Source organism: Danio aesculapii, chromosome 2, assembly GCF_903798145.1.
Source record: "Danio aesculapii chromosome 2, fDanAes4.1, whole genome shotgun sequence".
NCBI classification, from domain to species: domain Eukaryota; kingdom Metazoa; phylum Chordata; class Actinopteri; order Cypriniformes; family Danionidae; genus Danio; species Danio aesculapii.
The window spans coordinates 14,832,287-14,904,375 of NC_079436.1; the positions used below are offsets into that span (position 1 = coordinate 14,832,287).

Sequence of the window (72,089 nt, forward strand, 5' to 3'; positions counted from 1 at the left end):
TCATTATTATTATTATTGTTGTTATTATTATTATTAATATTAAGATTATTTTTATTATTATTATTAAGATTATTATAATTTTTTTTATTATTATTAATATTATTATTATTAATATTATTATTATTATTATTATTAGTAGTAGTAGTAGTAGTAGTAGTAGTAGTAGTAAGATTATTATTATTATTATTATTAAGATTATTATTATTATTTTTATTATCATTAAGATTATTATTATTATTGATTATTATTATTATTATTATTATTATTATTATTATTATTATATTATTATTAATAAGATTGTTATTATTATTATTATTATTATTATTATTATTATTATTATTATTATTATTTATATTATTATTACAATTACAATTATTATTATTATTATTATTAATCATGGCTTGACTAACACCCGCCAGCCTGCCAAATGCGGGTAGATTTTAGCTGTGAAGGGTTAGATAGACGCACACCCTCACTAGCCACTTTGGCTGGTTGAAGATATTTTTGAAATTGCCAGAGCTGCCTCGTCCCTTAGTTTAAGACCATTTGTCAATATGCGCGCAAATGTGATCTTAGAACTGAGAAGCAGCAAAAGAAAGCAGGTAAATACAGAATGAGAGTATGATCAGGTGCACGGTGATACACCAAGACACAGACGATCCTCATTCACTGACGTTGTGAGCGAGGCACAGCTAATGTAAAGAGTGCTCAAAAGCTCCTGTTTTCTTGAACAAAACAACCATTCCTGGACACGCAACTGGTGCAATCGTTTCTCAATGAAATAGATTGGAAAAAAGCGGTGCTTGTGCGCCCACAGTCATGCTGCTTTTAAGAGGTCTCCAGATTCTTTGTATGCAGCAGCTCTTGCCACTTTTGCTTTTACCATTTTTTGACAGATTATTACTGGGCCTAACGTTAATCCTTTTATTATTGCACACAGAATGTTTTTCACTTGCTATCTTTTGCTTGCAGTTATCTTTGTCAAGATGATTTAATTATCATCCTTTTCAATAGCATTGCTTTAATAGGAGATTAACTCTCCATTTACCTAGTTACCAGGGGCCTCATGTATCAAAGCTGCGTACGCACAAAAAATTTGCGTATGCCAGATTTTACACTCATGTTTAGATTTACTAGCGATTAAATTAATGTGATAATGTGTGTTGGTCCTTGCCAACTTCATGTCTGGCGTACGTGTGTTTCTTGTGTGTTATTTCCATTGGCGACTCCTAGAGGCAATTGTGTTAAATTGCACAAAAGTATTTTTGAGCCGTGCAATGGCAGCTGTATGGGACGGGATCATCCACATGTCTAGCATATATATTAGGTTTCCATTTCATGCAGTTGACCAGCCAAACATTAAAGTTAAAAAATTTTCAGCAATCACCGGTTTTCCCAATGTAATCCGAGCAATTGACTGCACACAAATTGCTATAAAGGTGCAATCTGAGAACAAATTTGCATACGTGAATTGGAAACATTTCCATTCAATAAATGTGCAAATAATGTGTGATGCTCAAATGCGCCGGTGGCGCTGCCTTGATAAGAGCGAAGGAATGCTGCTATACCACCCTAACAAAGTGTTCCTCTAATACATCTGTGTCTCCCGCAGACACAGATACTACTCCAGACAGTAAAGTGTCACCCACAATTGAGGCAACTCTCTCCTCAAAGGGTGTTAGTTTCCCCGCCTCTTCGGTCCACTCTTTGACGGTGCACCGCTGTTCTCCTCTTAAACTGCACCTTTACATTACACATTTCTTTTTTAATTTACTCACAGTGCGATGTTCAGACCCCACTGCATTACCCGTGTCAGTTAAACTCTCACACTCTATTTTTTTTTCTTTTGTTATTAATTCTGGAGGACAAACTTGCAAATAACACAGATTTTCTCCGGTCACCCTCCGATAGGAGCACCTCCAATTCACATTCTGTGAAATTTCTCTTTTTGCTTGATTCTGCTATTGCGTTTTCATTTGGTTTTGCGAAAGTAGAGTCATTACCATATTTATATAAGGGAAGGGGGCAGGGAGGGGTGTTTTGCGCTCGTGCACTCAGTTTCATGTTAATTCGGATGTACAAAGAGAATATGCGTGGGATTCCGCGTACACAGTGTTTTTTTTATTGCGTACGCACATTTACAGCTTTATGTGTACGCAATGTTTTAGTATAAGTTCAAGTCTTTGTACATTAGGCCCTTGATGATCTGGGATCTTTCGCCTGGACAAACTACTGTGTATAATTTTAGATAATGAGAATATTTTTTTTAAATGCCAATTGTTTTTTTAGAAACATTTTTGTTGCATAAAAAGTGTATGTATACAGCTAAAAATTGTTTTGACACATTTTTTTTTATTTGTGGCAAGGAAATAATTAGTTTGGTGTGGCCAGAGGAAAAAAAAAAGTAAATCCTTAGTGTTGAGCCCTAAAAAGTAATGTTAAATGATAATAACTATGTGGACACAGTCAAATTTATGCATATAAAATATATTTTCCCAACAACAAAATTGTGGCTAGCAAAAAATACAAGTAGCAAGTAACGTTGGAAATCTACTAGTCAGAGTGGCTGGTGATCAAAAAAAGTTAATGTCAAGCCCAGATTATTATTATTATTATTATTATTATTATTTAAGGGACTGATAAGGATAAAGAGGTCAGACGTAAAAAAAAAAAAAACTTGAAAACATATGAGGATGATTTTATTATAATTTTATAGGAGTTTGTATTTGTAAAAACTGAAAATGCAAAAGTATGATGATAACACTGTTGATGTCATAACTAATAGTAAATAAACTACTTATCTAAATTTAGAATAGTTCCATGTTTAAAACTATTTATCATAAGTAAATTTCCATTTGGTCTGAACCATCCATTAAATGCATGATAATGAGTGCTTGGAGACCAAATCTCCATTAATTCCAGATCAGGCCTCAAGAGGGATTCACAGAAATACTGAATCCCATGAGCTCAATCAAAGTGAAAATACTGAGACATCAAGATATAAAGACTGTCTTTCCCTGTGGCAGCGGCTTTAGAGAGACTTTATGAGCGCTAAATGCCTTGTTGACATGGATTACTCCAATACACTGAGCCTTGATTATAATGCAGACCATGTTTATGGCCTTGTTTTATCAGAAAGCATGCCATAAAAACTGAAAGTGGACGCTTGACACTGAGGGAGTTTTGCAGATTTAAATCAGGATCAGCTAGGCCTACTTTTAGCCCGTGGTTAGCGTTAATTAGTTACAAAAACAGACGCTAGCGTGATTAGCGGTGACTCTAGGGTGGGTTTCCTTGGGCTGTCAGGAGGTAAATGTAAAGTTTTTTTCACCAGCACGCAGACAAAACTAAAGATAAACACACAAGGATTGCCCTCCAGTGGCTAAAGAATGATAATATTCATGGTCAAAATTTCATGAAGAGGAGTTTATGTATGAAACTAGCTTAACTTTGATTCTTTCCACTGATTTATCTTCTACAAATGACTGATGGCTCAATACTGAATAGCTTGGAAGCAATTTATACCAATGACTAATAAAAATGTTTACTTTTTTAGGTAGATTTTAAATATTAACAAGCCCAATGTCTTGTTGTGCATTAAAGAAGTATACCAGAATGTGAATTACAGGGGGGTTGGTTAACACATGATTGCACTTGAAGGACATCAAAAGGGAGATAAAATGCTCACATTAAAAAAATAAATAATGAAAATAACAGATTTTCATTATTAATATGCATTGACCCCACCTATAATGGTTAATATCATTGTAAATGCATCCATAAATATTCAGTTGCCAGTCTGAAACTGGCTGATCTAAAGTAACAATAGACACTGTAATGGTTTACTGGATATTTTTCTTCTAAAATAGGTGTTTTTATTGGCATAGCCTAAAAGTAAAGTCAAATTAGACTTCATTTTAATAGACACTTATGTTCGCACATAGAAGTTAAACAGTAAAATTGATAGTGCAAGCTATTTGAGTATTTGTAGTTTTTGTAGGCTGTCTGCTTTACATCTGTTGATCCTGCTCCTTCAACTGACATTTAACTGACTATAAGAAACTTTTCAAGTACATGTCAATTTACACTAACCTCTAACCCCAAACCTAATCCCAACCTAACAGTTTACTTATAATCTAATGAGAATTAGTTGGCATGTGGATGCAATGTAAATTAAATTTAACAAATGGACCATCAAAATAAAGTGTGACCACCATTTATTGTCATCATGTGAATAATATTTTAAAAAGGACATCTTTGAGAATCACACATTTGCTGAAAAAGCTTCATTATCTTTCAAAACTTGCTTGATTGATAAATGAGATGTAATCGAATTAAATATATGAATTTGGTTCAATAAAACGTGCATATTTATTACACAAGCTTAGGCTACGGATAAAAGATGAATCAGGCCCGCAATAAATAATTAGTTCTAAACTATTTCTATGACATGAAACATTATGAATATGTATGAAATTTATGCAATGAGATGACAATCATCATTAAATGTCCGTTCAATTATGTCCTCTTTGCAACATAGGCATTCTGAAAACGTAGCCCTATATACATTTCTGGAGATCGCAAATTATACAGCCAGAGCTACGTAAGGCTGGATTTCATCTTTAAAACGAATAATACGGGGCAGTATGATGCAGTTCCTTTTTTCACTTACCAACTGACCACTTACCTCTGTATGTCCGGCTTTTCCGCTCTTATCATTTTGTCCGGTAGCTCGACATGTACGTCAGCAAACTTGAGTCACAGAATGAAGCTGACCGTGACAACGAGGTTTGAGTCCGATAAAGAATGGTTCCAGAAAGCAGAAGAGACAAAAACAAAAGCTAAACAATAAAATAAACAAATAAATTACAGGGTGAGAATGTTGTAAAATCTGAAATTGTGGAAAAAGTCGTGAGGCCTTTCCTTTTCTGGATTGCTTTTTAAAACTGTCAATTGGGTATAGGGATTGTCAATTGGTGCTTTTGAAAACATTATTGGTTGGGTTAAGGGAAAGGGGTCATTTGGTCAGTCAGACAGTCAGGCAGCAGCCTCTGGTGGATTTGTGTGAGAACAGCAGGCGCAAATGGCACTCGCGAGAGAAATTTTAGATCTGAAAAAGTGTACACGCGGCCTCTGGTGCATTCGCGAAAAAAAAAAACTAAAAATGTAGCTCCTGGAACGTATTTGGCACTCTCCAGAAATTAATATGGAGGTACCCAATTAGATTGAGCCTGGGTTGCATTTTTAAATGCAAAGATGACCATTTGAGATGTCTTAGTTATGACAACTTAACATAAACAAATTCATCATAGCCTGTTTTTGTCATGACTCTACATTACCAAACAAACTAAACCTGTCATAAATCTATCATAAACATGATTGTCATTATGAGGCCATAATAATTGTGTCATGAGTATTTTTCCGATCCCTTTTTTTAGGGGATCCCTTTTCATCATTACAATTTCTCTTTAAAAAGTGTCAATTTTATTTTGAAGAGTCATTAATATTTAATGACAAAGACAATTTCAATTTGTATCACTGTATTTAAGATCATTTAAGATTAAGACAAATATTAATGACACTGTTATAAAATTCAAAATACAACGGCCTGATGAAAATCATGTTTATTACAGATTTAGGTGTTTTGGTAATGTATAGTTGTCATAACAAAGACATCTGTCTTCCATCTAAAATGTCATAACTGAGTGAATGGCACTTGAAGACAGTTTTCATAAGAATGTACAAAATCTCATTCACATTTATGGAATGTGCATGTCATGATTATAAAGTTTCACGACAGTCTTATAAACACCCCCTTCAAGCTAAGTGTTACTGTAATTTTTTAAAGTACTTCCAAAGTACAGTAGCATTAGCCTCATTTTAAAAAGTGATTCAGAAACAAACTAGTGTTTGTTTTTTATCAATAAAACCATGATTGTGAACCATCTATGCATGATTGAGTGCTTTCTACATGATTGAGAGCTTCTCTGAGCGGAGGTGAGAGCTTGGCTTGAATATGAGATGAGATGTGGCATAATTGCAGTGTCTTTCACAGGGTAGGGTACAAGCCCCTTTGTTTCCAATTGACCTTATCCGGTGATAATTCTCTTGTGTTAATCGGATTCCCTTTCACATTGCTCCCACTGAGATGTATTTGTTGTGTTCATGGCACCATGACAGCTGTTCCTAACAGACCTTTACCTGTACTGTTTGCAAGACCTTCTCCGTCCCTATTATTCGCACTTGGTTCTCACAAGTCTTTTTTTAAACACACAGGTCCCTCATCTGTTCTGTGGGAACATTGTTGGTTGTTCAGTATCAGTACAGCACTAAATGTGGTCAATGGAGGTACTGATGGTTTGCATCACGGATGGGTCCTTATTCAAATGCTGGCAGGCGGCTGTTTTTTCCATGTAATCTGAGCCCAGTTCAATGCTGATGAGGCTATCGCTGCTCCCAGTGGACCATGAGGAGCCATCAAAAGCCATTCTTCCTCTCCTAGAGGTTTTGTTGATCAGACTGACCGCTCTTAATTATAATTCTGCTTCAGAGTGAACAATAGCCATTTCATTGGTCAAAGTTTGTCGTAAAGCCATTTGGATAAAGTTCAAGCTCTGAACACAAACAGAACCGGCTCTTTGTTTTCAGCTGCTTTATTTCGGATTAGCCTCATTCTGAACAGAACACACGTTAATCAATGTACTTTACCTTACTTTGAACGTCTTAATGTGTCTTTGCCAAAGTTTATGCGTCGTAATTCTTTACTACTCTCATGGCACGTTTTAGACATTAACTTTGTATCTACTACATACAAAAAATGGTAATAATAATGATAACTGATATTGAAACACTTTTCAAACCACACAAGTGCATTAAACTGCATAATGGTTTTGGGTAATTGCATCTCTGTGTACTCAAACAACAACCAAAAAACAACAACCAAAGAGCTGTACTGTAAAACACAAAATCAAGTCCTGTGTGAATGTTATGTAGTCATTTGAACAACCATCATGCACACGAGATCTGTAGGCCTTATGCTGCAGTCTCGCAACTCCAAATCTAACCTCTCCTAAAACACATGAACTAAAATTGCAGAAATGGCATGCTGCATGAGTGTAATTTTGGGTGACACAAAATGATTCAAGTCATAATGTGTGAGACTTGGTTCAGAAAATAATTAATAATTTTGGGGCTAATAATTTTGACCTTAAAATGTTGTTTAAAAAAATTAATAAAAGCATTTATTCTGGCCGAAATAAAACAAATAAAACTTTCTCCAGAAGAAAAAATATTACCAGACATACTGTGAAAATTCCCTTGCTCTGTAAAACATAATTTGGGAAATATAAAAAAGAAAAACAATAATAATAATAAGCTAATAATTCTGACTTCAACTGTATATCAGGGGTCTTTTACACAGAATGGGGTTGTTACATTTTAAAAAGTATATACTGCCTGACAAAAGTCTTGTCGTTGATCCCAGTTGTAAGAACAACAAATAATAACTTCACTTCTAATTGATCATTTGGAAAAGTGGCAGAAGGTAGATTTTTCTGATGAATCATCTGTTGAACTGCATTCCAATCATCACAAATACTGCAGAAGACCTACTGGAATCCTCGTGGCCCAAGATTCTCACAGAAATCAGTCAAGTTTGGTGAAGGAAAAATCATGGTTCGGTATTTCATTCAGTATGGGGTCGTGCAAGAGATTTGCAGAGTAGATGGCAACATTAACAGCCTGAGGTATCAAAACATTTGTGTTGCCCATTACATTACAAACCACAGGAGAGGGCAAATTCTTCAGCAGGATAGTGCTCCTTCTCATACTTCAGCCTCCACCTCAAAGTTCCTCAAAAAAAAGAAGGTCAAGGTTCTCCAGGATTGGCCAGTCCATTCACCAGACATGAACAATATTAAGCATGTTTGGGGTAAGATGAAGGAGGAGGCATTGAAGATGAATACAAAGAATCTTGATGAACTCTGGAAGTCCTGCAAGAACGCTTTCTTTGTCATTCCAGATGACTTTATTAATAAGTTATTTGAGTCATTGCAGAGATGTATGGATGCAGTCCTCCAAGCTGATAGAAGTCATACACAATATTCTGTTTCCACTGCACCATGACTTTATATTCTTTCTTTTGTCAAAGCAAAGTCAGACGTACGGTCCTAATTATATAATTAAAAACCAAGGCATGATCATATTTTATTTTGGTAAAATAAGCACAATCTAGAGGCCTTTGCCTTTCATATAGGCCACTTCTGATACCAAATGATCAACTAGAAGTCAGTTATTATTTGTTGTTCCTAAAACAGATAGGAGACGAGACTTTTGTCAGTGTAGTCATAGTGCAGAAAAACCTGAAGGAATGCAAGCTGTGATGACCAGTTTCTTATGGTGTCTCAAAGTGGTAAACATGAATTTATACGACAACAAAAGAGACACCAGTCTAGTGCTTATGTAATCATATAAAACTGTGTAGTGAAACACGTTCTGTGTGAATTGGCTCTGTGCATATCATTTAATCATTTGAGCAACAATCATGCAAGACATGCATTCATCTAAACTTTTAGGCCATTGTGTTGAAGCCTTCATGGTACAACCTGATACTGTGAGAGAATAAGCTTAGTACAGCATTCAGAAGAAAATAATAGAACTAACTAAACATTTCTCAGAAGCTGGAGATGTTCATGTTCATGTTAAAGCCAAAAGCATTGCTCTCATGAACACGAGATCTGTAGGCCTTACGCTACAATCTCCTAATATGCGCTCTGAAGTCCAACCTCTCAAACCTAAGCTCTCCTAAAGAACATGGACTGGATTTACACTGGATTTGCAGAAATGGCATGCTGCACGAGTTCAAGTTTTAAGTCATTAAGGGTGAGATTTGGTTCTGAAAGTCTACATTTTACACCAAGAATTGTCTGCTGTGAGGTGGTTTGATAATTAGTCCTCCCATCTTTGGGCTCTGTTATGTAAGATGGTGCTTGTTTATTCATAGGGGGCTGAGCTTGTGCAAGGCCCCTTGATTTTCAAAGGCCGTATTATGGGGAACACGCTAAAGCCTCTTTGAAACTTGAAACAGTTGAAGTCCTGCTGATGTGTTAGTGTGCCAAGTGTAAAATCGAATCATGCTGTACGTGCGTTAATGTGCTGAACATAAAGGGACATTCCTTGTTATATAAGTGGCATGAATGCATGGATGCCTTGAGAGAGCAACAGTGTTTTTTGTTAACGTGAAATTTACATAATGATCTGTACATTTCTAATGCTGTTAAATCGGACCCTGCGCTGGTTGGTACTCAGCCAGGAGAAAACATTCACAGCCTTAAGAAAATTAAAGGTGCATGACAAAAATGTTCTAAAAAATGAAAAACTTTTTGGTTTTTGCTTACAGATACCAGAAAACATCCCATTTTTGGAAAATATTTATAAAACAAATAATAATAATAATAATAATCGAAGACCAAGAAGATGATGACAGTTTGTTGTGAAACTGTAATCTAACAATGCATTTTTTCTCGTTTACACAGTACACTACCTGACAAAAGTCTTGTCGCCTATCCAATTTTAAGGAACAACAAATAATAACTGACTTCTATTTGATCATTTGGCATCAGAGGCTGCTTATATGAAAGGCAAAGGCCTCTAGATTATGCTTATTTTACCAAAATAAAATATGATCATGCCTAGATTTTCAATGATTTAATTAGGACCAAAGGATTTGACAAATTTTCTGATATTCCATGACAAAAATTCCTGACTTTCAGTGTTTGGAAAAGACCTTTTAAAATTTGTTAATATGACTCGAGGGAACCCTGAGCTTTGAACTGGCACGAGGTTAAGTAAATGCTTACATATTTCACTCGTATAGTAGGTAAACTATTTATTTGCACAGTTTGTGAAGAACAGGCCTGTGAAAAATACAATAAAATGGTGCTACTAAGGTGCACCAAGGTGTACAGCTGGCACTGGCAGAGGATTGTGAGTCAGAACAGAAGAAACCAGCTTGGCTTATTTTGAAACACTGCAGAATTGTGCTTAAGACTGGATATATTCAGCATCCGTAAGCCCCTTTTCTGTGAAAAAAAAAATGCCCTAGAGGAGTTTGAAAATAAAGATTACTTTGGACTTCATAATCACAGGAGAACAGCTGGGGATGACATGGCCAGAATCGACTATCCCTGTTCGGTTTTTCAATTCGATTTACAGCCACAAATGCTCGTTGCATCTTCTGACATAATATAGCTTTGGAATACAGAGCAATTGTTTGTCAGGGATGGTGTTAATCTGGTGGATAAGCTGAAAACAACAAGATAAGCTTCGGCAACAGTCCTGTTTTTCTTATTAAGCATTTCTTTCCAACAAAATACACCATTTTATATAAGTAGTTATAAGTATATATAAGTATATATATATAGTTTTATATAAGATTAGATGTGAATTAACTACTCAAAGATTATATATACTGTACACAGAATATTGGAAATATATTTGGGATCAGTAGGATTTTTAAATGTTTTAAAATAAGCTTATTCTGCTCATCAAGGCTGCATTTTTTTAATCAAAAATAGAGGACAAATTGTAGAAACGTTATTGCACTACAAAATACCTGTTCAAAAGTAGTTTATCATTTAATTTACTAATACATTCAGTGATTTTTAAGATGAATTTTCAGCTTCATTACTCCATTCTTCACATGATCTTTCAAAAATCACTCTAATATTAATTAGGGTATCGCCAAGTACCGAAGGTGCGTAGACAACTATTGCATCCGTTCTGGTTCTTATTATTATTATTCCGGCATCCTTTTTGCTCAAACTTTGGCACACTGATAGAGAATAGTCTGATCTTCAACCACAAAAAATCTGGACTCTCTAACTCTCTAGTGCCACCACTTGTCAAAATTTTCACTTTTGTTTATCTTTATAACTTTTGAACTGAATGGGCTACAATCAAAATTCTATTTTCGATTCAAACGCACCCTATGATGTCATTTTCCGCTATTAAATTCCGCTAGCCGTTTGTCCAATTTTTACCAAAATTTAATCACATGATCTACAGACCATGCTGACCAAATGTTATGAAATTCAAGTTAATTAGGCTAACTGTTTTTGATTGACAAATTTAACGTAGAGCTTGCAAAAAGTGCCTTAAGGCGTTATCTCCGTAACGCATTGACGTATTCACATTGACGTTATGTGAAGTGAGCTGCAGCGTTTCAATGCACTGCCCCTTGGTGGTCCGGAGATACAAAAATTTGCTTTTTTTTTGCTTATAGCTTTTAAACCCTTTGTCCAAAATTCATAAAATTCTTTCTTTTTTTACATTCAGCAGAGCATGCCGAGTCGAATGAGGTCTGAATTTCCCAGATCAGCCATGTTGGCTATCGGTCAATTTGTCAAAAATTGCTATATTTTACGGACTCATTGGCAAACTGATATGAAAGTTGGTACGTGTCTTCGGGAATGTGCCCTGAAAGTGCTCAAAAGGTTTTGTCACAGCACCACCTTTTGGTCAAACGTTATTCAAATATTTTTTAAATGCTAATAACTTTTGACTAATTTTGCCTATTGTTATGATACTTTTCTTGATACATTCCGTGGGTTGTCTTGAGAATATCGATACCAATTACTGTATGCCTTAATAAACTTGTCCGCCATCTAGCCTTAGGTCAAAAACCTACTCCTCCTTCATCAATTGGCTGATTTGCACCAAATTTGAATTTTTATTTAACACGTTTGTTAGATTAAGTAACCAGTTGTTTTCTAAACAAAATATCGTAATTTAATAACAATCACTTTATGTTTTTTTCACTGTTAAATTATAAGAGCTTAGACAGAAAACAGCAGGCGTTAATGTCCTGGTTTATTAAATGCTATATCAGTAAATAAAAATAATTTACTGTGCTTCATATTTATAGGACAGGAAAAGCTAAATAAACTTCTAAAAAAACCAAATAATTCATTTTCTTTTCGACTTGGTCCCTTTATTAATCTGGGGTTGCCACAGCGGAATGAACTGCCAACTTATCCAGCATTTGTTTTATGCAGCAGATGCCCTTCCAGCCACAACCCATCACTGGGAAACACTTACACACTTATTCTCACACACATACACTACAGACAATTTAGCCTACCCAATTCACCTGTATAGCATGTCTTTGGACTGTGGGGGAAACTGGAGCACCCGGAGGAAACCCACGCAAACACAGGGAGAACATGCAAACTCCACACAGAAACGCCAACTGACCCAGTCGAAGCTCGAATCAGCGACCTTCTTTCTGTGAGGCGACAGCACTACCTACTGCGCCACTGCGTCAACAAAATTAAATCAGCTACACTGTAAAAAATTACATGATCAACTAGTCCTGATAGCATTTGTTTTTAGGTCATTATAATAAATGTAAATTAATTGAGCTCTAATTTAGTTGTATAAGCTACGCAAGCAGTTTTAAGTCAGTTTAACATAATATTAGTTCAGTGGAGTCATAAGATTAATTGATTCAGCTTAAAAATTTAAGGCAACCTGGATTTTTAACAGTTTAATGTACATGTATATTAGACCCAACAAAACTTAATAATTATACAGAATAATTGTTACCTGATGTTTGATCTTAAAGACCCCGTATTATACATTAAAAGGGGTCATATTTTGGTTTTGGGCTCTCCAACAACAGTCTAATATGCATGCAAGATCAAAAAACACTTTCAATGTCTCATAATATGCATTTATTTTTACATAATTATCCCAACGACCCACATATGATTCAGTCTGCAATTAATTTGTTTCCAAACTTCTCCTGCTAATCTGCGCTGATTGGTCCGATGACCCAGTCTGTTGTGATTGGTTGACTGTGTTCAGTGCAAGACAGAGAGAAATGCCCACCACGGCTAATCAACTATTTTGGAGTAGTGTAGAGTGTGTGTGTGAGCATAACTGCCCAGGAGTCTCCCGTATTTCCAACCCATCTCCCGCCACCCTCCCATTTTGTTATTTCTCCCGGAAAACTCTCGTAATTTCACCTTTTCAAACTTGCCCGCCGCACGTGTGTAGGAACAGCTGATAGTGGCCATAGCAACGACAAACGGCAGAGGATCGCGAGCTCACAAACGCATTTAAATCCGTAAACAAAGCGGCATGTATCACGCTTTCAACGTGGCTTTAGACACGATATATGAATATAAAGAGTTAACTAGATACAGTACAAGCCACGTGGAGCGGTTAAACGTAACAAAACACAATTAAATACATAATTTACAAGCTACCATTTTTTCGCACTTAAGTTACTTGATAAGTTAAATTGATCCATGAAATGTGTACTGTAAAGTTCATGTCAAGCTCTGACAAAGTCCCATATGTCAATAGTCTTTTCTGATCCTTCCTTTAACAAACGGCTGAAGAATCCCCTGTTGTAAGCGTGTAGATTATTGAAGCACTCGTCAGAAAAATGACGGGAACACAGCACAAGGCTGGGGCTATATTGCTGAGGTATTTTTACAAAAATAAACTTCAACCACTGACTCTTCACAGCCTCATCTTCGGGTAGGGAAAATAACACTAACTTTCCCTCACACTTCAGAGAACAGCTTCTTTGCAACCTGATTCAACCGGAATCTGCTACAGTGTTTGTCTTCCTCTTTTTCTTCCTACAGTGTTTGTGGGCGGGCCCGGGGTTTAATTTTTCCTGGGTCTGCACGCACAACAAATGGGCGGGGCTTGAGTTCTGTATCAACGCCATGCAGACACGGCTAAAGACCTATTACAGCGGCGATTCATTCGAACCACTATGAGTAGACTCTTTTATAGATTGATCAATAGTTTTAAACATGGTGCACTTTCAGATTTAAGCCTTAGCTGGACATTTCACTTCACTTAGAGCTGTTACACACTGCATAGAAGATCATTTTCAATTTTCATAATAGAGGCTCTTTAATGTTCAACTCTTCTTTGTCTCTAGGCCATATTCCAAACCCTTTCAAGCTGGCTGTGTTAATTATAGGCAAGATTACTCCTATGGTAAAAAAAATCTTGACCTCAGCAACTGATCTAACTGTAGGCCTGTATTTTAAATCTTCCATTCATGTCTAAAATATTGAAATAAGTTATGTCTAAAGGAGAGTGTTCCAGTTTTATCCTGAAATCTAGCATGTGTAAGTGTTTTGTCAGTGAATGATGGATTCTGACATCAGCCTCACACTGTTTGAATCACATGGCAGGGAAGATGTTAGGCACAAGGACACCGACACACTCACCAGACAAAACACAACACAGTCAACATACTGTATGCAGAGGCTTTGCTTCCTTTACAAGACAAGACATATTGCTTAGTATCTTCACCAATGTGCAAAAAACGGTCAATGAAACTGAAACACCACCAAAGACTATCGAACCATTCTGGAGGACCACATGCAGACAAAAATGTATGCTGCTGACGATGCTGTGTATCAGGATGATAATGCACCAACACACACAGCAAGACTGGTGAAAGAGTGGCTTGATGAACATGAAAGTAAAGTTGAAACTAGGGGAGAGCGAGGCACAAAGTAACACTTTTTGGTTTTGGTCAAATAATGAACAAAGTAATGTGTTTAGACAAACCATATTTTTACCAACAACACACAAGCCTCCTCTACAAATGAGCACTGAAAGCATGATCGTCGGATCTATGGTTTCTGTGCAGTATTGCCAAAAGTGCAGCAGTAAAAATGTTACTATTTACCCCACCTGCGGGGCAAGTTGTAACAGACAGGGGGTTAGTTGTAACACATGCCTTTAAAGGCAGATTTCACACAGTTAATTTAATAGTAGCTATATTTTCTCAGTAGTTAGCTCATTTCTTTTTTTATTCTACATAGCACAGTATGTTTATTTATTTATTTGTTTATTGGATAAACACATTTGAATCTATTTGCATTATTATCCATTTATCCATTATTATACAATGCATTTATTTGCTTTATTAGCAATAAAAAAAGTTTTCTAATAAAACAATATTTACTATTAAAAAAAACATTTTAATTTAAAAAGTTCTCAACATTACATTAAAAATTTAAAAAATGATTTTGTTAGTTTAATTGTTGTCCAACGGTGTGTGGCTTAATTGTAACACCCTGTTACAACTAACCCCGCTGTGTCATGTTTTCCTCAAAACTGGCTAGCAGTCACTGTGTGTTTTGTTCTTTCGTTCTTTCAAAATGTTTTTTTTTTAGCCTAGAAGACGGTAATCACAACAATATAAGATTTTATGTACATACTTTTACAGATTGTTTAAAATAAAAAAATATTGACTATAATAAAAAATACTTTTATGCTGCAAAAATGGTTTCTCTTGTGTTTCTCATCCAAATTTCACCGAACTTTTACAATAATTGGCAGGAAGACATCTGCAGACACTGTGGTGAAAACCTCAGAAGCATGCCATGGTTAACCCCGAGCAAATACCTTAAAACTCTGTTCATTGTGCCCCGCGTGCCCCTACTTTGTAGTGGAATGGGTCAGGAATTATGTGATTACTTCACCAGCATCACATAGTGACCTGGCAATTTTCTGTAAGAAGAATGGCTCAAAATCCCTCTGGCCACTGTGCAGGACTTGTATCTGCAATTCCCAAGATGAACTGCTGTACTGGCCACAAAAGGAGGCCTTTCACCATACTAATGAATTATTGTGGTCTTAAACCAGGCATTTCCCTTGTCCAATCGCTGTATAAACAGTATAATGCACTCAGGATTATATATCCAATCGCACATGTTTCTGTTGAGCTTATAAACACAATAGTCAATCCGATGCACTTAGATTAGCCACCTCTGAAAGCACAGGAGTTTTGAATAAAATCTGCAGTGTCACAAATTCATCATAAGCCTACACATTCTCACTCCAGACTCTACACTTACTGATACTCAGTCAGGATCCCTTCCCATCGCTTTGTGACGCTCTTGGTACCATGTTGCATTCCAAATCTTCTGAGGCAATGTGCTGAGTCAATTTAATTGCTGAAAATGATTTGCTCGCTGATACCCTCCGATTCAAAAAGAGTACACTAGCATTTGATGCGATCGGTCATGAGACAAAGAATTTGACAACCAAAACTGATCTATGACACTTTTCCAGTAGCATTATTTGAATTTGTGACAGAAAATATCTGAGCTGTATTGCGAATGGAGACGGTGATCGCGTCAATTCCTCCCAGAAACTAAAATTTAAATAATAGGGAATATGCACAGCTAGTGTTTATTCCCATACTAATAAATTTCATAAGGCTCCTTTTACAGCATCGATGTTGTAATGTAATTAAAATACAATCAGTAAAACACAATTCGGTATTCATTTAGTTGTTCAAGTGTAAAACGAGATGCAAAGCCGTTTAAACGCACGCACCCATCAGGATTAGCAGGCTAGTGCAGAAACACCATTGAAAATACTGGAGTAAAATAAATGTTCATATTTTAAAGACATGGCGCAGAACAATGTAATTTAATGCAGTGCTTCTTGTATAATCTGAGACCCACTTTATTGTATATCAATCGGGCAGTGAATATTGTTGATTTTTAAAGAAAACAGACCTTAAACGCACAGATTTTATAACAGCATACAGTTGACTGGAAGCGATTGACCCATGTAAGTGACAAATTACAAGTCCTTCCGCATACTTCTGCATATATCCTATTCAATTTAATGGAGTAGTTTGATCTAATTTTGCATTTAATTTACACTAAATATCATTTTTAAATGAAACTAGTCCTTGTTGATTCAGAAAATGGCTATCGACACTCTGATAGTCTTCGACAAATAAAATAAGGCAAATAAAATAAATTTTGTGGCTTCTGATGAAAGTATCTTAGGTCTTATGTGGCCAAATGATTGGTCTATGCAAGAAACTGAACAATATCAACAGCTTTGGCAAAGTATTCCAAGATTGATCTGGAGCACTCTTCAAAATTTTAAATCCCCAAAATGGCTTTCACAGAGATGATACTGAAGAACCAACTTTAAGAACCAGACCTTTAAGTCAATGGTTCTTAAACAAACATTTTTTTAAACATTAATCACTTTCTGGCCATTAGTAACAAGTGGATACACGTAAAATGACTATGAATCCATTTAAATATATGTATTTTTAAATACCAACTGATAAAATTTGATTTGACAATTTTGTTGATTAACTATTCTTGCTTGGGCTGGATTAAGAAGGTGGCCATGGGCCACAAAACTTTAGTTGCATCAATATATTTTTTGAAACAGCAAAAAAATACATTGATAAATCTACTGATTTATTTTCTTTCATGCCAAAAATCATTAGAAATGTTAAGTAAATATCATGATGACATTTTCACTTTTTTTAATATATTTATTATCTGTTTTTTGTCCTGTCTCTGTTATGCTGTTGCACTGTAGAAGCTCTGTCATGAAAACAAATTCCTCGTATGTGTGAACATACCTGGCAATAAACCTCCTTCTGATTCTGATTCTGACATTTTGTAAATTTTCTTCCATAAATATATCAACACTTATAGATTATAAGATTTATACCTTAAATCAAAAATGAAGGTACAAAATATCACTGGGATGGTACCTATTTACATTGATACCTTAAATTACAATTTTGTACACCTTTAGGGTGCACTTTTGTACTTTTAGGTAGGGATGCTCCAACTGATCGACCAGAGATTGGTATCGGCCGATAATCAAATTTTATCACTCGATTGATACACTCAAAAAAATGGATTATGGATTTAGTTGGTCCAAAGAATGTAACTATGTTTAAATTAAACAAATCAATTATGTTTGTCTATTAAAACCAAAAGAGTTGTGATGGATAAAAATAGAAAAAGTAAGTTTTCAAATTTAAACAGCTTGCTTAATTAAAATGAATGAAATGGAGTTGTGTTGTTTCTGCAGTACCACATTTTGGTCAATAAAAATCCACAGTTCAATAACTAAATAGATTAAAGCTAAATTATGAATGTTATGTTGGTTGAACTAAACAACTTTACATTACCTTTATGTAACTAACTTAAGTTCATAAAAAAATCTTTCTTTAAGGTAACTTAACTCGATATGTGGAACTTGTTGACATAAAAAAAATTATTAAAGCCAACATATCATTTTTTTAGGGGTTTACTCGCTAATCTGGCTGATCTCATGAACCCATCGAATGTGTTTATGTGTATGAGTTTACAAACAGAGGATGACGTTCTTGCGCACTCATAAATTATACAGCAACAGCTACAACATGTGAGGAGGTAAATTATGTTTGGAGGCATGAGGGAACATGGGCTTTATGCGGTAGCAAAGTGATATAAAGGTTAAAGCATCAGAATCGGTACTCGGTACTGGCTGATGTCACCATGACAATGAATCGGTACTCTGTATCAGCTGCAAAAATCCTGATCAGAGCATCCATACCTTTGGGTGTAAATTTTTTACTTTAGTAGTGGGCCTTTTAAGTACAAAAGTGTACCTTTAGAAAAGGATTTGTATCTTTATTTCTGAGAGTGCAAATCAACATTCAGAATAATCCTAAAGAATGTCAAACTACTCATTTAAATCTGGTTTATATTTTATAATAACAGTATTAATGCTGAATACACAGTATGACCTCCTGCAAAGTATTTCACAAAGACTTTGACGTACAAAAACTAAATCCGACTCCAATCTGTACCTCTAATGAGCCCGGCAACACATTTTACCATGATCCGATTTGAGGTTTCTCAACTTTTCTCTCTTTTCTCAGGCCAGCAGCAAGTCCAGCTGGGGATTAGGATGTCCCAGCAAGCACTGAAAGAGACAGGAGCGAGTGGGCTGTATCAGGCCAGGACATCACTGAGGAAACGTTATATGAAAGCCTATTGTGCAAACAAAACACTGGTGCTTTATGAAACTGAACCTGTAAACTCTCTGTGGACTCTGTTGTTTTGGTGTACAAGAGACTGTTCTGTGAGTGCTAGAAATCTCACAGTAAAAAAAAGTGAACCAGACCCTTGTACTATCTACGCTAGTCTCAACAAAGCCAAAAGTATTGTGTTATGCCACTGTGTAAACCTGGACTTTTGGGGAAAGTTACTAAACCGAAAGAACATTCCTGTGTGACCTGATGTTCAATAGGCACAGTTAAAGTTTAAGGCCTTGGTATACTGTATTATGATCTTGACAAATGTCTAATCAACGAATGTTAAAAGAACAAGTTGTTTTGCAAAGACATTGGTGTTGAGTTACAGTCAATTTTTCTTGCTTATCTCTCAGAACAATGGAAATCAAACTGCAAGGGAAGTACGTCTGTGTTAGGTGTTCACCTGATGCCTGCTAGACATTTGCGGTTTCTTGGGAATTGACTGTTAATGTCACAATAGCCAGAACAATATGTACTGTACAAGTGTTAAAGCCCGTTCACACCAAGAATGATAACTATATAGATAGCTATAATCAGGCCTATGCAGACCAGTTTGGTAAGATTTGATCTGTTGCCTTTTGCATCACACAATTGCATCACTGATCATTTACATAGAAACTGCAGAACTTTAGGACATAAAACAAAACATACAAAACAAATACAAGCATTACATAAAAAACGTATTAAACCAAATTAGACTTGTCATAGTATTTAAATACTGCTGTTTTTTAAATGACAGCTTTCTGCATTATATATATCAGTATGAAAAAAACATTAAGCCAATATTACGGTATTTGAGTAGCTATATTTAAATCTACACCTGAAGACTCGGCCTGGGAATATCCATTTAATCAGAGAATTTATCATTAACTTTCTCTGACTAGATCATTTGAATCAGTGAGTTGTTAACTTGCTCTGCAGGCACAGGACGTCAACATGACGTCAGATTGATGTTGTACCCCAACGTTATGGGGACATTGCATTTTGTTTAGAAATTAAAATTGGGTTGACGTTAGAACCCAACGTCAGGCCAACGTCAATGTCCAGTGTCCAACCTCCAATCTGAAATCAACCAAATATCAACGTCTAATGATGTTACAACTTGATGTTGTATGAACGTTACCATTATGATGTCTAGCAGACGTTGGATTTTGGTTGCCATACCTGATGAATAATTGTCAATATTTGACATCAATATGACGTTGGTTTAAGATGTTGTGGATTTTGGTCACTTTTCAAAACAGCCTAAAATCAACCCAAAATCAACCAAAAATCAACGTCATTTATTGTCATTATTGGACATCAAAATAATGTTGTTCTTAGATGCTGGCTAGACATAGAATTTTGGTCACCTGACGTCACTACATAAATCTAACCTAATATTAATGTCTTAGGACATTGTGTGCCTGCTGGGTGTGAACAGATTAAATTGGACCTGTATTCACCATTTAATTGTTCAGTGTGAAACTTGTGAAATGTTTTACCAGGTCAGACAGTCAAACATTTTGGACAAAATTCAGCTCTTTCACAAATCTATATTTTGTTCTGGAATGTAGTGAAGTTATTTGAGTAAAAAAAAAAACTCAGTAAAGTGTAGGTACATCAAAAATATAGTTTAAGAATTAATTCACTCAAAAAATTTAATTAAATTATGAATTACTCAGCGCTGTTCCAATGCCCTGAGACCTTTGATAATCTTCAGGACGCAGATTAAGATACTTTAGATAAAAATTAAGAGCTCCCTCCTCCTCCATGGATAGCAATGGTCCTGAAAAGAAAAGGAACCAAAAACATTGTCAAAACTTTCCATGTGACTTCATTGGTTCAATTATGTGAAACTCCTTAAACAATTTTGTGTGGCAACAAAAAACTGTAAAAATTACTTGACTAAAATGACTGAATGTTCGTCTATGTCTTCCGCATCAATTAAGTGTGTGTGTTTACTATGGGCAATCAACTCTAGTGGCTATACTCCCCATAGTAAACAAGCACCCTGACCTGTTGTGGAAGTGAAGGCATTGAGCGAAAACTCTTTTCAAAAGTTTTTATTTTCAGGGCCTAAACGACCGGGACACACCAAGCCAGCGGTCGTCCATTGGACTTTGTTGATCCATTGGTCACAAACCAGGCTCATTCTAAAAACGTTCCACTATATACACATTTCTGTAGAGCGTCAAATACATCTCAGGGTCTACGTTTTTTGCAGTTTTTGTTTTTGCAAATCCACCAGAGGCCGTTGTGTTCACTTTTTGAAATCTCAAATTTCTCTCACAAGTGCCGTTCGCACCTGCTCTTCTCTCGTAAATCCACCAGACCTGTCGACTGACAGATCAACTGATCCCTCCTCCTTCCCTAAACCCAACCAACAGTGTTTTTAAAAACAATCCAGAAAAGAAAAGCACTCTTGATTTTTACCATGTTTTCAGATTTTACCACATTCTCACCCTGTTATTTATTAGTTTATTTCATTTTTTTGGGTTCTGTTTTTGTCTTACTGGCTTTCTGGAACCTTCTTTTCTGGACTCAAACCCAGTCGTCAACTCCTCTCTGCGTCTCAAGTCCGCTGGTGTTTGTGGTGAGATACTGGACAAACTGGTAACAGTGGGAAAGCCGCCCATACAAAGGTAAGTGGTCAGCTGGTAAGCGCGAAAAGGAACAGTGTCATACCGCCTCATAGAATTTGTTTTAAAGACAAAATGCAGTCATACATACTTCTGGCTACATAATTCGCCTGTGTTCTACATGTCGCCTCTCATCGGGTTAACGTTGGAGCATGTTGACATGATTCAGCTTGAAGAATCAGTGTCGGGCTGTCAGCTGAAGAGAGCGATTGGTTATTGAGTATTGAGTAATGAATTAGAGCATGAGTATGGCATAGGTAAGTAATGTAGCAAGTAAACAAATCAAGTCAAGAAGGAACAAAAAGAGGCTGTAATTTCGCAACATTTGTCAAACATTTGAAAACGATTATTAGATTATCAGACACATTTTCAGGAGTGAATGTCTACAATGGAGAGTGACAATTACTGTAATTATGCTAGTAAACACTGCTTTGTTTACACTTTCCACATATGCGTCATGTCGGAAAGGATTTCTTGTTGTAAAATTGAAAAAGACACTGCCCTCCTGAAATAAAGAAAGATGAGTCCTCCCATGCAGGCACAGAATGCCACTCTTGTTTCAGTCAGCTTTTGTCCAATTGATGTGTTCATGCACAGCTTGTTGGTCCAGATGTGAGCTAATGTGAGGCAACAACACAGTTGGGTTTTGTCGCACAGCGCTAGTGTTTTGGTGTCTGCTTGGTGTGTACCGTCCTTAAAATGCTGTGAAAAATAGTGTTGTATAAACAACACCACTTCAAAGCTAGTTGGTTTGATTCCCTGTATTCCTTGTGAATTGAATCATTCTTGAAATCCCTATGGTGAGGATGAATATATAAAATACTCCCAAATTGCCCTGTCATTATTATTGTTATTATTATTATTGTTGTTATTATTATTATTATTATTATAGCTTCATCTGTTTCTGGAGCTTGTATTTAATCCATGCTCTCTGACTAGCACCCACACAGTGCAAAGGTAACCTCTTTGTCACGGGTCACTGCAGTACAGTTTGAAGGTGTCACAAAGTATTTTGTAAACATTACGTGTTTTCACTTTGAAACGATCTGTAGTACAATGGGCACTTCTGCTTTAAACTGGGACATCCTCAGTTGCTTAGCAACAGTAAGGTTCTCCTCGTGGCTGTTTTGCTGGCTGTCTCTCGCTGTTATGAGGGAGACGCTGAGAGCTTCAGAAACACATTCTGTGTTGGTTTCAGTTCTGCAGACACACTGCTTTCACACATCCTGAATATGCCACCAAAACAACAACAATGAAAATCATGTTTGTTAACAATGCAGTTACTTACAGTACACAGTTTTGTTGAACATTGAGGTGACGTGCTAGCAACACCTTGCCATGCTAGCACACATTTACACGACATGCTAGCAACACCTTGCCATGCTAGCACACATTTATACAAGTAGTGCTGTCAAAAGATTAATCACAATTAATTGCATCCAAAATAAAAGCTTGTATTACTTAATATAAAACATTTATTTATAAGATAAATGTCTAATACAAATGAACTAGATGTAAATATATATATAGTCGCAGGTGAGAGATCACACGGACACAGAGAGGTAATGTAAATCCCCGTAGGGGTGTTTATTCAGGGAGTGGAGCAGGGAAAAGGTGCGTGGGGATGTGCAGGGTGGTGAATTCCCTGTCCAAAGGGGTCCGGTGAGCTCGTGCAGTGAAGTGCCGGTCAGGGTGCCCAGTGGAAGAGGGAGACGTCAGCGTGGTTCCTGCTGCCATCCTAGTCATGCTCTCTATGTCGATGTCGAAGGTGTCTGTTAAATACCCCTCTTCCAATGGGCTGCAGCTGTCCCTGATCAGCACGTGATGGGTCATGATTAGCACGTGATGGGTCATGATGGGAGAGAGAGAGCGGGACCCTACGGGGAAAACACAGCAGATGTTACCTGTGTCACGCGTGACCCCTCAATAACTCCGCATTCTCCACCAATTGTCGCAGGTGAGAGATCACACAGACACAGAGAGGTCATGTAAAATCCCCGTAGGAGTGTTTATTCAGGGAGTGGAGCAGGGAAAAGGTGCGTGGGGATGTGCAGGGCGGTGAGTTCCGTGTCCAAAGGGGTCCGGTGAGCTCGTGCAGTGAAGTGCCGGTCAGGCGATCCAGTACAACAGACCTTCCTTGACTACAGAGTAACCGGCTGGGTGAGGCGCGGGCTGACGGACCTCCTGGTCCACCAGGCGGACTCTGAACCAGCACTTCCTGAGGCTCCGATCCGCTCGCTGCTCTCGGTGTAGGAAACCTCCAGCCATAACCTGCTGTAAAGTGTCTGAGGGAGGGGAGACGTGTCTCTCACCCTTCCTGTCGCTCGCGGTGGTGGGCGGGTCTTGCTGGCAGCCCCCGTCGCGTGTCGTCCGGTGCCTTCTCTGAATGCGGAGGACCGGGACTGTCCATCTCACGGGGGTTTGGGGAGCAGACCGGGTGAAAAAGCATACCCGGTCCCCAGACGTTGGCGAAGGTGCGGACGACTTCGCATCCAATAGCGAGGGGGCTGCGGGTCTGAGTACTGGACGCGTGGTGCCCTTCGCAGGTCGCCATTTGTGGGGTTCCTCCGCTCTCTCTCTAGCATCCTGAGGCGCTGATGCTTCCGCCAGCTCGATGCTTTCAATCCGGCCAGGTGGCAGGGTTGCGGTGCAGGACGTGTTGTCGTCGCTGGGAGGGCAATGCCTGCAGCAGGCGGTCTATTACCAACATTTCGACTACCTGGGTGGCTGATGGATAATCTTTAAGCAGCCAAAGGCAGGCCAGATCCATTAATGCTTTGGCCTGGTCTTTGGCTGAGGCGCGCTCATCCAGCGTCCACTGCTGGAAGCGGCGCGCCGCGCACTTTCCGTCTCGGCTGGGGAATGCCGAAAACTCCTGGGGCGGTTCGACCGCCTGCCTCTTCTCCTCCTCGCCCCCAGCAAAGCGCTCCGTGAGCCAGAGCTGACGGCGACTCAGTTCCTCGAGCTGGTGGCGGATGACGTCCATCTTCAGCCCCAGGTGCTGGTGGTAAGCGGTGGGAGAGAGAGAGCGGGACCCTACGGGGAAAACACAGCAGATGTTACCTGTGTCACGCGTGACCCCTCAATAACTTCGCATTCTCCACCAATTGTCGCAGGTGAGAGATCACACAGGCACAGAGAGGTAATGTAAATCCCCGTAGGAGTGTTTATTCAGGGAGTGGAGCAGGGAAAAGGTGCGTGGGGATGTGCAGGGCGGTGAGTTCCGTGTCCAAAGGGGTCCGGTGAGCTCGTGCAGTGAAGTGCCGGTCAGGGTGCCCAGTGGAACAGGGAGATGTCAGCGTGGTTCCTGCTGTCATCCTAGTCATGCTCTCCTTGTCGATGTCGACAGTGTCTGTTAAATACCCCTCTTCCAATGGGCTGCAGCTGTCCCTGATCAGCACGTGATGGGTCGTGATTACGGTGAGGGAGACGTTTCCATGGCGACGCTGAAGACACACCGGCAGGTCTGCCACAATATATATATTTGTATTTTATGTATTTTCTTTATTACTATATATACAATATTTATACATACAAATTCATTATACCAAGACAAACTTTTATTTTGAAATTTTTATCACAATTAGGGACATTCAAATCAAGGCTTAAAACACTGTTTTACCTGTGCCTGTAAAAATTGTGTGTGAAATGTGCTATATAGATAAACTTGCCTTGCCTTAATAATGTAAAAACAAAATGTGCATTTATGAAGTGTGCTTAACGCAGATGAGTGTGCTTGACAAACCACATGTGGAGGCACGCTCTATACAGCGGGGAAATAAGTATTGAACACGTCATGTTTTTTCCTGGGAATAATATTTCTAAAGGAGCTGTTGACATGGAATTGAACCAGATTTTATATTTTTTTATTATATTATTTATTATATTATATTTATTTATTATATTATATATATTGCAGTGCATTAAAAATGGAATGACACAAAGAGAAAGTACTGAACTACTGAAATGTATTTAATACTTTATATAAAAGGCTTTCATGGTAATGGCAGTTTAAAGACTCTCACAGGCTTCAACAGTGTCAAAATTTTGATGGTTCTGTGGGTCTCATCTATCAACCCTTCTGAAAAAAACAGCTTAAACCAGCCTAGGCTGGTTGGCTGGTTTTAGCTGGTCGACCAGCCTGATTTTAGAGGGGTTTTGGCCATTTCCAGGTTGGTTTCCAGCCATTTCCAGCCTGGTCTTAGCTGGTCAGGCTGGAAAATGACCAGCTAAAACCAGCTTGACCAGCCTAGACAGGCTGGGAGCCCAGCCAAAACCAGCTATGTCCAGCTTAAACCAGGCTGGTCAAGCTGGTTTTAGCTGGATTTAACTGATCATTTTCCAGCCTGACCAGCTAAGACCAGGCCGGAAATAGTTAGAAACCAGCCTGGAAATGGCCAAAACCCCTCTAAAACCAGGCTGGTCAAGCAGCTAAAACCAGCCAACCAGCCTAGGCTGGTTTAAGCTGGATTTTTCAGCAGGGAAATCTGATCTCTTATTTGTATGTTATATTGGGTTCAAGTCAGGTGATTTGCTACACCATTCTACAGCTTGATTTTCTTTCTCTGAAAGCTTTTGGGAGTTTCCTTGGCTGTGTTTTGGATCATTGTCTTACTGAAATATCCACCCTGGTTTCATATTCATTCTCCTGATAATGTAGCTGTTGGTCTGAAGCAGCTGATATTAATTTACAATGATAAAGGGCAGAGGGTTGCAGAATAACTACTGATTAATTTGATTACACATATCTTAATTTAAAAACGGATTAATATTATTTTATTTGCATATATGAATTTCTTTGGTTGTTACCAACATCCGGGCAAAGTCAACGGCACCTTTAGAAATATGTATTCTGAGAAAAGTGTTGGCATGTTAAATACTTATTTTCTTCACTGTATAAATACATGGTGATTCAAAAAGAATACCACAACTTTGAAAATCTGTATTTAATCAAAGAAACACAATGGAACATTAGGTAATTAATCAATGTGGAGAGTACTTAACAAAGTTTATCAAAACTTCAGAGCTTCCTTTTTGAATCACCCTGTATATTATATTATTATATATGGCGGATCATTCCGCTGTGGTGACCCCTGATAATTAAGGGACTAAGCCGAAGGAGAATGATTGAATTAATTAATATATATAATAAAAACTTCCCCAATTCTCGTGTATATTGCCTCTTCTTGTTGAATCGCTGAATGCCTCCTCAATCCTAAGTCAATTTGCACAAACTCGTCGGCTAAATGACTAAATGTAAATCTAAATGTTTAACTACTTGGGTTAAAAGCTGAGTTAACTCAAAATAACCTTTTTATGATCCCATTTTCAACAAAACTGGCTGAGATTTATCTGAATGAAGAGTTTTATATGCCAGCATCCCTCCTGCGTCCGAGTCACAAGGAGGCATCAAGAGTGCAAATTTCAGCAAGTCCACACATAAATCAAAGCCTTTAAGAGAGGGCCTTCTCTCGCTTTATGTCTCTGTCTCCATCTCTCTCTTTCTGGGAAGCCCCGAACATACTGAGAGTCCCCAAGGCCTCTGAAACTCGTGGTCTAGTTAAAAGACACTTAGCTAAGAATTATATGCCAAGTGAAAAGGGGGTGTTTGCACTCCCAAGTCCAGTACATTCACTCCAACAATCTGCTTTCAGGAGGGATCCAGATCGGAACCAAAGATTGGTGGACCAGTGTGACTAGTGCAGAGACTTGGGGGGTTGGGGGGTAATGAGAACGTCCCCCGGAGGTCCCTGTCTACATAAAGGCATGATTATTCCCACTCTTGGCAATGACAGGACTGGTCAGACACTGGACTCAGTATTCTTTGCGAGCTTCTCTCCCCTCCTGCTCACAGCGTCCAGCTTGTTTGTTTTTTTTGGGAAGCACTGTGGGAAAGTCATTAAAGTGTAAAGCATCCCCTTTATTTCGTACTGAGGGAAAAGAGAGAGCGAGATGATGAGATCCTGCTGGTAATGAGCAGAGACGTGCATGGCCACACCAGCCAAACAGTGCTGTTCTCCATCAATGTGGCATCCATTCAGCCACTGAGAAGAATAGACACACTACACTATTTGATGTGTGCTACTCGTCTGCTATCAGGCACTAGCTTTCAATGATATTTTATTACAGCACTGCTTTTTTCCAACAGGCTCCATCAAATCGTCATATATTTAAGTGGCTCCCCTACACACCTGTTGCATAACCCATCTTGATGAGCTAATGGAGGTTGTTAAAGGCCTGTCACCGGCTATTTAGCCTCTTTACTGCTCGGCAATAGAGAACGAAATGCTTTTCAACTGTCAAGCAAGTGAATTCAAGAACTTCGACCCTCTCGTGTCAAGAAAGACACTCCATCAGCTGTTATAATGTATGTGCAATAAATGTTGAAGATTGCAAAAATAAAATCTTTAAAAAAACAGTATCCAGAGAATATTTCAAGATCATTCTCATGACCATATATATATTCCATGCTGGATTTTAGGAGGACTGCAAAAATAAAATCCAAAATATTGGCACTGAAAAAACGGATAAGTAGAAACAAATTAGCTTAGTCCTCCTTTATTTTCAGCCAGTTGCTGAGACAGACAAGTCTGTTGACATTATCTGGGGACAATATGGCCCTTCTCTTTCTCTTTGTTGTATCGTCTTGAACAAGAGATTCCTGTTTCTGTCCACATGCCACTTGATGCTGCATCAGTTCATGAGCGTTGGCTGGACTGCTTAAAGTGCCCAACAATCTTACGACATTTAGCTAGGACACTTTCAAATCCACTGCCGAGTATGGAAACCGTGACAGTTCGCTGCAAAATGTGGGCCGCGCAGGGCAGGTGTTCAAATGGAAGTAGTCTTGCGGCAGCAACCATATTACGAGCACTGTCAGTGCCAAGTGTGCTTAACTTCTCCTCGATTTTCCGTTCTCTTGCCACATCGAGAAAACGATCCGCACATGCCTCAGCGTACTGTCGTTCCTCAGTTTTAGACACAGTTAGTGCGAATGAATGCAATTTCCATTCTTTATCAACGAAGTGCGCTGTGATGCCTAAGTAGTTGTCATTGCTCACCGAAGTCCAGTGGTCCCCTGTGAGCGCGATGTGTGTCGCCTGCTGTAATGTGTTCATCCTCCGTGCCTTCTCATCGTCATATAAAGTGTGTACTTTTGACATGATGGTTGCGCTTGAGGGCAGATCGTATGAGGTGTCTCCCAATGCAGTTCTAATTACGTCCCGCAGTCCATCGTCCTCGACTATGTTAATAGGTCGGCAGTTTTTAGCTATCCAAATAACCAAATCCTTTGTTACCTTATCGCTTACAGACCTCGTCATTTTACCACGAACGCACTCCTGCAATTTACATTGTCGACGCCCTGAGATGGTTTCGGTAGGGTGTTTTGCTTTTAAATGATAAGTCAAAGACGAATTACTTCTGTGGTAATTAAATTTGGCTTTGCAAAATGCACATACTTTTGCTTTATCCACAGAACCATCCGGCAGAGTTTTATAATGAAACTTTCCGTCTAAAGGTCCTTCCTTAATCGTATCCATATTTCTCTGCACGTTTAACACAGGTCGGCCACAACAGGAAATAAAAAAAGCCCAACTGCGTTAATTGCGTTAATTATTTTTTATGCGTTAATTAATTAAAAATTAATCGCATGCGTTAACGCGCTAATTTTGACAGCAATAATATATATATATATATATATATATATATATATATATATATATATATATATATATATATATATATGGTCATGTATTATACATTTCAAGGCCTTTAAATTGTTTCTCAGTCTAAGGCTGCATCCAAAATCCCCTACATTTGTAGGTACTACATTTGAACTTGAATTTACTACATGACCATTAGACAATTACGTTCTATACAGTATAAATGTGAGTAGTATGAATGGAACTCGGCCATTTCTCATTATCACGTGACCTACCTGTGTTAGTTTTGTCACTTCACTCCTATTCACAAAGTAGGAATTCTCTTGTGTAGTATCAAGGGATAGTGTAGCGTCCATCAGATGAGCGCTTCATAATCTCAACAGAGGAAGTAGATCATCTGGTTATTCTCACTAACTGTTTTTCGAATACTATGATTTTGGACGTACTGCTCAGCTCGCATACGTTTTTAGCATACTATACATTATGTAAGTATGCGATTTCAAAAGCACCCTAATTCTGTAAGCTATTTGACAGTTGTCCAAAAGACAACCACTGACAGCTTGCGCAAGAAGGGCAAGACACAAAAGGGTGGCTGTTCACAGAGCTCTGTGTCCAAACACATTAATAGATAGGTGAAGGGAAGGAAAAATGTGGTAGAAAAAATGCACAAGCAATAAAGATAACTGCACCCTGGAAAGAATTGTGAATCAAACCCGTTCAAAATTGTGAGGGAGATTCACAAAGAGTGGACTGCAGCTGGAGTCAGTGATTCAAGTACGCAAGACATGGGTTTCAGGTGTCGCATTCCTTGTGTCAAGCCACTCTTGAACAACATACAGTACAGCTTCAGAAGGGTCTCGTGTGGGCTAAAGACAAGACTGCGACTGAGTGGTCCAAAGTTATGTTCTCTGATGAAAGTAAATTTTTAATTTCCCTTGGAAATAAGGTCCCAGAGTCTAAAGGAAGTAAGGAGAAGCCCACAATCCACGTTCCTTGAGGTCCAGTGTAAAGATTCCACAGTCAGTGATGGTTTGGGGTGCCATTTCATCTGCTGTTGTTGCTCTACTGTGTTTTCTTAGGTCCAAGGTCAACACAGATTATAGAGGATGTTTTAAAGCACTTCTTTCTGCTGCTGACCTGCACACAGTGCCAAAGCTACCAGTACCTGCTTTAAGGGTCATGGTATCCCTGTTCTTAATTAGTCAGGAAACTCACTTAAAATCTATGGGGTATTGTGAAGAGGAAGATGCAATATGCCGGACCCAACAACGCAGAAGAGCTGAAGCTTAACCTGGGCTTTCATAACACCTGAGCAGTGCCACAGACTGATCAACTCCATGCCACGCTGCATTGCTGCGGTAATTCAGACTAAAGGAGACCCAACTTAGTACGGAGCGCTGTGCAAGCTCATACTTTTCATGTTCATACATTTCAGATGAGCAAGATTTTTAAAAATCCTCTCTTTGTATTGGTCTTAATGGTCTAATTTTCTGAGATACTGAATTTGAGGTTTCTAAAGGTGGGGCAGCCTTAAATGTTTCTGGCCATCAGAACAGTGCTAAAAAGACAAATTGAGTACTAAGGCCTTTATTAGAATATTGCATTTAATGTCAAAATTTGAAAATGGTGTTTGAAAATTTGGCATGAAATCAAAATTTACTCTTCTTATTTTTATGTATATAGTGGTGCTTTTTATAAATGGTGTATCTGTGCTCAACTCATTTAGCCTTCATAATTTTTTATCAAATATCTTCTCTCCCCCCTCAAAACTACTTTTCTTCACTTCTGGTCACATTTAGAGTGGAGCAATCATTGCAGGTCTGGTCCTGTCATGACTTTGTGGGACACAGTATTTTGAACAATTAAGATATAACTGGCTGCTGGTTAAAGCTGTTCATATGCTGGACCAGCTTAGCCATACAGCGGCCATACAGTATATAGTTCATTCATTCATTTTCTTTTTAGGCTAAGTCCCTTTATTAATCTGGGGTCACCGCAGCAAAATGAACTGCCAACTTATCCAGCATATGTTTTTATGGGTTGCTGTGATGGGTTACAGCTGGAAGGGCATCCGCTGCATAAAACATGTGGATGGATAAGTTGGCGGTTCATTCCGCTGTGGTGACCCCTGAATAATAAAGGGACTAAAGCTGAAAAGAAAATGAATGAATGAATGAATGAATATCATGCAGATACTTAGGGGGAAAAGAACTCCTGTTTGTTTCATAATTTCTTCATCAAAGCGTTGTGTTATAAACCACTTTTTATCATTTTAAAGAATTTTTCATTCTAAGGATAGCTATAACCGAATAAGAGAAACCCCTAATGGAGTTGTTTAAAGAAGGCATGTGATTTAAAAAAAAAAAAAAAAACTAGGAATGTGCTTTAACTTTGAAATGATAATAAAAACCTGATTACTTTGATTGATTATACCGTCAAAACTCTGAGCTGTAAGCCCCTTCTGGCCCTTTTGTAGCCCTCACTCACACTGACCAGCAGTTGAAATATGGCTAATAGTTTCTGACTGGTGTAAAAGAACTGTATTTAATTCAATATTAGGATTTGGATCTAATAAACTGCAGAACCAACACTAATGCATCTGGTTACATAAGATATTTCATGTAATTAAGGCCTACACAAAGAATATAATAAATTATTCTAAACGTGTTGGATTTTGATTGCTGATTCAGATAACTTTTTGATGAGTTTAGATGCAAAAACCTCTCAGTGCCCTCTGGAATTTACTTTTAAAATGAACTTTTTTTTCTCAGCTTCAAATGTTTATGTTCAGTTATTTCAGTTTAAAGGTTATGAGTAAAACATATTCTTTGCCATGAAAGTGAAATGAATGAACCTACACACAGGAGTCTGAGAAAAATGCTCACTTTAGATGAAATTTTCAGATGGCAATTTTCAGAAGGTTTTTGCACCTGAACTCTTCATTCCAGCCTAAATATTATGAAATATATTTAGGGTTACAAAAGAGGCATCTTTTCAAAAGACAGCAGTGAACCAGTTTGATGCAGTTTGATTTTGTACATTACAATGCATCACCTCAGATCTGTGCTGTGGTAGAGGCCTCTACTGGTTAGCAGTAGTAATGCAACTTGTTTACCAATCCCAACCATTGCGGGAGAATGCCAAACCTTTCCTGGTGAATGAAACGCCAGTACTTCACCTTTGTTGTGCTAAACATTAAGCGAAAGTATCAATAATTCAATCCACATTGTCATTCTGTTTTCATTAAAAAAAATCTGAAACAGTCCTGTAAGCTTATTTTAGATCAATGAACCCATATCTACAAAAGCTAGTACACATGGGTGTACTGCAAATGTTGACTTTTTGAGATTCAAATAGCCTAACTTAACTTAACTAAGCATATGCCAAGTGTACTTTGACTTTAGCAAATCTATTTTTGTCAGCACATTTTATTGATCTGTTACTATGTAGGGTAAATGTGTCAGGTTAGCAAAGCCAAAAAGACATCAAAATCAATCCAGTGCATGCACTGAAGAGCCATTACATCACCATATAGACAAAATATTAAAGTCATTGATCAGTTTCTGTTTTATGTCTCTGTAAAGCCTGTCTGATATGAATGATCAGAACTGAATTTCTGCCAATTGTCTATCAGAAAGAGTGCAGTTAGTCACCTATCAGTGGTATTTCTTTTTGTTTGTGTTGATTGGTATTGAGGGGTCTGAATAGACTCTTACGTAACATCTTTGCACAAACTTGTGCTTACTATAGACTGGAGAGAGGTCAGAGTTGCTGCTTGCCCTTTGTCTCCTACATTGGTATTCCTATGGCTTAAGTGAGCAAAATAAAGCCTTATTAAACGGTTTATATGGACGTCACAGTGGCGCAGTGGGTAGCACTGTTGCCTCACCGCAAGAAGGTCGCTGGTTCGAGCCTCAGCTGGGTCAGTTGGCGTTTCTGTGTGGAGTTTGCATGTGCTCCGGTATCCCCCAAGAGTCCAAAGACATGTGCTAGGTGAATTGGGTAAGCTAAATTGGCCATAGTGTATGTGTGTGAATGCAAGACTGTATGGATATTTCCCCGTGATGGGTTGCAGCTGGAAGAGCATCGCCTGCGTAAAACATATGCTGGATAAGTTGGCGGTTCATTCCACTGTGGCGACCCCTGACTAATAAAGGGACTAAGCCGAAAAGAAAATGAATGAATGAATAAATGGTTTATATGAAACTCCCACACCTTCTACCAAATATTTAACTTTTCACAGGGTGCATTAGTTTAATTAGCTACTCACATGGATGTTTCCCATGCAACAGAAGCCAAAGTGTTGTCATCCAAGAAAAAAATTGGTGCAAATTATCATCCTTAAATTCACATAGTTTTGATGTTGCACTCAAATACAAAATAATCAATTTGTGAAAGTGTCGTATACCAAATTGAAATTTTCCGGAGAGGATTGCGAGAATTCAAATTCAAAATGTAATTCAAAGTTAAAATTAATAACATAAATATTAGATGAAAATAAAACTTAAACTAGGCTCTGAAATTGCTGGAAAACTGGAAATACAAAAACTTTGTTTCCAATAGTAACTGTTAACAAAGTTTAGTAACTACAAAATTAAATTTAGTTTTGTTAATAGATTGGTGCAGGAATGGTGTCAAAATTCAGACAACAAATTAGGAGTCTGACATTTTCTCCGGAAATTTGTGTTTTTCTCAGCCTTGTAAGTTTATGTTCAGTTATTTCACTTTAAAAACAATGAAAATAACCTATTATTTGCCATAAAAGTGATATTACTGAACCTACACACAGAAACCTGAGAAAAATGCACATTTCAGAAGAAAATTTCAGATGGCACTGGCACCGGTCCGAGATCGCCTAAATGAAGTAGTCTCGGCTCGGATGAAACAAACTCTGGAGCGGATCGATTGTAGTAAGAAAACAATAGGATCAGAGCCAGGCTATATCACAGTGTATTACGGATATGTAATAGGCAAATGAAGAGAGAATGATGAGTAGGGCGGGATGTCATTCCTACCAGTAAATGTCTGTATCATGTCACATACGAAAGTGAATACATGTGAACTATTAATGAGAGATGTTTATTGGTTAGGAAAATTGATCGAACTGCTGTCTTGGTCTAACTGTTATTTCTTGCTATAATGTAAAGCCTATAAATTATGCATAATCCTACCCAACGGCAATGTATGAGAAAGTCTTAACGTTAGATTTATATCTGGTGACGATGTCTGTGGGTGTCACCATTCAAAAACAAAGCGCAGCTTTTCGCGTATAATGTCTTATCGCTCATCATCATAAATTAAAATAAGGACGCATGACAGCTGAGCGAGACTCTGCAAAATAAACCGTGAAACTCTGACAAATGGGATGAGAGTTAACTCGCACATGACTTAGTTTAGCTCTTTTGGTCTGTTTAGAAACTTTGCCATGTGAAAGCGAACTGGACCAAGAACAAAGTGCAGCATTGTCAAAATTGGAATCCTTGTTTCGGAACAAAAGAATCGATCCACAGGTGTGAAAGCACCCTTGGAGATTTTTTTATTTTATTGTATTTATTTATTTGTTTTTGCATCTGAGCTTTTCAAATTTGCTGCTTTAAGTTCTTTTAAGAATTTTCTATAGAGTCTTACAATTGGTTGATTTTTTGTTTTGTTTTTAGAAAGATATTGTCTGTGGTAATCGTAACTTGACAATACATGTTTGCTCTACAATATAAATTAAACACAAATATGATAAAATGGCTGAAAATTCATACCTTAAGATTCATTTAACTTTGATGTGGGTCATGACCCAAATTTGTGCAAAAAGAACAAGAAAACACTACAAATGAATTGCATGTTACATAATAAAGTTATATATGTTCACGTTATTTCCCAGAGATGGGTTGCAGCTGGAAGGGCATTCGCTGTGTAAATCTGCGAATGCTGATCTGCTGTATGCTGGATAAGTTGGTAATTCATTTCGCTGTGGCAACCCCTGATGAATAAAGGAATTGAAGGAATGTTCACATTAGACCAGAGCAGGATTGATTCACCTCATTCAGACAAGTGGAAAAGCCTACATATTGGTATTTATGCTCAAAAATTTATTTTGTAAGCAAGATGCATGACTGACAAATTAAGATCCACATTTTGTCAGAAAACAGATAAGCTGCACTGGTATTTTCAAAGAGTGATCTGTTCTTTGGTGGCTTAGTTCATTCTCATGCGAGAGCTCCAGTCTCCACTGGTCTTTCCCAGTATGCGTTAACTTACGTAACCATTGTCTGCTTGCATTGAATCCTTGCAGCTCGTCTTTCCTTAATCTCTTCTGCTTGATTATTCTCTCTTTCTAAGCTCCTCCCTGGCACACTCAAGCTGGGGACACAGACGAGGGTTCTCTCTCTTTCACACACAAACACACAAACACACTCACACAGACACTCACTCTAGCAACCGCCAGGGTCCAGTTCTGAGCGGATCGGGAAGACTGAGGAAACCCGTCTGTCCCTAAGGGGAACGAAGAGGATTTGATATGTGAGTGTCACACCATGCTGTGTCACACACACACACATACACACAATTGTACAGCTATCTTTATGGGGACTTGCCATAGATGTAATGATTTGTATACTATACTAACAGTGTATTCTATCCCCACACCCCAAAACATGCACTGTCTGCATTTATCCAAACAATACAACCATTTCATTCTAATTCATTATCAGGTTTATGCATAGTCAAATAGTGTCCTGATAAGTATTCATTAGCAAATTCACCTGCATTTCTGTCTAAACATTACATCTTCTTAACTGTTGTTGGACCAGTTCACACTAAAACCATTGTAGAAAGTCATCTGGAGATGATTGCATTAAAAGACTGTGCCATATGAAATGGTGCATGAAAAGGTGTTTCTGAAATCATACGCACTACATAGTGTTTATTAAAACTGCTTCTCAAATTTGAGGGAAGGATCAAGGCTGTCACTTTATTTTGATGGTCCCTTTAACACATTTTGTTAAATTTAAGTTACGCTGCACATACCTGCCAACTGATTCTCAATAGATTATTACATGTTTTACATTTTAATGAGAATAGTTTTGAGGTCCTGCTGAACCTGAACAGTCTGGTTTAGGTGATCCAACCTCCTATTGTAAACCTTTGGTGAATAAGATGTATTACTTGACTTGGTGACATTTTGATGGTCCCTATTGCACATTTCGTTGACTAAAAGTTCCATTGCAACTACTGTACATGCCAATTACTTCTCATTTGAGTATTAGTAGACTGTCTGCTTAATAAATGTTGATACTGCTCCTTCAACAGACATTTAACTGACTATAAAAAACTTTGTAAGTACATTTCAACTTACTGTACACTAACCATAACCCTAACCCCAACATAACAGTCTATTAATCTAATAATCATTCTGAATAATCTTTAAAAACCAGCAACTACTCTCAAATAACTTGTTTGTAAATGATGCAATACTTAATTTAGTAATGAAAGAATAATAATTAACAAAGTATGAAAATACAATCATTAAGCACATTATATGTGCTTATTATAGGTCAAGAATAGAGCATTTGTATCACCGTACCACATTTTCGGCACCCTTTCGAAAGGGTACCAAATCACGAGAAAGGGTACCAAAAGGTGGAGCTAAACGCGCAGCTGAACGCTATTGGTTTACAGAGATGCGTCATTCGCCCACGCAACAAGCCAGAATGAAAATAAAGGAACCGTCATGTTTAAAATACACAGCCAAGAGATTACAGCGTAATTATATATACATGACGAGCCATGATCGACCCGGGCTCAAACGAACCTTGTCGTCGTCTTGATGAACAGCCACAAAACCAAAAAGAAGAGCAGATTTTACCCTGTGCCCCGTTGTTTTTTATGAGCCAGTCTGAAGCACAAGCGGTTTCGCTTTCTTGCTTGCGCTCATCGCGTGTCTATATTTGAAATAAGAAACTTCTTAAGGTTATGATAATAATGTGCGCTTGAGTACTGATGTGCTTTTGAAACCTGATCTAGTCAATAACTGACAAACGCGAGAGTGAAGCGCAAAGAAAACGTGAACAAACTTCCATGTTTAAACTATAAAACATGGAACTATTATTATCACCTTTTGGACTATTGTGAACTCAGAATGATAGAACTATTTTCTAACAAGAGGCTACATGTGCTGCTGAAGATTAAAGACAGATTTAATCATGAGAGGTTTGCACTGAATGTGGGCTATATTTTGTTTTGTTTTGAACCTAAATAAGGACTAAATGTCTGCTGTGTGTAGTTTTTCTGTAAGTGGTAACATATCGGAGACTGTAAGCGTCTGTATGTGTTCATGTTGCATTTATTTATTTATTTATTTCATATAATTACAGACGTTAAAGAAGGTTATTTCGCACTGTCATTAATCTGCAGTTATAATAGAATCATGTTCATAGAAAAGTTAGTAATAAACATTTATACAGAAGTATTTATGTGTATAAAGCTTCTGTTTTGTGAGAAGAGCTTCTCATATGATATGTGAGCGACCCGTACAGTTTTACGCAAGCCTGATAAAGGTGACCCATACCGTACCATACTGTACCAGTCAGTGGAAACGAGCCATAATGTCTATTAATGTAGAGTTAATGGACACTTGGGAAAATTTCATATCATTGTACTTTTTTGTTGCTCTCATAGAATATATTGTGCACATTTCCAGACTTTTACTTCTAAAATAGGATAATCATCATGAAAATATTTATCAATAGTAATTACGTACATCCACTCTTCATTATTATCCATTAAAATAAAAAACAATCAAAACAGACAAATTATAAACATATACGTATATATGGAGTATTTTGTATTGTATTTGTATTTTTTTATACAGCTTTTATACAGCTTTTCACAGCTCTCGCTCCACAGCATTTCAGTCACATAAACACATTCCTAAAGCTTGTGGAAATCCTTCTCTGAAGTCTTGAAGCTGTTATAAGGGCCAACAGCTTATTAAACCCTACAGATTAAGATTGGGATATCATTAAAATGTGTGTGCATGTTACAACAGATGTCCGAAAACTTTTGTCAATATTGTATCTATATTTGCGTATTTAGTATATAAATCACATGCTGTAAGTTGCAGTGTGATATAGTCATATGGCTGTAGATAAGTAAATACTGTACAGCCATATCACATTGCAACAAGTGTGATATTGCATTTATCAACAGCTAGACAGCACAAGCATATAAATCAAAACAAAAAAAAAACACGGAGTGTCTTAGAGGAATAGTTCATTGAAAAATGTATCATTTTTTTCGTCTTCTAATAAACACAAAACAAGATATTCTAAAGAATGTTTGGAGGGGGGGGGGGGGGGGGGGGGGGGGCAGCCATTGACTTGCATAGTATTTTTTTGTTCCAATTATGGATGTCAAGGGCTGTTTTTTCCGCAACATTCTTCAGGATATTTAGTTTTGTGTTCAACAGAAAAAGAAAAAACTCATAGAACTTTAGAATCACTAGAGCGTATTGAGTATTGCTATATGTAACCTCTTCATTCCATAACATTACTACAGCACAGCTCTTTTCCAGCAGGGCCTGCCATTAAACTTTACAGACGGTAAATCATTATCTCCAGTCATGTACTGTAGGGTCACGCATGATGCTCAGGATTGGTATGTGACTAATTGATGCTTGTAATCAGTTGTGCCATAAAACAATAACTCCAACATGCTGCAGACATCTGGATCATCACATGAACACATTCTCTTGCTGAGTCACTTCAGCTATTGCTATATTCACAGTTTTTGGTATGAAAATGCTGTTTCAAATTATGTGTTGCACTTCTGTTTTGGGGTACTTCCATTAACTGGGTTAAATCATTTCAGATAGCATAAAAAAATTGTGCTGTATATAATCTATATAGTGAAAACTATGTAAAGAGGCTTTGTGCTCTATTTTTATCTGTAATGTAAATAATGTTACACTTGGTGTTTTAATGTGACACTATCAAAAGCAGATACAGTTGAAATCAGAATTATTAGCCCCCCTGAATTATTAGCCCCACTGTTTATTTTCCACAATTTCTGTTTAACGGAGAGCAGATTTTTTTAACACATTTTTAAACATAAATAGTTTTAATAACTCATTTCTAATACCTGATTTATTTTATCTTTGCCATGATGACAGTAAATAATATTTGACTAGATATTATTCAAGACACTTCTATACAGCTTAAAGTGGCATTTAAAGGCTTAACTAGGTTAACAAGGATAAGGCAGGTTGGGGTAACTAGGCAAGTTTTTGTATAATGATGGTTTCTTCTGTAGACTATTGAAAAAAAATAACTTAAAGATGCTAATAATATTGACCTTAAAATGGTGTTTAAAAAAAATTAAAACTGCTTTTATTCTAGCTGAAATAAAACAAATAAGACTTATTCCAGAAGAAAACAATATTATCAGACATACTGTGAAAAGTTCCTTGCTCTCTTAAACATCATTTGGGAAATATTCATAGGGGGGCTAATAATTCTGACTTTAACTGTATGTGGACAATGCTCTTTTGTGGTCAATGTTTTATGCAGAAAACTTATGTTTAATAGACATCTGTAATATTGCTGCAGAAAGACTCATTTAAAGTCTTCTAGAATTAATTTGCTAAAGGGATAGTGAAAATAAAATGAAAAAATGAAAATATACTTACTTTTTACTCATCCTCAAGTGGTTCCAAGATATTTAGGAGAAAAAAGATGAAAATCTGTAACCAAACAAATCAATTGTTACAGGTTTCTAGCTTTCTTCAAAATATCTTATTTATGTTCGGCAGATATTTGAAACAAGTAATGGGGGAGTAAATTCCGACAAAAAAAATTATTTTCAATATTTTCAACTATCCCTTTTATTAAAATAAGCTTAATTTTATTGTTTGATGATGAGTTGAGAGGTGAAAAATAACACCTCATGCCACTTGGTTTTTAAAACACTTCAATTATTGTTTACAGTTTAATGGAAGTTAATCCCATATTTCATACAAAAAAAAAAAAAAAAAAAACTTCAGAGATGCCATCAGTTATAGTGTATTTAACTGTTTTGAGCATTTTCACACTTGGAAGTTCATTTGTCTTGCTCAGTTGGCCCGATACATAGAGAAAATTCTACATTTAGCTGTGGTTCGCTTACTGTAATGTTCAATCATAATTTTCTAATATTAAACTTAAAGAAAGCTTATTAAACATATAAAAGCAGTGATGTGTGTTTGGCTGAACATGCTTGTCGTGTGTGTGCAAATGTAATGGTAAACTTTATCATTAAGCACATGAATCAGCATTTATGAATTGAATAAATGAGACACAAATGTGTGAGGAATTCTATCCAGTGCACAAAAAAAGGAAGATTTGCAGGTATACACATTTCTGATAGATCAATTGAATGTGGGAAACACTGAATATATGAAACAAAAATAAATCAGGTATACACTCTCAGAAATAAAGGTAAAACAGCTGTAACTGTGGTGATAAAGCTGAGGAAGTTCAACCTGCCACAGGAGCTGCTCGTACAGTTCTACTCAGCTGTCATACAATCCATCCTCTGCACTTCAATCACCGTCTGGTTCAGCTCAGCTGCCAAAACCTACCTCCATAGACAACAGCGAATAGTCTGGATTGCTAAACGAATCACTGGCACTACCCTTCCTACACTTCAAGAATTGTACTCTTCCAGAGTGAGTAAAAGGGCTCGCAAACTCACTCTGGACACCTCACACCTAGCACACTACCTGTTCGAACTGTTACCGTTTGGTCGGCGCTTCAGAGCACCAAGCACAAAAACAGCCAGACACAGGAAAAGTTTCTTTCCTCGGGCTATCTACCTTATGAACAGTTAAATATCCCCCTACTGTGCAATAAATATGTGCAATACTTTCTCATACGCGCTTGTACACAGCATCTTATATCAATATACAATGCAATACCTTCTCCATTCGTATTTGTACACAGTACCTTATAACCTGTATATTAATAACAAATCTGTACACACAATTCAACATCCAGATTTTTTGACTAATTGCATCTCTGTTTAATGTTTATCGTCTTTTTTTATATTTATTTTGTGTTGTCACTTGTCACTTTATGTACACTGGAAGCTTCTGTAGCCAAAACAAATTCCCCCGTAGACAGCCTATTGAAAGGGGTGGTTCTTTTGGAGCTTTTGTTGAGCTCCTCAATTTCTATTAAATTATGAGATTTAAATACTGCGTTTTAGTGACATTTTAAGCCCTAATATGTGCTGCATTAGCTTGTCGGATGGTGATCATAACCACACTTTTTGAAGCAACAAAAATATTTCCCACAATTTTGTCAAAGTGCTTATCATGCTTATTTACCACAAAGTGTTTATTTAGAAATGTGCGTTTAAACTGAGTTATAACAGTTTTATAAATAAAGCTATGAGATTAGAGTTTTAAATTACTAATTTAGAATAGAATAGAGAATAGAGAACATAAAAAATAAGAAATAAAATAAAAAGAATAAATGGAGTCACGGTGGCGCAGTGGGTAGAACAATCACCTCACAGCAAGAAGGTCGCTGGTTCGAGCCTCAGCTGTGTGTAACGAGGATGCTGAGGCTTTGTTTGAATCCATATGCGGAAGTTTATTAAAAGGGTGAGACAGAGACATCAACGTATGAACAGGCAAATAGTTGGTAACAGGAAAGCAGTCCAAACCAAGCGACAAGCAAAGGGGCAAATCCAGAAGACGCAGTAAATATGCAGGCAGAGGATCAGTGCAACAATAATCAGTCCAAAACAAATCAGAAGGGCAAAGGCAGAGAACGTACGTGGTTAAGGCAGGCAGGATCATACACAGGAATGCAGTCAAGAAAATCACTAGGAACAACGCTTGGTACGACAGGTTAACTGGCAATACTTCACAAAGAAGCATGGCCTGAGCACTCATTGAAATACAGCACAAACAGGAAGTAGCCGCAGAGGGAGCGGAGCTGAGTCAGTAGTCGGGCGAGGGCTCCCTCTGCTGGCGTGCCATTACACTGTGTCAGTTGACATTTCTGTGTGGAGTTGGCATGTTCTCCCTGTGTTCACGTGGGTTTCCTCTGGGTGCTCGGGTTTCCCCCACAAATCCAAAGACATGCACTATAGGTGAATTGGGTAAGCTAAATTCTCTGTAGTGTATGTCTGTGAATGAGAATGTATGGGTGTTTCCCAGTAATGGAAGGGCATTCGCTGTGTAAAACTAATGGTGGATAAGTTGGCAGTTCATTCCGCTGTGGCGACCCCTGATTAATAAAGGGACTAAGCCGTAAAGAAAATGAATGAATGAATGAATGAAAAGAATAAAAAAGAAAAATACTTATTTTTAAAATACAAATTTATTATCATACATCATTAAGAAACAATTATAGGACTAAAATATTTTTTTAATATTAAAAACAGTAGCTTGTAGGTAAATAACAAACTAGCCAGCTCATTTCCTAGTCAGAATTTGTACTTTTGAATAATAAAAATTTTTATTTGTCTTAAAACCTTCTTCTACCGGTTATTTACACAATTTATGATGGCATACTGTCAAAAAATAGGACAAATGAGCTCATATAGGGGCCAAATTCTGGACTTTGTCAGTAGGGGGCAGGTCTTTCAAACCACCCAAACCCCCCCTGGATACGGGCCTGATAGGTCAACATTTGTTGCTTAAAGGTACAGATTAGAACCTAAAGTCTTTAAAAAGGCAAAAATGTACCTCATGCTACCTGAAGGGTATAAATGTGTTCCCTTAAAGGGATAGTTCACCCAAAAACACGGGCATTGTGAAAATTCTATCATCCTCCACTTGCTCCAAAGCTTTGAAAAAAGTTTCTTTCCTCTATTGAACACAAAAGAAAATATACTGAAGAGTGTTGGAAAAAACAACCATTGACTTCCATGGATTTTTTCCCCTTCCTATTATCTTACACTAACCCTAACCCTTATAATCTAATAAGAATTAGTTGGTATGTAGATGCAATGCAACTTAAATTCAATAAACGGACCATCAAAATAATGTGACCAAAAAGAAATTCATAAAGTTAAGAACCACTTTGAGTGTAAACAAATGTTGAAAAATGCTTGATTTTTGGGTGAAATATCACAAATATTTTGCTTGTTATTATTGTTAGTGAATAGTTAATCTGTGCATGTTAATCCATTCATTTCATTCATTTATTTTTCTTTTTTTCAGCTTAGTGCCTTTATTAATTCGGGGTAACCACAGTGAAATAAACCGCCAACTTATCCAGCGCATGTTTTACACAGCGGGTGCCCTTCCAGTCGCAACCCATCTCTGGGAAACATCCATAAACACTCACTCACACTCATACACTATGGACAATTTAGCCTTCCCAATTCATCTGTACCGCATGTCTTTGGACTGTAGGGGAAACCGGAGCATCCGGAGGACACCCACGTGATCGCAGGGAGAACATGCAAACTCCACACAGAAACGCCAACTGACCCAGCCGAGGCTCGAACCAGCGACCTTCTTGCTGTGAGGCGACAGCACTAAACGCCACTGCGTCGCCCATGATAATCCACTTAAAACAAATGTTTGTTTTGGTAATCTTCAGTCAAAGTGATGCTTCTTCTGTTGATGTCAAACAACATTGAAACTACATATCAATATTCTTAAACACGCCCGTCTTACCATTAGTTTGCTATGAAGGAATAATGGGCAAAACAATGCCCTGCTCCCTATTAAATATTCTTTTGAGTTGAAAGTCTCAGCAACTTCCAGTTCACCGGGATTAAAGGTACCAAATGTGGTCCCATGTCTAACTTTTAGAAAAGGTTGCTTCATCATGACAGTTTTTGTACCTTTGTTTCTTAAAGTGTATAATTAAGACATCACATCCTGTTTTTGGTTCAATTAGATGTCTTTGTTCAGTATTGATTTCATATTTCAGTTAAGTTGCATTAAAGTCTGTTTGGAGCTGGACCAAGACCTGTCTTCTCAGAAGTTTCAGTCACTAGTATGGTGAAAAAGTTCACAAATTAAATGCATTAATATTTACCAGAGTTTGTTTTAAACAAACCATACCTGCTAAGTGTAAACACACCCTATAAGACCAATTTCAAAGGACACACTGAAATAAAAGATAGTCTTCATGTGCTGCTGATAAACACAAGTTTAATTCTGAAGATAGATCAACGCTTACGCAGAAGTACTGTACTTGCACTTCAAGAGAAGCCATTTGCTCTTTGTTCAGGGTCATCTGATATTAGAAAGAGTTGTGAGTAATGAATGTGAGTAGTGCATTGCGTCAAAAGATAATACAGTGGGTCAGGTAAACTGAGATAGTGATGTGAGAGTAATCAGTAAATTAATCTTAATGACATTTCTAGTATACAGAGTACTCCTCGTATATCGCTGGTGAAAGATATGTGAGTTTATTTAAGAGATACAGTAATCTACCTGCGTAATACTGATACAAAGAGTCATGATGTCTTTTTTGTGCTATTGTTCTGGGACAAATTGGCTATTAAAGTATGGTACAGTACAAATTAAACTTTTATAGGGTACAAGTTAAGCACAGGTTTAAGACAGGTTTGCTATTAGCAGCAGAACAGCACTTAAAACTTAAAATGGCAGATGATTAAGATTTATTAAATAATACAAGGCGTAGGTGTATACATTTGCATTTCTCTATATGGAAACTGAGGAAAGCTTAGTGTTATGAAGCAATTGTTTTTGAAATAAAGGCTATAATGTGGATTTTTATAGGACATGAAGTTCTTGGATGTCAGACAATAAATTAACTGTCAGAGATTAAGAAAAACATTGAACTCATCGATTCTATAGACAGTACCGTTCTGTTTAATACAGAGGGGGTGAGTGTTTCAAGTGAACTGATGAAGTGTTTAATTATTTCAGATGTACCATTCGAAAAGTAATGTTTTTATGAATTTGTGTCTGGCACCCTCTGGTGGTGAAAAGGCCGAATTGTTCAGAGAACAAATTCAGAAAACCAAAGCAGCAGAGCTAATAAAGATGCCCAGAAAACAGCATGTGGTAAGTATTTCAATCGGTTAAGTTCAAGTTAAATGTTAGGTTAAATAAGTTAAATGTGCAAATAAAAGTAACAAGAAAAGATTAAGTACATCCATTTAATAACCATGTGCCCTATTTTTGACATGTCACATTAGGTAATTTCGAACTAACAGAGGGCGCTGTCGGCCGTTAAACCGCTGGAGAAGTCACTCGCGCTGATACAGCAAAAAAAATGACTGAATAGTTGTCTTTTTTTGTTATTTACTGTTAGCATTTGTTGGTGGGCTAACTGAACATTAGCATATATTTATATGAGCTGAAACGAATTTTCACAATATTATGCCATCTGACCAAGTTACCGGTTGTTAAGTGAGTATTTCCAGGTACATTTTAAATGCTATTATTTCCATAAAAAATTGAGCAAACACAAGCTAAACACTTTGGTTTAATTGGGTATGTTGTACCACAATTCCTACTAACTGAACTGCCATTAATTCCTTCTTTATCCACCAAACATTTGTGGAAAACAAGCTCCTTACTGAAAAATAAAAACATATTTAAACCTTATTATAGTTGGCTGATTTTAACTGATCGACCAGCCTAGTTTTAGAGGGCTCTTGGCCTTTAGGCTGGTTTTAGCCATTTCTGTTCAGTCTTTGAAACCCATGAAAACCATGACCAAAAACCAGGCTGGTTTAACCCTTTAACTGCCTGCTCTACCAAACACATGGTTGACCATATTTTAAATCATATTTGTTTTAAATAATGACTGTTAAAGTAATTTAAAGAATGACTGTTTTAAATAATGGTTTACACTACACAACATTGTTGATTTACAAAAAAAAAAAAATCTTACAAACATAATCCTGTTACACTACTACACCTGATTTTGATTTTCATTGTAAAAAAAAAAAAAAAGAAAACAAAACATGTTAAATAAAAATCTGAAATATTTTGTGGCATACTTCAAAAAATAAAGATTATTTAGTATTCAAAAATGTCTTATTTTGAATATATTTTTAAATAAGTTGATCTGACACTTCATATTTTTAGATTCCGGTACTTTTACCATAAACTGACATTACCATTTGGAAGAGGTTGATATTTTAGAAATTTTGTGATGTGTTAAATAAACGCACTGAGTGTGTTAACTATCGACATTAGGAGTTTAAAAATGCAGTCCAACACTTTTTTCTTTGTGGGAGTTTTTTTTCAGCTGGGCAGTTAATGAAAATTGATATTGTCTAACCATTGTTTTTTTATATATATACAGCTGACTATCAATGTAATTTGTGCAAAGTGGTTAAAGTCTTGAAGGGATACATCTGCGGCTACTGGGCATGTGCACATCAATATACAGTGGCATAATAGTTGTGCCACGGTACAACAATTACTGTTTTTACATAATGGTGAAGGGTAGGGGTAGGGTAGGTGTAAACGTTAATAAGACACAATTTAAATTAAAGGGCTATTGAATAAGTTAAATAAATCACATTAACTTCAGGTCGCAGCTAAACAATTTTTAATTTACACTAGTAGTAGTAGAGGCTACAGAATTAACAAAACAATGCCCTCATTGTTTAATTGGGAGGTTTTACTTGTGATGTTTTTTTTTTATGTTTAATTACAAGTAAAAAAAGTTTAATGTGTTCTTGCAGCAATACTTTGTTACATCTGGCATATTTTTCAGCTGTGGCAGCAGGCAAATTCATATGCGGTAAAAGCCACAGAAAGTTAAACAATTCACTGATAGACACATTGTGTGCAGCCTCACAGCAAAAAAAGTCACTGGTTCGAGTCCCAGCTGGGCCAGTTGGTGTTTCTGTGTGGAGGTTGTATGTTCTCCCTGTGTTCGCATGGGTTTCCTCCAGGTGCTCAGGTTTCCCCCACAGTCCAAAGACATGTGCTATGTAGGTGAATTGAAAAAAACTAAATTGGCCTTAGTCTATGGGTGTGAATAAGAGTGTATGGGTGTTTCCTAGTACTGATTTGCACCTGGAAGGGCATCCGCTGCATAAAACATATACTGGATTAGTTGGCGGTTCATTCCGCTGTGGCGACCCCTGATTAAAAAATAATTTGCTTCAATTTAAGACATGGCGCTTCATGTCCAGTGTGCAACCGCCTTGTTTTCTATACTACAAATTACCTGTTTGTCGTGGCGTCACTGAGACGTCATCATAGCCACAACTGGTGTTTCTACCCACCATTTAAAAAGTATTTAACATATTTTTGATGATGAAATATGCTACTTATCAGGTTCTGCCTCCAGTGTGGAGTAATGTGATTTGAAGCTGTATTATTGCCAACCCAACCCAATTTTAGATGTGCTGCACACTTTATTTTTGATGACAATAGGTATCTGATCTTAGGGATATGCATATATTTGCACAAATTCTACAATTTACTGGAATTATGTTGACAAATGAAGTAATTAAAATCACATTGTTATGATAATTTGATTATAATGTATGCTTGAGAATACAGACTCTAGATCTTCCGATGTGAGACTACTAGTTTGATTTAATCTCTTTCATTGCATGGCTTTTTTATGTGTCTTAGAATGGAAGAATGTCACTTGATTTTATGTCTTGATAAATACATCCTGATAAATACATTAGTTCTTTCCATGAAAATCAGCCTAAAGGCTTTCATAGACAACAAGCTGTTCACACATTTGCAATACTAAAAAGAAGTGTTTCAAATATGGAAATTCTTTCATACAGCCTTTTAAATATGATAATTAGCTCACACCTGTCTTGTGAACCGTTTATAAAGCCAACACACTTTGATGGCAGTATTTTTAGTTTTGGCTCATTACAGTTGCAAACAAAATGGCATTAGGCATCCTGTGAAATTGTAATTCTTTTTCAAATATCTCCCAAGTGCTAACTGAAAGATGTTTTAAAACACATTTTTAAACAATAGTTTTAATAATAATTTTTTAAAACCTAATTTCTTTTTTCTTTGCCATGATTACAGTACATAACATTTTACTATTTATTTTGCAAGATACAAGTATTCAGCTTAAAGTGAAAATTAAAGGCTTTGGACTTTAACACGGCGCATGGTTTAACAGGGTTGTGCTTATTCTCTTGAGTTATGGGAGTGTTTTGAGTCTGAGAATAAACCAATCAGAATCTCATTTCCCATTCCCTTCAAGAGTCAGTTGCATCGCGCCATGGTCCATTTGCTATTTATATGGCGGACTTTGTAAGTGAAAAAACTTAATGCTTCACTTGTGAGAAAACAGTTTAACATAGGATAAAGAACGAGCCTCGTCCATTCAGGCTCTTTTCTTTCTCTTTTTCGTGGAGTACGCACTCCACTGAAGACATCTATTAGCCTACACGTTTAATTTAATTATTTAAATGCAAAGATTTGTTTCAAAACTATTTTTAAATTCAGTTCAAATTTCCAGAAACGAATAAATAAGCAATAATAACGAAGGGCCTATCATACACCTGGCACAATAAGGCGCAAGAGGTGTTTGAGTAATGTTCATGTTTTGCTCCACGTTGTTTAAATAGCAAATCTATTTGCGCCACTTTGTGGACTCATGGGTGTGTCGGCCTAGAAATGAGGTGTGTTAAGGCGCATTGTTGGGGCGTTGCTATTTTGAGAAACTAAAGTAGACTGTGCAATAGACCAGCTGAAAGCCTCACTTACACATTGCTTTATACACACAGGATGTACAGCAACACACAAATATCTTTACAAATGAAAAAGAATTTAAGGAAAAAAATATTACAAAAATTAATATTTTTTACATAAATATAAAAACCACTGTCTCCATGCCTTCATCATCTCAGTGAGCTTTTTCAGTTTATTCATGACAATTTGCATATTATTATTACTAACTTGGCGCAAAACAGGAAAATTAGATTTGCCTTGGTCTGAAAATAGCAAAAAATCGTGCCAAACACGTCTTGCACCTCATTGCTTCGGGTGTATAATAGACCCTTAATGTTAATTAGATTAACTAGATTACTTAGTCAAGTCACTGGACATCAGTGGTTTGTTCTGTAGCCAGTTCCAGACAAATTCCAGACAAACTGAAACAGAAACATCACAATTCTTGAGTTTTTTTGGAACACAACTAATTAGTTTTATGTTCAATTTACTTAAATTTTTAAAAACTAATAAGCTAACTTCTTCCCAGTAATAGGTTGTGGCTTGAAGGGCATCCGCTGTGTAAAACATATGCAAATGCCTGAATAGTTGGCAGTACATTCCACTGTGGTGACTGAAAAAAGGACTAAACTAAAGAAAAATGAATGAATGAATGAATAAGCTAACTTAATTCCTCCATGTTGTCCCAACACAAATCAATTGCATTGAACCCAGCGTTTTTTACAGTGTTGTAGATTCAGAGGATCATTTCGTTTTTGTGATATTTACCAGCTCATGACAAATGTTTTGTTCCTGCATAGTAAATAAGCATTTCGTTATATAACACATCAGTCCTGTGCTGTAAATTTGATTGTATATACACTCAAAAAATTACTTTTGCTGCTTGTTCAAACTACTTATTTAAAATGAGCTAAAACAACACCCTTTTAAGTTAAGGGGGGGTAAGTTAACTTAATTAATTTGTGTTGGGACAACATAAAGGAATTATGTGGAACTCAACATTGCACAAAAATCACATTATTTTATTGTTAGAAATAAAAAAAAAAGTCACACAGCTCTTAAGAATGTTGCTTAAGTTTATTGTGACATGCCAAGAGTGTTTTTTTTTCATAATGATGTAATATTTTTCACAAAGGAACAAAGTGAGTGGTTCAGAAAATGTAAAGACTAGAGTGAAAACAGGTATGGACTCAATTCTAATTGAATTATGCATGTGGGAGTTAAACAGTGTATAATTATGATGAGCACAACTTACAAAAGACAATTCAGTGCTAGCAACACTTAAAACAATCACAATCATTCAAACACCATTTTACTCAACATGGCCTTCTGCCAAAAGTATAACAGTAATGCAAATCGGCATTATCAAACCTTTTCAACCAACATCGCATTGCACTTACCTCCATATAAATATCTTTTTTTAAAAACGTGTGATAGAAAGTATTGAACAGCATAACATCTCTAAAAGTACTGTACTGTACTATAAATACCACATGAGCAAATGTTCTCATTTGACATTTGAGTAGCCCTCACTGGTTTGATCCTGAGATCACTGTCATTAAGGCAGCATTCAATTCATTCAGACTACAGCAGATGTGTACATGGCTAATAGCAGCTAACAAACAAAGGTGGACACAGTTCATATAAACTAACATTATAGAAAGATGCTAATGTCTTCTCCTGAAACATCCCAAATGAAAAGCTCAATATCTTATTACAAACAACTTGAGCGTTATATTATAAATTTTCGCTTAAATTCAAAGTCTGCGTGAAATAGAAGTTGCTGAGACTTTTATTTCAGTATGTTGAGGTATTTCCAACTGAAATAAAATCATGGTGTACACAACAGTCTCTTGACTTGCTGCATCACAAACACCAATATTTTAACAATTTATAAAAAAATGTATCACTTTCTGGCTATCGGATATTAGGCATGGATATATATATTGTGATTATGATTTTCGAAAGTATTACATCGCTTTGTAAATGTTATGTTTACCATTATATTATTAGTTTATCAGTATATTATTACCATTTGTTGAGTTTCCCCATACAGTTTGATATAGCGCTTGTACCCGGAAGCCACTTTGTGTGACGTCACACTTAACGAGCGGATATTGAGTAGGGGGCGGGGCTATATTTTTGCATGTTATTTCCTTATTGACCATTTTAATGTGGTGATGTCATGGGCCCATGAACATTTTCTGCCTGTTGTCAAACTATTTCATAACTGTAACAAGAGGCAATTCAATCATAACTCTATGGCTATAGACATTAAAAATGTAAAACAGGAAATACGTTAGGACCATTGTTATTGTTTACAATCCTTAAGATAGTCTATAGCAGTGTTTCCCAACCCTGTTCCTGGAGGCACACCAACAGTACATATTTTGGATGTCTCCCTTTTCTGACCCATTAACTTCAGGTGTTGGAGTCTCTTCTGATGTTATGATAAGTTGATTCAGGTGTGTTTGATTAGGGAGAGGTTGAAAATGTGTACTGTTGGTGTGCCTTCAGGAACAGGGTTGGGAAACACTGGTCTATAGGAAAGTAAAGGTAAGAGGGGTGTGGTTAAGACTGAAAACAAAACAACTAAATAAATTCTAATGGACAAATTAATGCACAGATTAACGTTTAACCTAAAGAACAACTATGTGCGCTAGCAAAATAAACATTTAAAATTTTGATTTCACCCCGTGGCAACAGTTTATTTTATGTTGCGTTTCCTAACCCTAACCTTAACTAGGCATGGGACGATAACCGTTTTCAAGTTATACCGCAGTTTGGAAAAGTTTTTAAACCGGCCAAATTTTATGTTATACCGTTCCTACGATTTTTTAATTGTTTTTTGTTGTTGTTGTTTTTTAGGACAACAGAATCTCCAGCAGAAAAGATTTACAAAGACGCTGTTTTAAAATGTAAAGAAATCTGTGTTTTTGAAACTAAATAGAGCAGAAGTCAGTAGCTATGTTGCAAATTAAATGTATGTGCAAAATTGGAATATCGCATACAAGACGGTTGAATAAAGCAGTGTTTCCATCCAACGAGTCAAAGAGAACCAAATCGTCATTTCCCTATTAACTGGTGCCAAATATCAACAGTAAAAATTGAATTTCCCAGAGTAGCAGAAGCTGCGTCAATCTTTTCTTCACTTAATAAATGACTTGCGCCTCAGAAAACAAATGCCATGACACAATGAATGCGTAGTGGCGTTTGAAGGCACAGATGCTCTGGAGGTAATTAATAACATAATAACACTACTGAAATGGTTACGGCATTTTAGAATGGCCAAAACAACTTTTCCGATGTTTTACGATGTGCTCAGCCTGCTGGTTTGTCCATTCAAACATTTAAATCATCACATGATCTCTTATAACAAATCACATGACTTTTTTTATTTTGCATACTGGAATTTGTTCATTAAAAGTGTTTCCATCGTAGTTTATGGGCATCTTTTTGTATTGAATAAAGTTTATCCTACTTAGTTATGCGCAAACAATTTTTTATGCGCATTTTCAAAACTTGTGCGCATCTTGGCGTTTCCATCAACTGATCTTTTATGCACATATCTAAAATGCTCATAAAATAGGTGGATAGAAACATACCTAATGATTCAGTTAAATTATATAGCCTGATATGTTTACCATTCCAAAATGTTTTAAATGTTTCTTAAAATAAAATATATTGTCTTCGATGGGGAAAATGTTGTTGTTATTTACTAAGACATTTAAAAAGAATATATTTTAGAGCAGTGATCACAATACCGTGAAAACGTGATATTTTTATCCAAGGTTATCATACTGTGAGAATCATATATTGGCCCATGCCTAACCGCAACCCACTTATGATAAATATGCCACACTATGTTACACAGATAAAAGTACATATTAACAGATGCATTAATACTTTTTGAAAATTGTCAGTAAAAATCAGCCCTTTCCTCAGTTTAGAATTGTTGAATATATAATAACAAAAGGAAAATCTAAAACCGTCAAATGTTATTTTCGCTTTTTAAAAGGTATACAGAGATAATGTCCTATTCTTTTTAAGCTTGTACAGCCAACGAAACTGCTTTCAGCTGACCTCTCTTCTAAAATCAACATGAGGGAAATTGTTTCGCTGTTTGGCTTGAACTATCATGGCGGGTCAGCGATAGAGGGCATGTTTGAGAACAGTGCTGGCTCTTGCTTTCAAAGAGCAAAGGAAAACCAGGGGGGCATAGGGACAGTAAGATAAGAAAAAAAAAGAGATTTGAGCAGGAACACTGTGAGCAGATGTAGGTAGTATACGTAGTTGAATGTTACTGTGCTGTTGACGCAGGACAAGTACTGACAGCCGAAGACAACAGAAGAGGGAGGGGATAACAGCCTTTGGCAATCTATAGGAAAGAAATATTGTCTTACTTGGCAGCATTATATACCACAGTGTAAAATAAAGACTAAAGGCTTGCGGCTATATTACAGAAAAACGGGCTGTTGGTTCATTATTTCAAGTCAGAACTCTTAACATCAAACAAATTGCAACAACAGCAGAAATTCTGTTCAACGATGACAAATATTCGCCACACAATGTCAGGCGAATCGCACCTAGATTGCAATTTTCATTCTGCCCTTTTTGAACTTGACGTTCAGTCCAATTTTAATGCAAACGATGCCGCTGCATTAAAAAAACAGCAGAGATCTTGCACAGTGTCACGGATTATTTATCCATCCAGTATTGACAAAATCCAAAGCATTCAGCCACGGAGAGTCCTCAAAAAAGGACCGTTCACTCTTTAATTTATTTAAAATGATTATTTCAGAGAAAAAAATACAACATCTCTATTTTTATTCTTTTTTTTCATCCATACACTGACATATGACAACACGCAGTGTCTATCTCCATTCTGTTTCTTAGGCTCGTCTCCAAAGCCATCTTTACACAACAGCTGATTCTGTCTCTTTTGAGCGCAGTAACTGTGAATGCTCTGAGTAACAGTGGCACAGTATGAATATGTGAAGCACGCCTCAGTGATTCACCTTTCAAGGCTCTCTCTCTTTGGATACAAAGAACGCAAAAAGCTCTTCATATGCTTCTCGCATAACACTGTCATTTCTATCAGGAGCACATGGGTCTCCAAAATGCAACCCGTTAAATTTTTGCGAGCGTTTCAATTGTTATTACACCTCGTGGCACAAGCCAGCTGTGGCAATCAAATGAATTCTTCAGACAAAGTGCTTGTCTTTCCTTCTGAGAACTATTTACATAAAGTAATACCAGCCCTTCTCCAGAGAGCGACCTAAACCGGCACACTTAAGTGGCAGCGCAGTCTGAAGGCAAAGTGAGTCGGACCGCCCCTCCACCCCCTGTAGAAGCAGAAAAGGCTGCTGAGTTTGGTCCGTTGGCCTCCATAGTGAAGAGTTTGCAGGTTCGTGGAGGGCCGTAGTCAGGGGCGGGGACAGTAGCATTAGCGGCGGTGGCAGGAGCTTCTCTTTCAGGACTGGAGGCATGGGAGGAGCAGGGAGAGTTGGTGGGGCTGAGCTGCACGGCTGTGGTGTCCTGCATTGTGTGCTCGCTGGTCTCGATCTCAAACGCTGCCCCTCCACCCAACCCCCCTCCACCTCGACCCATAAAACCCAAACCACCGCCTCCTTTAGACCGGCGAGAGCTCTGAGGTGGAGGCAGTCGACTGCAGATGCAACAAGCCCCGAAGAAGGAGAAAGCCACCAGTAGGAGAATCGGACCGATGATGATTGGAGGATTGCTGGAGGGCACGAGCGTACTGAAGGCAAAGGCGCCAACTAAGGTGATGTTGATGCCTGCCAACATGATGCACAGTCCACATGCACAGCAGAGGGCAGGAGAAGGCAGACCTTGCGGACGGGATTTCCGCTTCTTGCGGGTCTGTGTTTCCTTTTTGGGCACTGATGTGCCAGAATTCTGTTCGCTGCAAACCATATTGGCGAGGATCAAGGTTCTAGGATTGCAGCCGCAACCACACTCACATCCGTCGTCTCCTTGTCAGCAAATTGTGGAAGAACAGCATTGCTTCTTCACCACAGCTTGCTTCATACAGCAGGGATGCTACCTGTAGTGTAAAATTAAAGAATGTTTGACATCTAAAGCTGAACATTCTGTCATCAATTACTCACACTTTACTTGTTTCTGTCTTCTGTTTAACACAAAAGATATTTTGAAGAACCTGTAACTATTGGCTTTTTTAGGGGGACAACTTAATTGTTTTACGTTCAATCCACTTAAATTTGTAAAAACTAATAAGCTGATGAATAAAGGTGAGTGTATATACAGTTGAAGTCAGAATTATTAGCCCCACTGTTTATTTTTTCCCCAATATCTGTTTAATGGAGAGATTTTTTAACACATTTCCAAACATAATAGTTTTAATAACTCATTTCTAATAACTGATTTATTTTATCTTTGCCATGATGACAGTAAATAATATTTGACTAGATTTGTTTCTAGACACTTCTATACTGCTTTAAGTGACATTTAAAGGCTTAACTAGGTTTAATTAGGTTAACTAGACAGGTTAGGGTAATTAGGCAAGTTATTGTATAATGATGGTTTAGTCTGTAGGCTATCAGAAAAAAATATAGCTTGAAGGGGCTAATAATTTTGACCTTAAAATGTTTATTAAAAAATGTAAAAATGCTTTTATTCAAGCTGAAATAAAACAAATAAGACGTTTCCTGGAAGAAAAAATATTATCAGACATACTGTGAAAACTTCCTTGCTCTGTTAAAAATCATTTGGGAAATATTTTTAAAAAAGACAAAAAAAAATCATAGGGGGCTAATAATTCTGATTTCAACTGTATGTGTATATATACATTTATATATAATATAATTTTGCCAGAGCTTAAATGCATAGTTCTGCCAAACAAAAACAAATACTATGGAGGTCAGTGGTTACAGGTTTGCAGCTTTCTTTAAAATATCTTCTGTTTAACAGAATAAAGAAACTCATAAATGTTTGCAACAAATGAAGGGTGAGTAAATGATGACAGCTGTTAGAATTATATATATATATATATATATATATATATATATATATATATATATATATATATATATATATATATATATACACACACAAGTTATTAACTGGAAGGCCAAATGATAAATTAAAGTTAAGTTGGCCTCTTTAGCAGCTGTGATTAATAATACGAAATGTAAAGATGACACTATAAGGGTAACATATATGACTATAAAATAATGTGATAAATATCAACTACAGTACAGTCAAGCTTCAGTTTAAATGATATATTAATATTAAGATGATTATAAAGCTAATATTTGATTGCTCACAACAATGCCACATTACTCAATAAATTCTAGATGTTCTATCTAAACTAATAAGATGATTTTTCTTTACGCATAAAAACTTTAGCAATGCTTGTTTTTAGGGGTAGGATTCTTGGTTAGGATTACATTAACATAATATATTCAAAGGTTTGGGGTCGGTATGATTATTAAATGTATACTTTTTATAATGATGAATTAAAAAAATGTATAATAACTTTTTATTTAAAATAAATATTTTTTATGTCTCAATGGGAAATGTATCACAGCTTCACACCTTAACAATATTAAGCTGCACACATCTGTTTTCAATATTATCAATATTCATTTCTTGAGCTGCACACCACATAGAATAATTTGTGGAGGATCAGTGACACTGGCGATTACAGCAATGATGCTGGAAACTGCTTTAATGTCACAGTTTATTATTTATTAAAATGAAAATGGTTACTTTAATTTGTAATATGTCATAATACTGTTTACTGTATTTTTACCATGCTGAGGTTAAATCAGCCACTTCTTTTAAAAACATTTTTAATTATTTTTCCCAAAGTTTTGATTGTAGCTGTGCATATACACCATGTGCATGTTACTGTTGCAATAGCTTACCCTTAGCTTGTTATTACTATATCATTGTACGTATATATTTCTTCTATTTAAATTGATGTTATTTCTTTTTTAACAGCGAACGCCTCATTATCCAATGACAGAGATATGTTTTCAACATACACAATCCATTTGCCCTATATTTTGAAGGTTTTCACAACACCAAGGTCACATTTTAGACTACTTCGTGAATTAAACTTGTGCTATCATTTTACACATACCCGTTTTCATCACACCGTCATTAGCGGCGTAAAATGAATCATTAAAAATGCGTAGGTATAAATAGAAGCACTGAGCATTGAATGCTGATTTCACCCCTTTTTACAGGATGTGATTAAGCTCATGAGAGGCTTAAATGTGGTTAAAGAAGATATTATTTACAACAGATGTACATGTGCTTTCCAAGATGCTGTGAGCTGTAACAGTTTTACGAAGACATGCGGTGATTTAGAAATATGTCAAGCGTCTCTATTTGAATAAGAAAACGTCTTACCGATTAGTCGATGTCCAGATGAATCACACAGGCTTGATGTTAGATGTCTCCTTGTCCGTGCGAAGCCTGTATTTCCTCTGAATCGAAAACGCCGACCAAATAAATCCGGTTTTTCAAGCGAGTTCCGATGCCCGACTCATATTAAGATCATCACTCCTGTCACTCAAAACACGTCACCGCTCCGCTCCGCGCGCTGGATTCGAGTCTCCGCTTCAGTGAGACTTCTCTCAGTAAACGAATATTATTTGTTTATCTATTACAAAAGACAACGAAAATAGGAAATATGTCTGTTAATATGTCTCTTTCGTGCTTGCAGTAACAGGTCGTTCGGAAGCCCATATGTTGATGTGTGCAGTGATGTGAATGAGCGGGTGTGCATGCGTTCGATGAGTGTGTATGGAGGAGGATCCTCTCATCATCATCGGCTCCCACTGCTCAACATTTCCTCGTGATAGAAAAAACTGTAAACCCAAAACACAGTTAAAGACACCCTGAAATGAAAATGAATATTTTGAGGGGGTTTATATTAATATGTTAATATAGGATTACCCTACACTAAAAAATGATATTTGCTGTTTGTTCAAACTGAAGCAACATAATTCTTGATTTTACAACTTAATTGTTTTAAAACTACTAAGACTTATAATTAGTAATAAGTTATTTTACTTAATTCCTTCATGTTGTCCCATCACAAATTGATTGTGTGGAACCCAGTTGTTTTTGTTTTTTTAGTGTGCTCCAGCCTAATTGGGAGGGGAAAAAAACAGCTCTCTTTTCCTCCTGTATGGATCTACTATTTTTATGACATCACCTCAAACTTTCTAGATTAACATCCAAACATGTTTAGACTTACAAACTGATTTTGATTAAACAATTCACTTTCTGTTAAGATGGAAAACCTAATGGCTAATGGCCTAACGGTATCATATTTGATTATGCTATAAATAATTATATAATGAATACGATTGTATAAATAATACAATCACAAACTGCAAGTTCTACATACAGTACTACATACAATTGTATAACCCATCTCAACCCTAGCATCTTTTGAAAATTCCAAAATGTAATTTTAGCAATGGAGGCTTGAGCAATATTCTCTTAATGAGTTATGGTTGTGTTTTGAGCATAACTTGCATTAAACCAATGTCATCTTACATTCTCTTTAAGAGTCAGTTGCCTTGCGCCATGACGCATTTGCTATTTACATGGCAGACTTTATAAGGGGAAAAACTGAACACTTAACTAGCGAGAAAACAGTTAAACAGACCATCTGCAGCGCGAGGATAATGAACAAGCCTCCTCTCTTTCAAGAGTTCACACTTAGCTGATGATTGGTATTAAGCTAGTTTGGCATGCTGTCCGGGGGGAGAGCCCTGAGCTCGTGGGATCCTCGAGCCTGGGGCTCCCTCTCGTTTGCAGGGCGAGAGGGGAGTTTGAGCTCAGGTAGATCTCGAGAACCCCCCCTCCTGCTGCTTAAGGATTGCTATGAGGGTGTGTTGCTGGAGTCATTTGACTGTGGTGTTGATTTGGTTTACTCAATTTACTTATGTCTCATGTTTTGGACTGTGGGAGGAAAAAGGAGGACCCGGGGAAACCCACGCGAGCACGGGGAGAACATGAACTCCACACAGAAATGCCAACTAGCCGGGTAGGACCCGATCCGGAGGCATTCTTGCTTTGAGGCAACAGTGCTAGCCACTGGGCCACCGTGCTGCCCTATAGAAGAAAAAGAGGAGGAGAGGGGGCGTAAAGGGGGTTTCTTCAACACGAAGATGACTAAGGTAAGATGTTTTGGTTATTTATACTGAGTTAGGAATCGTCTGATTGGTGGTTCATACATTAGCTTGACTCGGGGCCAGCCGTGTCAATCATAAGCACGTGATCCTCTCAAAATTAGCTTATAAATAAACTTCACTTAATTTCATTTGTTAAACACAAAGATTTGTTTCAAAACTAATTCTAAATTCAGTTCTAATTTCCAGCAAACTAATAAATGAACGAAAATAATGAAGTGTGGTCAAAAAACCGAGTTATATCCGAACACAAGTCCTATGCCCTATATGGTCCAAAACCCGACAGGTGGACAAAAATCTAAGCTTATTTTTATTAAAAAAATATATAAATATGCATATAATAAATAATAATAATAATAATAATAATAACATTATACAAAAGCAAATTGTCATGAATAAACTGAAAAAGCCCCTGAGATGAAGAAGGCATGGAGGCAGTTGTTTTTATATTATTGTAGAAAATAATAATTTTTGTAATTAATAATTTACGTGTTGCTGTACATCGTGTGTGTATTAAGCAATGTGTAAGTGTTTAAGGCGCACAACTAATGTGCTCTGCGCTAGACTTTACACCTGCTTTCAGCTGGTCAATTGCTCAGTCTATTTTAGTTCATCAGAATAGCAGTGTGTCAACATTGCACCTTAACACACCTCCTTTCTACACCGGAACACCCTTGAGTCCACGAAGCAGCGCAAATGGATTTGCTATTTAAACAATGTGGTCCAAAACAGTAAAATCAGGGTTGCGTTTGTCTGAAAATAGCAACAAATCGCACAATACAGGTTTTGCGCCTTATTGCACCGGGTGTATAATAGAGCCCTAAGTCTTTCCAATTTAAGGAATTAAAATGACATTGAAAATTTTAGTAAACTGGAAAGCAGTTGTTTAAATTGAATAAATTTTTCACAGTACTGTTTTTACTGTATTTTTATCAAATGAATGCTGTTTTATGAACATACTGTCGGTGGACATCTTTCAAATATATTTAGAAATAAAATATAAATTATTCCAATTGTTTGACCAATAGTTTATTTCTTAAATGTACCCTTACAAAATTGCACAATGGTGACTCTAATTTCTGCCAAATACAATGTTTATTACATTTTGTTGATTATAGTTATGGCTGCTAGTGATAATGTCATGGTAATCTTCAAGCTCTATTAAATAGGCATTTGACACTTGAGTCTCTTGAATCGTCCCTTACAAAAATGTTCCACAAATGAGTCATTGTGGACATGAGACTTAAAACTGATAACATGGAAGCATATGCATGCATAACATAAGATATCTGTACCACTATGAGTTTTGTTCATACATTTTGTACATTTTAGATGGAGTGAAAAAAATAGTACAGTAGTAGTGTACCTCTAGTCACTGTTGTACTTTGAATATGGTTACCATGGTACATATTTCTAAGGAAAGATACAAAAGAAGGTCATCTACAGAAAACAGCACAGTATGAAAACCTTTTATTTTTTGTATACTTTAGACCATGAGTTGGAATATATGTATGTATGTATCAGGGTCACCACCGTATGAGCATCTTAATAATAATAAACAACTCACTTCTGATTGATTTCTATCTTTTTTACTAACCACTTTTTGGTTAATTACGTTATCTAGTTTTAATTACTGCATTTTGAATAACACTGTTTCTTCATGAACTCGTTTTCTTCCCAGTCACCTGAAACTTGTCTCTCGTGATGTTGTGTGAGACGTCCAGTACAATGGTGTATAATTCAGTCATTAGAGTACGTCAGAGCTCTTGGCAACAGCAGGCACCGTCTCTCTTCGTTGTCGCCATGCAAGGACAGAGACTGCATATTCAGCCTTAGTGTGTCACTGATGGTCTGCGTGGGATGCACAATGAATCTGTGCCGCGCACGTTACGTGTTCATACAGTACGTGAGCAACTGAATCATTTCTAAAGCTGCAAAAGGCTATGGCTAAGCTATAGTAGGCATGTCAGAGAGCAGATCCATCAGGAAAACAAGTGTGTGCTAAAGTGACACTATTAGCTGTATTTACAGGTGCCATAGAATGAACTGATACAATGTGTTAAATTGTTCTCTGATATCTAAACAGAAGGTATGTGGTTTAGGTAAGTGTAAAAACAGTATCAGTTTAAGTTAGTGGTTCTACTGTATGGATATCTTACGTCCACCTATGGATGTAATTGGTATGGATGTAAGTGGTTGCGTCTACATTCAACTACAAAAAATGTAGGCTGTCAAGCATATGTGCAGTTTACATTGGTGGACACACAGGTGTTCTTTTAAAGGTGCAGTAGGTGATTGTCTTCAGAAATGTTTTTGTTGTGCTGGTTGAAAGCCTCTTCACATTCCAATAGTAATGATTAAAGTGAATGATTTAAATGTATTTATGTGTATTTTTATATCCTGGGTAAGGCATAAGACTAAAAAATGTTTGCCCAATTAAATATTGTCAGGCTGACAATTCCCATAATTCTGATAAGTAACTCAAACTGTCTGTCAACAAATGTAGATTTGTACATCTGCGTAGCTGTTCACGCAGATCCACCAGAGAAAGGATGACAAATGGCTGAAGTATTTCATATATACAGGTAATTTTTTGTTTTAAAACTATTTTAGTCACGCAAAGCGTGTAAATTAGTAATAGTAATAGTAGTAAGTAGGCTTAGTAATAAGTGTAATTCCTCTACACCGCCGGCCAACCACTAAGCATACAGAAGTCGTAAGGCTGATTTATACTGCTGCGTCAAGCGCACGCATATGCTCCGGCGCAGCCTTTGCGTGGTCGCATAGCCCTCACCGTGGTTGTCGACGACACTGACGTGCACTTCTTTTAAAAAATGTAACTACACCTAACAACAACGTGTAGCGCAAGCTCTGTGATTGGTCGGCTTGATAGCACTGACAAGTGTGGGTGGGACCGAGAGCCGTATGAACCCGTTGGAGTGTCGAGTCGTGTGAAGAAGCTCCAGATAGAAACTTTTGTTTTGTGTTTACCCTATGACTAAATCTGTTGCACGTCTGCCGATTCTCGCCTCAAAATGAATGAGTTTGAGCCACTTGTGCATCAAGGTAGTGTTCAGAAAAAAACAAAACACCAGTGAAGAAACTCGACATACAAACATACTGCCAGCGTTTTGGGAAGTGTTATTGCAGAGCCACACAAACAGCATGCAGAAGTATAAATACACAGCTACGCACAAGGCATGCACCGTGGGTCACGCCGATCACTCAGCACAGAAGTATAAACCAGGCTTAACGACAAAGTGTGTGAAAGAGAGTGAGACCAGCGATAATTGCATGCATGAAATATTGCACATTATGACAAGTTTTGCTAACTAATCACACTAACTAACAACATGCTAGATACAATACAGTTTTTCATTCAGAATTGTAGTATTATGAAGCAGGGCCGTGCACAGGGGGGTGGCCCAGTGGCTAGAGCCACTGCCCCTCTGCCCTCAATGCTGAAGTTAACTACTAATATTATTATTAATAAACAATATTTATTAATATTAATAACACTAATAATACTAAGATGAAAAGTCTAGTGTTGGAAGTTTTTTTTTTTTAAGTTTTAAAAATGTGCAGTTGCCATTTACTTTCAAGTCTACAATCTGCCACGCCAGCTCAAACACAGTTCACCTCTTTAAAACCCACATGAATTCCATTTATCAGAATTTGGGTTTATCAGAATTATTTTCTCTCTCTCTCTCTCTCTCTCTCTCTCTCTCTCTCTCTCAGAAGACAGTGTTGCCAGATATAGCTGACTATTTCCAGCCTAAAAGCTGTCCAAAACCCACCCAAACACACAAAAAAATCCACAAATTATTAGATTAATATTTGAATAAATTTTCATTTATTTCAATCGAAATTATCCTGTACTTTAACTGGTATAATTTTTTAACCACACAGCAACCACAGCATAACCGGATCACATCAAAAGACTATCCCCCCTTCACACACACCCCACACTAAATGTTGTGTAAATTACACTACCTATAAGAATATCTTTTACTTTCGAAATGGGGTATAAATTCATCCTATTTGGCATTTTAAATTCTTTTGAACATAATTAGGTGCTGCTTGTCAGTCAGACAAAACTTCTGTTTGTTCTTGCGGTTAATTGCAAAAAACAAAAAAAAGGATAGATAAAAGTGTCATGATAAAGCGCTGTGAGTTTAACTGTAGGAGCACACAAGGGGAGACAGATTTTGATACAACTTTCCTTCACCTCCTCTTGCATGTACTATAGAGGCCCACGCGGTTTGTAACGCGGTTGCGCACAATCAAATTCAAAACCACTCAATTGGACCGGAAACCACCCAATTTGGCAACACTGACAGAACTTGATTTTGTCCATCAGGATCTGATTGTGATTAGTTGGTTGTGGTTTGCTATTGCTGCGATCATGTTTGATTGACATTGTTCTCCCTCAAAAACACATCATCGGAAAAGAGAATGGATGTCATAGGAAGGATAAGGACAAGTTATTTTGATTAAAGATATCATAGAGACTTTAAAGAACTTTACCTGGAAACCATCTGTTGTGTTCACTTAAGTGAGCACTTAGCTGCATCCTGCTGACTCTTAAAAATAACTCTTCTTTCTTCTTTCTTTCACTATTTCTTAATTCCCTTTCTGTGCTACAGTAGCTCACAATATCCAACACCATACTTGAAATTTTCTGTTGTTAGTATATGTGGTGTTATAGAATCCCTGACTAAGTATTCCTAAAGCTGGTGAAGAAACAATATGTGAGTAGTATAGAGTGTCTGAATTCAGAGGTACTCATAAAAAGAGCAGACTTAAAAGTACTGTACCTGACAAAAAAGACTGTCAACAAGATTCTGCACCTGACCGACACTTCATCCCATGAGACCACAGGAAAGGATTTGTGAATAGCAGTGAACTGACTTTGTTAGGTCATGTGATAATGATGCAAACTGTACTCCAATCCGTACTGGTCATTTCTTAATTTCCTGAAATATGACCAATGAGCGTTTACTAAAGCAATGCCCCTTCAATGACAATTTGCAAACTGCAAATCAATGTAACTTGATTGATAGAGCATCACAAAACAGTAGTGAAGTAATCATGCGTTTGAACCCAATGAACACATGCATGTGTCAACTGTGTGCTTTTAATTGACTGTTTATCATGTTCCAAATACTTTGCCAAACAGGTAAATGTAAACAATATTCACTTAAAAAATTATGTTTGGACCCCAGCCTAGTTTTAAAATGTACTTTCATGTATTATGCATGATCAGTTCATCAAAATATATTCATTTACACTCTAAACAATGCTGGGTTGTTTCAACCAATGCAGTCTCATGACCATTCATTGCTATTTGACTTTACTGCCTGTTTTGTATAAATGTGTACAATCTCATTTGTACATTATTGTAAATTTTGTTCATCCAATCCAACTTAGGCTCATTCTTAAAACGTACCACTATATGCCTATACATTTCCTGAGAGTGTCAAATACGTCCCGGAAAGGTATCCATGCCTGCCCATTTTGCGTAAATCCACCAGAGGCCACTGACTTACTGACTGACCGATCGACTGACCCACCCTCCTCCTTCCCTAAACCCAACCGATAGTGTTTTCAAAAGCACCTATTAACCAGAACCCACCCACTTCTCTAAACCCAATTGACAGTGTTTTGACAGTGACCAAACTGAAAAAAACAATCCAGAAAATGAACAACCCTCCCAGCAGCCTGATTTTTACCATGTTTTCAAATTTGACCTCACTATGTTATTAACTTCTTTAATTTATTTTTTGGCCTTTGTTTTTGTCTTACCTTCTTTCTGGAACCATTCATCACCAGACTCTAATCCCGTCGTCGTGGTCAACTTCTCTCTCTCTTCTCTCAAGTCCACCGATGTATGCAGTGAGCCACTGGACAAACTGGTAACAGCGGAAAAGCCGTCCACAAGAAGTTAAGTGGTCAGCAGGTACACGCGAAAAGGAACGGTGTCATACCCTCCTGTAGCGTTCACTTCAAAGATGAAATGCAGCCTTACGTATTTCTGGCAACATAATTCACGATTTCCAAAAATGTATATAGGAGTACGTTTCCAGAATGAGCCTATGTTGATCCAACAAGATCATGTTAAGGGACATGGCTTCTTTTGAAAAAAAAATTCAATGAAAAATAATACAAATTAGCCAGATTGGTCTGTTTGAGCACATATTTAGCTAAAATGCAGACAAATCCAACAGTTGTGTTAACATTTTATTTTAAAAATGCAACACAGCAGCTGGGTTTGTCTGTATTTTACCCAAAATTTGTGTTCAAACAATGCTGAATTTCTACATTTATATATTCCACAGAACAAAGTCATACACTTTTGGAATGGCATTATGGTAAGCATGAGCAACATTTGACTCTTGAGTTGGGGGGTTGTGTTACTACCTCATGCCTAGTTCACACTATAAGAGTTTACAACACAGGCTCATTAAAAATAGGTGCTTCAGCATAAGCCTAAGTAACATATTTTATATTTCGGATTTGTCATCTGAAATATTTAATGAAATGTCACTAAATATAGGCTGAGGCATGTAGTTGCAGTGAGCCTGGATTGAAGTTACAGTAGCAAGTTCGTTGACAGGTCAGTTTGTGATCTGGGGATAATCAACAGATGATCTGCAAAAACAGATGATTGGCAAAAACAGATGAACAGCAAAAAAACAAAAACAATTGTACAGAAAACAAATAACTAGCATGGCAAATATCAGCCAATGAGGAAGCAAGTGATGGATTGACTGTTGTTTTCACAAGCTCAACGGAAATGTCAGTGATTGGCTGAACTGATCATCAATTCATGTTCTCCATTGAACGACACAGATGCGAGACAATTTTAAAGTCAAGTCTATCAACTTAACTGCACTAATGGCCCGTTTCCACTGAGTGGTATGATACGGTATGGTTCAGTATGCTATTATGGCCATTTCCACGGTCAGAAGGAACCAAATAGCGAACCGCTCCGTACCACTTTTTGGGTACCCTTTGCAAAGGCAAAAAGAAAAGGGAAGGGTACCTAGCATGACAAAAGGGTACCAAAAAGTGGAGCTATACGGGCAGCTGAACGCTATTGGTTTACAGATAAACATCACTAACGCGTACACAAGCAGCAGAATGAAAAAAAAGGAAGCACGTTTTTAAAAACACAGCTGAGACATTACACCGTAATAATATATACATATAATAACCAGCCATGGTCGACCCGAGCTTAAACTAACCTTGTCGTCATCTTGATGAACAGCCATAAAGCCAAAAAGAAGAGCAGAATTTACCCTGTGCACCGTTGTTGTTTACAAGGTTATCTAAAGCGAGAACGGTTTCGCTTTCTCGAGAGAGAGTTAGCCGCGTGTCTATATTTAAAATAACAAACTTCTTGAGCTGATGATAATAACGTGCGCGTGATTATTGAAGTTCTTCTGACATCCAACCCTTTCAGAAACAGACAAATGCAAGAGTGAAGCTCGAAAAAACAAAGGAGCAAATGATTTTGTTTAACTATTTAAATTATCATGTTTAACTATTATCATCACCTTTTGAACGATTAGTAACTCAGAATGACAAAATTACATGTGCTGGTGAAGATTAAAGATACAGATGAGAGGTTTGCACTGACTGGGCTATATGTTGCGTGTTTTTGAACCCAAATAATGACTAAATGTATGCTGTGTGTAGTTTTTCTGTAATTGGTAACATATTGGAGACTGTAATGGTCTGTATGGGTTCATATATGTTGCATTTATTTATTTATTTTATATAATTGGTACTCTTTTGGCAGTGGAAATGCAAGCCTGATAAAGGTGACCTGAACCGTACTGTACCACTCAGTGGAAACAGTCCAATATATGACTGATGGAGCAGCTGATTAACACTGCTTTCAGACACTCCAATGAACATTTTTATTGCTATAACCAGCTACTACAGAGCACCAGCTTGTTTTTCTGACATGTGAATAGAATTGACCACCCCCATCCCCCAGCCCCAATGCCACCAGCAATGGAAAGTAAATAATGACAGATTTCTTCATTAACTTTAAGCACATTGCTGTTGCTTCTGTATGATTTTTAACTCACTTTCATCAAACACTGTTTTAATTTTATATCAGACACATCGTTTATATGCGTGATATCAGATAGCACACTGTAATGAGCTGTAAGCAGAGATCAGCTTTGCTTATTGTGAAATGAATACTGTTTGCTCTTTAATGAGACTCCTGGATCCAGTCATTACTCTTGATCAGAAGATGGTGACTTAAACTTTCGCCTGCCCAAGATATCTGGAACATCAGCCGAAGGCCTAGAAGAGAAAAAAAACACAACACTGGATGCACGTTAACACATCATAAGCGTGTGTGCTCACTTATCTAAGTTGAATAGGCAGAGCCAAGTCCTCATGCAACATAGATGACATTATGAGTGAAGGCAGTGGTGTAAGTCGCCATGACAACCACATCCACAGCAACTTCTTTGTTGGTTTGAGACCAATAAGCTCATAATGGGAAGCTGTCGACACCTTCCTTTCTCCATTTTTTAAAGATCAGAAAAGACTTTCAGAGTCCAATCTATGTGCAGAATGTAAACTCTGAAGGCAACTCACGCTGGTGGAAAATGGAGCAATCTCGCTACTCTATAGTGCTTCTTATACGACCACAAAAATGTCACCGAGAGGGTCAATCAAAATAACGTCCTGGAAGTGATTGGCTCCTGGGATTGAATATAATGCGAGCCCAATAGGGGAGCGAAAAAAGCCTCTCTCAAAGCAAGTGGAAATCCCAATCACGCCGTTCATGTAGTGAACCACAAAGACGTGGGCTGTTTGGCAGTGCTGCTTGCGAGAAGAATCAAATTACTCTCAGGCCCTAGAGAGAAACTGCCATATTGTGAGAGGGAATTCATTGCGTTGCCAATGTAATGAGGGGAGTATGCGTACGCATTTGTGCGAGTTTAATTTGGGCCTGGTATAACTCACTGTTAATGTAAAGTTATGATTATGTGAATGACAAAATGATTTACAGAGGATAGAAGCTGTGTGGATGTATTAAGTCCTTAGCATTTAGTCTTTTCGATCTCTTGTGCTGCTGGTAATATTGAGTGTTGTTTTGTAATATATTTAGACTGTGAGCGCATGTCTCACCCGTCATCCTGGGAGCCCTCGGCGGCTGTTGAAGCTGCTGTCTCCACGAATGTCCCCATACGACTTTTCGAGCGCTCTACATTAAGCTGACTTTGAGTCCCTAAGAAGGAGACAGAAGAAACAACAATGTCTTTTTTTTCGGCATGATTCAGCTGTGGCAACCCCAATAAAGAAAGAAATGCGGTAATATGATTGAATAATAATTATTATTTTTAATTATCCTTATTATTATTTTATGATAGTTATCAATGCAATATTAATATATATATTCACCGGCCACTATTTTAGGCACACCTTTCGAACTGCTCGTTAACGCAAATTTCTAATTAGCCAATCACATGGCAGCAACTCAGTCCATTTTGGCAAGTAGACATGGTCAAGACGGTCTGCTGCAGTTCAAACTGAGCATCAGAATGGGGAAAAAAAGGTGATTTAAGTGACTTTTAACGTGGCATGGTTGTTGGTGCCAGACGGGCTGGTCTGAGTATTTCAGAAACTGCTGATCAGACTGGTTTGAGCTGATAGAAAGGCAACAGTAACTCAAATAACCACTAGCTACAACCGAGGTATGCAGAAGAGCATCTCTGAACACACAACACATTGAAGCAGCAGAAGACCACCCCGGGTGCCACTCCTGTCAGCTAATAACAATAAGTTGAGGCTACAATTCGCACAGGCTCACCAACATTATACAACAGAAGATTGGAAAAATGTTGCCTGGTCTGATGAGTCTCGATTTCTTCTGCGACATTCAGATGGTAGGTCAGAATTTGGCATCAACAACATGAAAGCATGGATCCATCCTGCCTTGTATCAATGCTCCAGGCTAGTGGTGGTGGTGTAATGGTGTAATTTTCTTGCCAAACTTTGGGCCCATTAGCACCAATTGAGCATTGTGTCAATGCCACAGCCTACCTGAGTATTGTTGCTGACCATTTCCATCCCTTTATGAACACAGTGTACCCATCTTCTGATGGCTACTTCCAGCAGGATGTCTTAAACTGCAAATCATCTCAGACTGGTTTCTTGAACATGACAATTAATTCACTGTACTCAAATGGCCTCGACAGTCACTAGATCTCAATCCCATAGAGCATCTTTGGGATGTGGTGAAACGGGAGATTCGCATCATAGATGTGCAGCCAACAAATCTGCAGCAACTGCATGATGCTATCATGTCTATATGGACCAGAATCTCTCAGTAATATATCCAGTTGAATCTAAGCCATGAAGGATTAGGGCAGTTCTGAAGCCAAAAGGGAGTCCAACCTGGTACTAGCAAGGTTTTTACCTAAAAAAGTGGCAAATAAGTTTAAATATATGATTATAAATACAATCATTTATTATGACGACAAACATAATGAATTATTATTATATTGTTGTATATTTGTTTTCATTTTAATATAATGAATAGTGGAACTGACAGGTTTGTATACAAAGTGCTCATTTTAAGATTTTATAATGTGTTATAAATGGGTCCCTTGTTGTTGTTTTTTGTCCTGATCCCAGTCCTGAAAAAGGGCCATACACACAGACAGAAACAAACATATGAGACTGCTGTTCATTCGTCCCTGTTGACATGATTCAGCGCATGACTGCTGTGTGCTCTGGGGGCATAATAACGGCTGTGAGAATTTAGTGCATAATCATACTTTTCTTATAGCCTTTAGCTGCCAAGCCCCATGGACACAATTTCAAAGAACACTTTGGATTCATATAAAGCCTGAGAACATAAATGTATCTTCGCTGCATAAAAATAAACATGAAAATAAACTGCAGGAAATGGGGCATCATATCAAATTAGTTTCATCTTTTCCAGATTATCAATCTACTCATCTCATAACGACTGTGCATTATGTATGGGGCAGGAACAGATGTGTGGACTGAAGCAGGAAATGGGCATTGAGGAGGCAGCAAGGACACATGAGAGACAATGCCAATGGGATTGACACGTGCCAATGTAATTTCCACAGCAGGCCAGTGAGTAAGCTTTTTGAGAAAATGAACATGGTTACCTGGCAGCCCATCTCATGACTGCAGTCATTTCATAACTAAAAGCACCCATGTTAGGGTTCAGACCAAAGCCATGGTATTCATTTGCCAATTTGTACTACCCAGAGATCATTGGCACTGTCTGCTGATTACTGGTGAGGTCCCATAACTAATAGAAATGTTGTTGTTCAGTAAACAATGAAAGGCAAATCGTTCTTGTCTACAAAAGCATTTAAAAGGTCCACTAGGCCAAGTTACAGTATGTTTTTAATCTGTTTTATATCTATGGGCACTCCTAGTTCTAAGGTAGAGATGGAGGATCCGTGCAATAAGGTGAAGATGGGGGGCAGGGGGGAGCAGTGTCAGAGTGAATTAGGGCGTACTTTCACTAGGCACGATTGCTTTGAATGCAGTGCACTAACCTGCATCTTTACCTTCCGAACTGGTGCACACTTATATTATCGATGATGCGACTGTTCAGTTAATAAGAAAAGTGCTCTTACTCAGCACAGTGTACATTGCTTTAGTTATATCGTTTTGTATTATTTTCATTCATTTAGGATGCAATGACACGCAGTCAAATATTTTGCCGAACAGCTGTTTTGACCCTCATAAAAGTCCTCATGCTGCAGGTATAAATCCATATGAAACAGTCCTTTAAAAGTGGCATTGTGTCTTCAGTTTGGCCCAATGGAACGGCGCTCTGGCACACCTCTTCCAACCAGGCCAGGGCCAGCCAACTGAACCATTTCTTTGTCTTTTGACACCCAATGCATGGCTTTGAACAAGGACAAGTTGTTCTTAAGTGGCACAAAAACATTGTTGAGCTAAAAATAAGACTGTTTGCAACAGGGTCTGAGGATTACCAAGACCAAGGACATGAGCCAAAACTTTTGAGCTCCATATTTGAAATAGTGTAAATTATCACTTCTAATCTCTGTCTATTCTAATTAAGGTGAACAAATAGTTTTGGGCTAGGGAAGCCAATGGTTCCAGGGAGCCCTGCGGAGCCGGTGCTTGCCCCAAAAGGGTGAGGATTCCTGGGCAGAGTGGGTCTGGCTTTGAGCAATGGAAGGCAATGGTAGTTCTCCCTTGTGTTATTCGTCTATTCAAATTACATCAGGCTGCCTGAACACGTTATTATTACTTGTATTATAGCATAGCTTTTAATCTCTGTCTATACAAAGTACGGCACGGGGGAAAAACACGTTGAATTTCCTTTATTTAGATGCTAATATAGGTTGCAAAGATTGTGTTGCTGGAAAAATTACAGTGTAGTGGTATCAGGCTTGACTCTACAGTGGCTCTCTAGCCAGTGGAAAAGCAAGGCAGCTCTTAGAAGACTCGGTAGACAAACTAGCTCTGAATCGAAAATAGCACTAGCCCTGGTTCATCAGGTGGAACCTGATGTATGCAAACTGTTTGATACCCTCCGAGTCTTTAAAATCTCTCTGCAAGCGATTGTACATGTGCGGATACATCTGTACCAGTTCTGCTACTCAACTGTCCAATGTATTCATGTGGCTAGTGTTGTTGTTTTGGATGTTGTTTCCTTGTTTGACCCCCGAAGAATAAGAAATTAATTGGGGGAAGAAATCGAACGCCAAAGAAGGCATAGTTCCAGAATAGTCCCACCGATTGCATAATCGCCTCAGACCAATGTTATCTCAAAACTGTTTAGAAAACTGGTACAGGTGAATTGAGTAAGCTAAATTTGCTGTAGTGTATGAGTGTAAATGCACGAGAGCATGGGTGTTTCCCAGTGCTGGGTTGCAGCCGGAAGGGCATCTGCTACGTAAACATACAGTATGCTGGATAAGTTGGCGGTTCATGTGGCAACCCCTGATAAGTAAAGGGACTAAGCCGAAGGAAAATGAATGAATGAACGTTTAGAGAACTAAGAACAACTAAAGAAGAACTGAA

The 72,089-nt window shown here is 37.4% G+C and overlaps 2 protein-coding genes and 1 long non-coding RNA gene across 3 annotated transcripts in view; all 3 read right to left on the reverse strand.

Annotated features, from left to right (window-relative positions):
• Positions 1–24,683: 24,683 nt before the first annotated feature.
• On the reverse strand, positions 24,684–42,105 carry LOC130235622 (uncharacterized). The gene is made up of 4 exons (XR_008838411.1): positions 41,987–42,105; positions 39,856–39,909; positions 35,602–35,663; positions 24,684–24,979 (listed from the first exon to the last, which is right to left on the reverse strand). It is a non-coding gene; the product is annotated as an uncharacterized LOC130235622 (long non-coding RNA).
• Positions 42,106–53,597: 11,492 nt separating this feature from the next.
• tmem275a (transmembrane protein 275a) lies at positions 53,598–57,363 on the reverse strand. The gene is made up of 2 exons (XM_056466121.1): positions 57,220–57,363; positions 53,598–54,886 (listed from the first exon to the last, which is right to left on the reverse strand). The coding sequence occupies exon 2, from the start codon at positions 54,754–54,756 to the stop codon at positions 54,112–54,114; it is 645 nt and encodes a 214-aa protein (XP_056322096.1). The 5' UTR covers positions 54,757–54,886; positions 57,220–57,363; the 3' UTR covers positions 53,598–54,111.
• A 9,904-nt stretch (positions 57,364–67,267) lies between these two features.
• kncn (kinocilin) overlaps positions 67,268–72,089 on the reverse strand; it is a 17,214-nt gene continuing 12,392 nt past the window's right edge. The window contains exons 4-5 of the mRNA XM_056464859.1: positions 68,175–68,274; positions 67,268–67,337 (exon numbers count right to left, since the gene is read on the reverse strand). Coding sequence (XP_056320834.1) covers positions 67,268–67,337; positions 68,175–68,274 — 170 coding nt within the window. The remainder of the gene's footprint in view (positions 67,338–68,174; positions 68,275–72,089) is intronic.

Excerpts from the sequence above, each read along its gene's own strand:
- tmem275a (XM_056466121.1), bottom strand. The coding sequence starts at position 54,756 with ATGGTTTGCAGCGAACAGAATTCTGGCACATCAGTGCCCAAAAAGGAA.